The sequence below is a fragment of the Helianthus annuus genome, chromosome 8 (assembly GCF_002127325.2).
Source record: "Helianthus annuus cultivar XRQ/B chromosome 8, HanXRQr2.0-SUNRISE, whole genome shotgun sequence".
NCBI classification, from domain to species: Eukaryota; Viridiplantae; Streptophyta; class Magnoliopsida; order Asterales; family Asteraceae; genus Helianthus; species Helianthus annuus.
The window spans coordinates 1,378,455-1,450,543 of record NC_035440.2 but is presented as its reverse complement, the minus strand read 5'-3'; the positions used below and the strand labels follow the sequence as shown (position 1 = coordinate 1,450,543).

At 34.1% G+C, this 72,089-nt stretch overlaps 5 protein-coding genes and 1 long non-coding RNA gene across 6 annotated transcripts; 4 read left to right on the top strand and 2 right to left on the bottom strand.

Moving 5' to 3' along the window:
• Positions 1-4,022: 4,022 nt before the first annotated feature.
• LOC110873915 (ethylene-responsive transcription factor ESR1) lies at positions 4,023-4,964 on the top strand. The gene has a single exon (XM_022122947.1). The coding sequence runs from the start codon at positions 4,023-4,025 to the stop codon at positions 4,962-4,964; it is 942 nt and encodes a 313-aa protein (XP_021978639.1).
• Positions 4,965-14,100: 9,136 nt separating this feature from the next.
• LOC118481141 lies at positions 14,101-17,969 on the top strand. Its single transcript, XR_004864557.1, has 2 exons — positions 14,101-15,098; positions 15,193-17,969. It is a non-coding gene; the product is annotated as an uncharacterized LOC118481141 (long non-coding RNA).
• A 9,510-nt stretch (positions 17,970-27,479) lies between these two features.
• LOC110871646 (beta-1,4-mannosyl-glycoprotein 4-beta-N-acetylglucosaminyltransferase) lies at positions 27,480-30,010 on the top strand. The gene is made up of 2 exons (XM_022120362.2): positions 27,480-27,806; positions 28,493-30,010. The coding sequence occupies exons 1-2, from the start codon at positions 27,693-27,695 to the stop codon at positions 29,588-29,590; spliced, it is 1,212 nt and encodes a 403-aa protein (XP_021976054.1). The 5' UTR covers positions 27,480-27,692; the 3' UTR covers positions 29,591-30,010.
• An 8,841-nt stretch (positions 30,011-38,851) lies between these two features.
• Positions 38,852-39,927, top strand: LOC110871647 (glycine-rich cell wall structural protein 2-like). The gene has a single exon (XM_022120363.2). The coding sequence runs from the start codon at positions 38,934-38,936 to the stop codon at positions 39,744-39,746; it is 813 nt and encodes a 270-aa protein (XP_021976055.1). The 5' UTR covers positions 38,852-38,933; the 3' UTR covers positions 39,747-39,927.
• A 15,817-nt stretch (positions 39,928-55,744) lies between these two features.
• LOC118481324 lies at positions 55,745-56,623 on the bottom strand. Its single transcript, XM_035976768.1, has 2 exons — positions 56,251-56,623; positions 55,745-56,059 (listed from the first exon to the last, which is right to left on the bottom strand). Exons 1-2 carry the CDS (start codon positions 56,621-56,623, stop codon positions 55,779-55,781), a joined length of 654 nt encoding a protein of 217 aa, XP_035832661.1. The 3' UTR covers positions 55,745-55,778.
• A 1,678-nt stretch (positions 56,624-58,301) lies between these two features.
• On the bottom strand, positions 58,302-61,629 carry LOC110871648. Its single transcript, XM_022120364.2, has 4 exons — positions 61,318-61,629; positions 60,111-61,167; positions 59,605-60,045; positions 58,302-59,516 (listed from the first exon to the last, which is right to left on the bottom strand). Exons 2-4 carry the CDS (start codon positions 60,838-60,840, stop codon positions 58,351-58,353), a joined length of 2,337 nt encoding a protein of 778 aa, XP_021976056.2. The 5' UTR covers positions 60,841-61,167; positions 61,318-61,629; the 3' UTR covers positions 58,302-58,350.
• Between the last annotated feature and the right edge of the window lie 10,460 nt (positions 61,630-72,089).

The following is a 72,089-nucleotide window of genomic DNA, read 5'->3' as shown; positions in this document are numbered from 1 at the left end:
GTCATTCTTTGACATAACATTTTAGTTTGTTCGACCCGTTCCTATGGGTCCATTGCATGCATGGTCATTATTTAACATGACATTATAGTTCGTTCGACCCGTTCATAATGGGTCTTTTACATGATCATTCTCTAACGGACTACGATTATCACAATATATAACAATAAACAATGCTATAATTAAAACATTAATCGTACAAGTAGCGTTACTCGATCTTGAACGCCTTGTGCTCTCTTGTTACTTGGGCCTTCTTCTTTCACACCTAAATTCACAATTAACATGATTTAATCTCATGTTCTCATCTCATACTTTTCTTAATATAACACATTATTAATTCTCACATTCTCAACATTAACCGTTTAGCGTTATAATCATTTAGGATCATTCAAATCACATAAAAATCTCTATTTTAAGCATTTCATCAAAGACTTGATGTGCATACCTAAATCAAAGCATATTGTACAAGTAGTTTATGCACATTCTTCCTATTTAATAACATGGATGATTATAATCAATCAATTTCACATAAACTTCATCCCACATCAATTTATCTAACAAAGTTTCATTACATACAAGTTCATACATCAACATTACACCTATTTGCACCTACATGATCATATTTCATGCTACTACTACACATGGGTTTTCACTTTTAGGTCATCAATTACCAAATTCAAGCATAATTCTTATTCTATAAGGTGATTCTAACTCACAACCATACTAATTTCACATGAGCTTATGGATTGGTTGCAATCCACTTTCTACAACTATCATCAAAACATGAAATTCAACTTACCTTATGTTAAACAAGCATAGATAATTACTTATTAGGGTTCATGCTTAAACTAAAATTTCACTTGCATCTTAACTAGGTTCATGTTTCTAGTTATCATTAATCAATTATACTTGCATATTTATTTTAAACACATAAACTTATTTAAACTTTTTGGGGTGTTACACTTACTAAGAAGATGATCGGAGAAAACGATCTGGAAGAAAGCTGATCTCGTCAAAAAAGATGACCGATAATCGGTTATAGTTATCAAAGATCGCTTACATAGAAGACAACAAACTTTACTGATTACACGTTTATATAAACTTTACTACATTTTCATATAATCTTTATTAAATTAGCCCTACTGAATTGAAATTAACTAGAATTTTTGACCCGCCGCGCGTTGCGGCGGCTTCAAAACCTAAAGTAACTTGAATTTGTACCGCCAAATGTCACACCCGGCTCGTTTCTGAACATAACTTACGTCAAAGCGTAGACCAAATTAAAACATACATAATATAAGCACGAAAATGTATTATATTTCACCCCACTCATTACCGAGAAAAAAAATACATCAAAACGTAAACCAACTTTGATTTATACCGAAATGTACTTAAATAAAGCACGTAAGAAAATAATATTTTATAAGTTAAAAAAATAGTATCACGCGTTGCGGCAACTTTGAAACGTAAAGTAATTCGAATTTTTCTCGTCTAGTGAAAACGTATAACGTAGAACAACTGAAAACATACATAAAAATAAGCACGGAAATCTTTTACCAAAACTTAGATCAACCGAAACCATACATAAAAGTAACGATCACGTGTGGATTAGTTGTGCGAAATAAAGGATGTCGTATGGATCTTGTTGGAGTCAGGGGCGGACCTGTAGTGTAAACGGGCGTAGCCCGGGCTACGGCTCAAGTTTTTACCAGTAGTGTAAAAATTTTTTTTTTTTCCGATATTTATACACAGGACACCGCTGAACAAGTACGAGGACACCCCTAAAAAATTTTGGGATACCCCTGAGTTGAAGGTCTAGTTCCGCCACTGGTTGGAGTTCAAAGTCAATTTTCGGATCAGGAGTTAAGCTCGGTACCGTGACGGTAGTTATCACAGTCCAGGTATATCTTCTTTTCCTTGAACTTACGGGTTATGACGGGTCGCGATTGGTTCACGGTTCGGCCACGAATTTTGGATCGTGTAAAGAACCGGGATAGAATTTGTTTGTGGGACACGTTTTGGTGGCGTGAAAAAAAAACCATTGAAGGGTCTAGTTGGGGTATCGGCTTTGGGAGTTTGGTGATACACCTTGGATTGTTCATGAAGCCACGACTTATGGATTGTACATGATGCCACGTTTTAGGAAGAAGCTGTTTGTTTGCTCTAAAGTTTTCATGGAGTCTTGGAGTGTGGTGGGGATTTTATTATATTAATTAGTTATGATTGCATGATGTTGATTGTATGTGCATGATACAACCTTTACAGATTATAGTTGAGAAGATGGTATGATGTGTGGGTGTTTGGATCCATGAGATGGTCAAACCCACAATGTAAATTGAGATGCAGCCGTTGTTTAGTTGTTGCAGAGGGCTTTTTTTATAAGAGTAAAAGAACTGTGGCCAAAATAGAAATTCTTAAAGTGCCCTGGCGCAAACCCACAATGTAAATTGATATATATATAATGTAAGTCAAAAACATTATACAATATTGATTAGTAAAACGTATCACTAGACATATCCTAGTGTTGTTAAACACTTAAACTTACGTATATGAAAAATGTAGGTGTTGTGTTCTAGAAATCATGCAAAGATCAACGAGCGGAATTTGAAAATAGGCACATGTATTAATTATTACAATTAGTGCTTTAAAATCACGTCATTCTAGTTCAGATTGGTATAACCAGTTAGTTTATTTTTAAAAATAGTTACATTAACGGTTATAATTTAGAATACTATCATGCAACACGGATGATGCCAAAGTGTGTTAATATTCATACACCTCTTTATTTCTATCTTTCTCTATGTATAAGTAGATATATATATAGAGATTGAAAATAATATAAGAATAAGTTTTAAGAGAATGGTGTAAGAACAAGATGATATTAAAATAAAAATATTATAGCAGGTAAATATTTTCCCTTACAAGTTGCAACTAGTTTAAGTGTTAAACATCATTTAGTTTCTCTCATTGAAAAAGAAAACCTAATTATTATTAATATCACTAATACTTCATCCATCGATTCTCGACATTTACTTTAAGCCACATAAATAAAGTGTAATTTATTATTTTTCTATTAAACTATTTTTTTGTCCATATTAAGACGGTATAAGTTATAAAAAAACCCCAATGCATAAAACTACAAAAAAATTTAAAAAAAAAAAATAAAAAGATGATTCACCCAACATCAAATAATTATTGTATCTCTCTGAACGACATGGTGTGATAGTAATATGTATCCTCTTTATTCAAAAGGTAAACGATTTAAATCTTATAAGATACAGGTGTATAAGTATTTTAGAGTAAGGGGCTGGTTGTTTAGCTCTTAATGATTGAGACTTCTTACTGCTTCAGATTATTTGTTTCGCGAGCAGATGAATGGTTAAGACATGCCTCTTAATAGTTAAACATTATATCGAGTCTAAATCATTAAGACTCTAATTTGAATTGGACTTACATTTGCCTCTAACGGTTAAGCATTATATTGTTTCTTAATGGTTCAGAGCTCTTATTGATTCAGAACTTAACCATTCAGAAGTTGCCAAATAACAACTAACTTAGTTACCGTTAATAAATATCAATTGCATGGCTTTCATTTCATAAGCAAAATCATTTGAAAAGAAAAAACTATATATTAGCCTCTAAGGTTTTAATATTATCATGTCCTTAAAATTTTCACAAATTCTAGTAATTAGAAATCTTAACCTTTTAATTTAGTTCACTTATTCATAGTATTTTTTTCCAAATCAACATCAAACAAACATTTAGTATTTGTCTAATAAAAAATTATCTAAATTTTATAAAATTTTATACAATGTGAATTTTTGAAGCCACAAATTTATAACTTGCACATACTCATCATCATCAATATTCATCATCATATACCCCCATGCATGCACATTCCTCCCTACATTACTTCATTACCAACACAAAGTACAACCCCTTAATGCACACTTCACCATTTCCCCTCCCTATAAATACGACCTTTCTCTCTAACCATAATAATAATTAAATTTCTCTCTAAAAAAATGGAAGAAGCCATGAGAAGACTAGCCGGTTACACACCATCATCCGACACCGATCTCTTCCCACCACCACAAACCACCACACCCCCCACCTCAACAACCAACAAACGAAACAACACCACCCACTCAACAACCAACAAAAGACTGGCTTTAAAAGACTCCAACAACTCCAACGGCTCCATGAGGTACCGCGGCGTACGCCGCCGCCCATGGGGCCGTTACGCCGCCGAGATACGGGACCCACAGTCCAAGGAACGCCGCTGGCTAGGAACATTCGACACAGCCGAGGAAGCAGCATGTGCGTATGACTGCGCCGCACGTGCCATGCGTGGAACTAAAGCCAGAACAAACTTTGTCTACGCACCACCAGATAATCTCATCTTTCCGTTCAGTTTCAACAACAAATCTCAACCGTTACCCTCGTCACCCTACGATAACTTACCTGTACCGACACTACAGAGGAGTGGGACTTCTTCCTTAAACTCAAACTCTCATTTGTTTCATGATTTTTTTAACTCTGGTTCTTCTTCCTCGTACAACTCGAACTCCATTGGTTCTGTTTTACCTGATAAAACGACGTCGGTTAATCATGAAGAGTTTTTCCCGTTGGAGCCTGATAATTCGGGTCTGCTTGACGAAGTGTTGACCGGGTTTTACCCGAAACCGAAGAGGCAACAAACACTGGTACCCGAACCGGTTCGTGAAGTGAAACGGGGTGTTGAAGCAAACTCTTTTGGGTTGTTTTCAGTTGCTGCTACCAGCGGAAACAGTCAAGTGAATCAGTTTGACTTTGACCAGCAGTTTAACGGTGGTGGAGGTGGTGGTGGTTTGCCGTTTTATGGTCATCTACCGGTGGAGACGGTGGGTTGTGAGAGTTCAGAAAGTATGATTGCTGATGTTTATCGCTATCAGGATTTTGTTGGTTTGTATGCAGGTAGGGTTTAGAATGGTTCAAGATTTTTATAAACTTTTGGGTGAAATTAAATTATCTTTTGGGTTAAGTGGAGCAATATATATTTTACTTATTTTATCTTAAATATAAGAAGCATATTATATATAAGTTTTTGGATGGTGTTAGTAAGGTTTAATTACCATGTGTATATTGACGGAATGTCGGGTTATGTATCTATCGTTCTTGTGTTACGTTGGTGTTTCTACAATATTCTTGTGCTGTTACCTATACCTTTTGAATGTTTTTAGCGTTTTGAAAACATAATGTTAATAAGTAGTTAATTGGTTGATAAAAGTTTAGGAAAATACCAATGGCTTATTGAACATAATTAAAAATGGCAATACTACTGGTATTTTCATGTGTTACGCGAGGTAGGCATTGGGTTTGTATTTGTTATTGTATTGGCATTTGCCATTCAGTGGCGGATCTACGATTCCGACCAAGCGGTAACGTTTTATAAATAAGCGGTAACGAAATCGAAAAAACGTCAAATTTTTCTAAAATTTACACTAAAAACGTCAAAAATTTTCCGACCAAACGGTAGCGGAGGCTACCCCTTGTTCCATAATACATCCGCCCCTGTTGCCATTTGGTAGGGTATTTGTAAGGGTTTGTATTTATTACGGTATTCGCATTTGATATAGTATTTTAAGAGAACTTAAAAGAATAAAGTCATGGTGTACAAAAAATTGAGGTGAATAGTTAAGACATACGCCTTTCTTCGAACTAAAAATAGAGAAGATCTTTTTACGTGTGTTAGGGTGTAAGGGGTGGTTAAACACTTGAGAGTGTTAAACTAAAAAATCAATCAATCAGAGTGCGTCACGTCACTCAGTGAAAAGTGTTTAAACTTTGCAGAAAAGTGTTGACAATGGTTAGACACTTGGTAAAATGGTAAACTTTAAAAAAAAGAAAAAAAATGTGATTGGTTGAGATTGGAATAGACCCCACCTCACACTACCCTCTCTCTCTCATACACTCCCTTCACCGCAGCGGCAAGCCCTCACCAATTCATCTTTAATTACCGCGCGGCAAAGGGGTCGGCGGCGGTGTTGCCGCGCGGCAAAACCCTTTGCCGCTCAACTTTGTCGCACCACTCCGGACACCCTTAAGATTAGAACTAATGGTGCAATTAACTTTCGCTTTAAAGTGCAGGTATTATGCAAGCTGCTTCTTGCTTGTTTTGCTTTTATATAATATCGTTGTTTCTAAAATATAAAAATTAGATTGTAAAAATATGGGGTAAAATCATAAAATTTATGAAGGCTTGTTGAACAAAAAAAGTCACCTTAACAATACCATTCATTGTATTAATTATTACTATGGTGGTCGATTAGCAAAGACAAAACCTTTAAACATTTAAGTTTGTGAGGGAGAGATCTTGGGTTCAAGTCTCACAGCGATAGTGCGATGGAGATTAAAAGAATGAAATTTGTTGTTAAAAAAAATAAAAGTTAAACCATTTATTTTTTACAATTACCTTGTTGAAAAAGATAGCAGTTAAATAAGTTAATCTTTGTTTCATTTAATTAAATTTAGAGTCTTTAAAAAATCACTAAGGCTAACGACGTGAGGGTCATGGTTGGGACATCATTCGCCATCTAGGAGCATGAATGGAAGGCTACACCACCCTCTTGCTTGATCCACCATGGTTTACATGGATTAAACCATGGTCCTCATTTCCAATTTTAAAGAAATCATTACTTTTTTCTTTAGACAAAGTTAAATTAAAATAAATAAGGGGCTAGTTGTTTGGGTCATGATCACACCCTTAGGGGGAACGGTGCGCCCCGTGATGGAGGTGCCATCACGTGTGGAATGCAAGGGAACACCGCCGCCACCCGTATTGATTACGCGTGGATCCTAAAACGCGTTGTAGCCATCACGCGTGAAGAAAGTTATTGAATTCAGTTTTGTTTTTTTTTTTTTTTTTTCTTTGAATGATTTTGATAGTGTGGTGAGTCATGGACATTTCCACTAAAATTTATCACTAGTTAATGGGTCAACCCGTTTTTTATACAGGTCAACCCGAACCCGACCCGTTTTTTTTTAAACAGGTCGTGTTAGTCGACCCAAACCTGTTTTTTTCGTGTCGGGTTCGGGTCGGGTTAACGGGTCTTGTCAAGAATTGCCGCCCCTAGTGAGTGATGGGTATCCCTACCCCCTCAGGGTAGTTGTATTAGGTGGTAGATTAGAGATGAGTTACATGACACTCATGTAGATTAGAGATGAGTTACATGAGAACTTATATATTTGAAGTTAAAACAAGATTTAATTTGAGCACAAAAATTAAGAAGATCAATTACTGGTATATTAATTACATAATCACTTGAAAAGATTATCGAGTAAAAAATAATGTGTTACACATCTCAAAAATACAACAAAAGAAAATCAGAAAACCCTAAGCTTAATCAGTATATAATGAAGGATTATCCAGGATATTTTATATGAGTTTTTTATATCTAAATAACAATGCTATTTTAGGATTTTGGTCAGGATAGAAACCCAATAATGTAATGGAGTAACACTTCTTGGATACGGGGAAAGTTGATGGTAGGATCTTGTTTCTTTTTTCTTGAGTTGACCCTTTAAATTTGATGATATATAAGTTTTCGAAGCTTTCAGATAATCCCTTTTTCACTTTTCAATATATAATGATGGCAAAATCTTTTTGTGGATCCATTTTTTGTGTCAATCAAGCTATATATATCACTTGAGATGTTAATTCACTATTCAAATTGATTTTAGGTATGGAAAATTATATTTCAAAGCGTTTTAAATTTAAATCGAATCATGTTTTACCTGAACAAAATTTATAAATTAATTACAGAATCGATTTAGAATTGCATTTTTTTTAACTGAATGTATCAATCTTTATATAATTTTAGAGTTAAATAAAGTCCAGAAAACTTGTTAAGTTACATCAAAACAGAAGGTAGACGGACAACAAGCTGCGCCACAAATCTTTTCTGAATTGCAAACCCCAACCTCCCGAACACAAACCCCTGCCCCCTGGGGTCGAACAATTGTTGTGGATAACCCGTTGAACCCTCGTCAAGAAGTTGATGGCTTCTGGCGCTAGGGAGCCAAAAGTATCAAAGACAAAAGGGATAAAGACATGTTGGTTCTCTGCGCAAGCTTTAGCGTGCTTGAAAATTTTTGTTTTCCAACTTGAAAATATGAAATTTCAAACTCCAACCTAGTTTTCTGAATAGCTAGAGTTTCGCTGTAGTATTTGTTGTATAAAATTTGGATCAAATCAACCAATTAGTTGAAGTCGAATAAGAGTTCAAATGGGAACATAGTTTTTTTTTTTCGAATAGAAAAGAGACTTTCAAACCTGAAGAAGAAAATAAAGCTATAAGGGTGTAAGAAGTGGTTAAATACTTAAGAGTGACAAACTAAAAAATCAACCAATTAGAGTGCGCCACGTCAATCAGTGAAAAATGTTTAAACTTTGCTGAAAAGTGTTGGTAATGGTTTAGACACTTGCTAAAGTGGTAAACTTAAAAAAAAGGGAAAAAGGTGTGATTGGTTGAGATTGGAATGGACCCCATCCCACACTACCCTCTCTCTCATACCCTCCCTTCACCGCACGACAAGCCCTCACTGATTCAGCAACGAAACCGCAGCGGCAAAGGGTCGGCGGCGGTGTTGCCGCGCGACAAAAGCCCTTTGCCGCACCCACACCGGACACCCTAAATTCTAAATCGATGAACACCCCTAAGACTAGAGGGTATGGGGCATGGCAAGGGCACGACGAGGCCCGGCGCCGCCCCGGAACACCGCCCCCCATAGCCCTGGCGCGTCGTCTCCGTCCTCCACAAGCCGGGTTCGACGGGCCTCTCTCCTCTCTCCTCACACACACAGAGCTATACATACATACATACATACATACATACATACATACATACATACATACATACATACATACATACATACATACATACATACATACATACATACATACATACATACATACATACATACATACATACATACATACATACATACATACATACATACATACATACATACATACATACATACATACATACATACATACATACATACATACATACATACATATAAAGGGGTTCATCCCCCACCCCTAGGTCCATCCCCTTCAAGCCCCACTTACGTGGCGGTGACGTAACGGCCCAACCCCTTGGGGATGAAGCTCTCCACACCCTCCAGTCTAAGACTATCACCATTGGTGACTTTCTCCCAACCTAGGTTGTCCAAATAAATTTAAAAAAATGTATTTTTCTCCGCAACCTGGTTGGCCAAGCAACCCAAGATTGCAAGAGGTTGCACATGCTCTTTTGCCATTGTTAAAATTGGATCGGTTCCATCACCTAATTTTCTTTTTTGTATTTTATTTTATAACTACCACTTTCCCCAATAATTTTATTACTCAAATAATTTTTAATATTTAAACTGAATAACAAAACTAAATACATCGTATTTTCTAAAATAAATTTCTGAACACTACGATATAAATTTTATTAAAAACGAAGTTCGTTTGAAAAAATATATTTTCCAGTATATTATATATATTGATTGCTTAACTTTTTAAATTTTATATTAAAAATAAGTAACTTTTATTTGTTTTAAAAAATAATTGTTTCAATTATTATTTACATTTATTTAATAAAAATTTAGATTGGGTTGAGTTGAGTTGTGAATGTGTGTTAAAAATTGAGTTAGGTTGGGTTCTGAATGTGGAAGAGAGGGAAATTAATTTTTTATTAAAGATTGGGTTGAGTTGAGTTGTGAATGTGGATAGTCTAGTATAAAATATATGTACAACTACGTATGTTTTGTCATCCACTCATCCAATATATATTCGTCTTTTACATATGTTTAGGTCGGGTTGAACTCGCCAACCCACGAACACGACCCATTTAGCACCCCTATTTGTAATGCATCAATTTATGCTTAAACTTGAAGAAAATAGTTGCTGCTAAGTTAAAATAAAAATTAAAAGTTGAATCTATACTATATAATAAAAGAAACCTGTTTTGAGACACTTGTCATTCTCTCATTTAATTGATTAAAATTAATAATAATACTACTAATAATAGTATTTAATCTAAATTAATACAAATTCTTATTATTAATAATATTTAATTAAATCTAAAATATAATCTAATACAAATTTTTATTATGAATAATATTTAATCAAATCTAATAAGAATTCATACGAATTCCAAAGTTGATATTAACTTTCAAGTAATTAAAAAAAATCCACCTAACATCACAAATGTTTTGTTAAGTTTGATTAATTTATTTGTTCAACAATCACTATTATCTTTATCATTCAGTACGGTTAACCGATTTATCATCATACAACCTCCCACCTATTCAATAATATGATTTTTCAATCTTATATTAACTAAATAAATAAAGATTAATATTCAATCTTATCCTACTTTAAATATAAAAAATCCGTTAGTTCAGATTAATATTCAATCTTATCCTACTTTAAATATAAAAAAATTCGTTAGTTTTTTTAAATATATCTTTTTATTATTTGGTATATAAAATCATATTTATTCAACCCATGTAATACACGGGGGTTTTTAAAAATATAATTTTTTTTATTATTTCGTAAACAATATTACATTTAATCAACCCGTGTAATACACTGGTTTTAAAGATATAATTTTTTTATTATTTGGCATATAATATTACATTTATTCAACCCGTACAACACACATGGTTCTTATAGATATAACTTATTTTATTATTTAATATATAAAATTACATTTCTTCAACCCGTGCAATAAAGAAGGCTTTTAAAAAGATAATGTTTTATTATTTGGTATATAAAATTCATTTATTTAACCCGTGTAATACACGGGGTTATAACCTAGTGTGTATATATAATAATATGAATCATATCTTAAATCGGTTATAATATAGAGTCTAATTCAATAAAGTTGTCAATATGATATCATATATCCCTTTATTCACGTGTTTTATATATATTATATATACTCATAAACCATTTAAGTTTATGTATTTTTTTTTATGTTTAAACGACTATGAGAGAAATAAGAGAATCACAGACTTGAGTAAGGTTTACTTTTATCTTGAAAAAACTTACAAAACGATACAAAATAAAAATAAAAAAAAAAACCTCGATAATATGCTAAAAATCCTATATAAAACAACATAAGTTGGCGATGAAACAGTATAAGTTTGTCTAGTTGTTCATTGTTGTAATAAATAATTTTTTGGACCATTAAAGGTTTGAATTACAGTGGATGGACCGTTCGTAATTAAAAAGGCCATTAATATAATAGTAATAAGCTTAGTCTAGAAAGAAAAAATAGCCGTCATTAATTAGTCTTAAAACTCTTTCGAATCAAATTAACTTTCAGTTACCAGTAACAACACTAGTTCACGAGGATGAGATACAAAAACCGAGTTATGTTTTTTGAATGACGAATCTTACGATAACCATACTTCTGAATACACCAAATTAATCATAATCTACTTCATGTCAGAATTTGAACCCTGGTCTTCTTCACAAGAAATAAGCGTCACTACCACCCAGCTATATGTATTAGCTGGAATGGCAAAACCGAATTATGTAATTATTATTTTTTTTATTTTATTATTGCATAAAACTATAGTATTTTAACAATTAAAACAATCATATGGTTATATTTAAAAGAATGGGATAAATACTTTTTAAAGAAAAAAAATAAAAATATTTTTGAAGTGAGTACTTGCCCACAAATACAACAAAAATAAATATTTTTAAAGAAAAAATAAATATTTTTAAAGAACAAAATAAATATTTTTTAAAGAAAAAAAAATAAGAATATTGTTGTGAATAAGAGGTCTTAAGCTCAAATTGCATCATCTATGGTTCAACTATTGATGATTCAGCCTATATCTGATCCAAACCAACGAGCGGTCCAGTTCGTTGTTTTCCGGTTCGGTAGATCGGCTAGTTTTAGCTACATTGCTTCCAAAAATGTGTCTTCATCTATTTGATTGAGTCATGGTAATAACGGTATCAAATTATTAGTTAAATGATGTTATACATATTAAGGTTGGCTCTTGTGTTCCGTTAAGAAACTATTGTAATGGGCTAATTATGGGCCAGTGTAACAAAACCCACAGTAACTTTAATTAAAGATGAAGTATTGAAGTAGAGGCCCAATGCCATACTTGGGTTGACCCTTTGAAAGATAAAAGTAACGGGTATGATCTTATCGGAACATCTGGTATTGAGAGAAACCGGGTATGGTTCAAGTACGGATATTTATGAGAAAAACCGTACCCAGTTAGGGTATAGTCGAGTTCAAGTATAATAACCGTATTGGAACCGGGTATGGGTCCGGGTATTAATTCACGGTTATAAAAAATAGTTTTTATATTTATTAGACACCAAAATTAATTCGTTCAAAAATTAAATTTGGTTTGTAATTTGTAAAAATAATTAAATAAATTACAATAACATAAACTCACTCAAGTACAAATTATTTGCTTCATAATATGTTGTTTTTACAACCTTAAATATAAAACTTGTAAAGTAAACATAAAAATATACTTTAAAAATTCGGGTATTATGTTGGGTAGTAATAAAAACTGGTATTGGGTATTAAGGTATAATCTGGTTCGGTTAGAGGGTATGATCAATTCCAAGTATTTTCTAGTATATATGTGTGTGTGTATTATGACAACATATTAATAAAATAAAAAATAAAAAATCACAAAAAGACGATTCTATCCTTCATTAAAAGGGAGGAAATGGACAAAACCCCGGTGTTAATAGAAAAATTTAACTCTGTTACGATTTTAGACCAAAATGGCAAAAAAAAATAAAACCATAGGGATCCAAATGCAAAATGTTTCAAATTTAGACTAAAGTGGCAAAACTGCCCAAACCTCAGAGACCATTTTGGCCGTTTACTCTAATATTTATGTCAGAATGTTGAAAAATATCAGAATGTTGAAAATAAATAAATAAATGACAATAACACATTTGAATTTATATAAAACATCATACGTTAATTAATAGTTATAAAAGAAAAACACAGTTATAATTAACTATAATGAAGAAAAATAATAAGAAACATAACTTTAGAAATAGATAGCTAGACAATTATTGGGCCGTCGAAACTCCTTTTATGTGACATTTGGCATTGACAAAATGGCATGAAAGTGGAAGGAAATAACCTATCGACGTTGACTACCTTATTTCTTTATAGATGCTTTCGGCCTTTACCAAGTAGTTTACTTGCAAACATTGTGTGCATCATGTAATTTAAAACCATTATATAAAACAAAGTTTAGTAATAAATAATCTCTTTCGGGTGTAAACCTATTTCTCCGATTAATACATTATAGATTATAGATTATAGATTATGAATATATTCAAGTTGACTCAAAAACATGTGGATTGTCATTTGGTTTTACGATGGAAGGTGCTTGTACGTTGGGTTTGGTAAAGTAGGTGTTATGTCGAAAAATCTTATACAACTGGTATCAGGGTTACGTTGCAACTTCATGTTGATGTGGTTCCTATACTCGCCTTGTTTGTCCTAGTCCAACGATCATGGTGGATCGTGGTCCTTGTCTTGTCCACTTACAAAGAAAGCGGATCTTGTAAAGTCAACTAATAAACTTATGACCATTTCAACTATTTCAACTATTGTCAAGTGGTTTTAAAAAGTTTGTTTACTTCTTTATAGGTCAATCTTGATGTTATGGTTCAAAGGAGATTCTAATTATATGCATTTTTAATCTATTTTTTGTTTAATTCAAGAGGCAGTTTCAAATCATCAAAATCATTTAGTTGTATTATATGACTTTTTTTTATAAACTGTACTTGGTGTAACAAATACTTTTGATAGTTTACAAATCACCTTCTTGTAACTAAACTTTAAAATTAGTATTTTGTTTTCCCATCAGACCACAAGACCAAACCCCTTATGGTTTGCAAGGACCTGGTCTGACAGCAAAATTGTTCATTTCGCAAATTTTAGTAGTTAAACTCCATTTTCCTTCTTCCTAACCCCCAACTACCTACATTAAACACTAAACCCCAATCCCCATTTATAAAATACAACCCTTCCCCACCTCTTAAATCATCAAGAATCTCAACTTTGGCAGATTGTTCAAAGCTCCAAAATAGTGAGTTTTGAGCTAGTTTCTTCAACTTTTCTTCTTGTTTTCTTTTTCCCTCTTCCTTGGATAACCTCGAGGAGTATTACCACATGTTTACAAGGTAAACAAAGCTGGTATGTCACCATTTTTTAGGTCCGAGTGGGGATTTTGTTAAACTTTTTTAAACTTGTTATAACTTTACTTTGTTTTCTTGTTAAACTTTTTTCTAGCTCGCTTCCAAACTCTCCCATGTCATCAAGAATCTCAACTTTGGCAGATTGTTCAAAGCTCCAAAACAATAAGTTTTGAGATAGTTTCTTCAACTTTTCTTCTTGTTTTCTTCTTCCCTCTTCCTTGGATAACCTCTAGGAGCATTACCACATGTTAACAAAGGTAAACAAAGTTGGTATGCCACCATTTTTGAGGTCCAAGTGAGGATTTTGTTAAGCTTTTTTTAAACTTGTTATTATTTTACCTTGTTTTCTTGGAACTTTTGACACTAAACCAAGTCACCAACTAATCTCTATGTTGAGGGACTTGTGTTAAGGTTTATTCCTGAAAACATGAGGTTCATATGTCTTTTCATACTAGACGCTAAGTAATCTTTAAGCCGTGAAAGTGAAGAAACCACACCAAGTCTTCAATGATACAATGTTGGAAGCACTCGTCTTGGTTAACACTCAATTGGTTACTTAGCATATTAGATAGTTGTTTATCTATTCATACTTATATTCATGACCATCTGAATCATCCATGGAATGATTTGTGCATTGGTGAAATCTTCAAGTTAATGGATTTATCCAACCAATGCTTGACAATACATGATATAAATCTCTAAAAACCGAACCATGATATCAACCAAACTCAAGGTTGAATGTTATGTGTTAAGGTGGAAGTATCTTAGTTTCGGATTCCTTAGGTTGGACTTCTAATGGGTGACTTAATACCCATGAAAAACACAATTAACAATAGTGTCCAACTTAAGTATCCAAAACAAGGTATGTTTTATGTACTTTCACACGCATATAATTTCCCGTTTACTTCCCAACCTCCAACTCATCAAACTCATACACCTTTGTTTATCCTTTTTAGGGTAACTTGGTGATTCCATCATCTCAAACTGCTCACTCACATTTGTGGAACTTATCTTCGCAAGCCGTGAGTATACATGACCCATTTTATGCTTTAAACAGTATTTGGGTTGCAACATGTATCCTTTTAAATTACACAATCACACACATACAATCAATCTTATGCAAACACTCAATCTTTAAACATGCTACTTGTTTTATATATACTAGGAAACTCTTATGCATGTTATCTATCATTAACTTGAAAAAGTAGAAAAAGTATGCTTAACATGTATAGCGCTATAGGATTAGCACATTGCCCCGTTTGTTGGGTCATTGTTAAGTATTCAATCTTTGCGGTCTTATTCATTTCGTTGATGAGATTAAGCTAATGGACACTTTGGTTTAATATGAAGCTTATGTAAGCTAGTATTATTTATATAACTTAGTATACAATTAACATATGGATTTGAGACTTTATTCACACTAATGCTATGTAGACAAACTTGTATGCACACCGACATTATTTGTTGAGGAATATTTTATATACATGTTGAAGAAAATATATGATGATGATAACTCAAGAAATCTATTTAGAGTGGACTAGAAACTCACCAAGTTTTAATTATGCATTATCATATTCTAGTTATGAAATTCACTAAATGTTGTACTTTCTTTTCGAAACATGTATCGTATTATTTGAATTAATGGAATGGAATTTCTGAGTTTAATTATTGTCACAAACTAGTGTTATCATGCTTTTGAGCAATCTTCTACATCTTGCCTCGATGTTTCCCCCATCTTTTGGGGTGTGACACACAATTTAAGTGATGAGCATTTGATTTGATGGTGGTGGTTTGGTAAGTAATATCTGAATTTAATGGTTCTCCGGTAGGATTAGTTTGCTTACATATGAAGCTTATTATCACGCCCTGATTTCCCGGTAGGCCCAGACTTAGGGTTTATGCGTGACGATTGATATCAGTTATCACAATGCACAACAGAAGATGGAATAAAAGTAAATAAATAAAAGCTTGAATTTCTTAAATAAAGTTATACAAGCTTGTACGTGAAAATATCCACAGGTGGATCAAATATAAAAGTGACTTTAGACTAATAAGGTTTTTTCCGTGGAGTAGCAAATTCCAATATGTCTACACCAAGCCGTTCCAGCCTATTCCGTATTTGCTAATAAACCTGCGCTTAGTCTTTTGAAAAACTTCAGTTTTCACTGGCAAATACAATTAACCGACTCTTTTGAAAATATTTTCAAAAGTTATTTGATACCATTTGGTATATCATTTTTAAATAACTTGGGACAAACTATATTTTTTGTGACCAGTTTTACATGCTTGTCAATACAGTCAGAGACCAGAAATCATATGTCGGTACATGATTAATCGACACACCACATTTTCAATATCATACACCCCGCGCTTAAGTCGTGGCCATTTGCAATTAAATGAGTCGGGATAACCAGGACACGGTCGTATTAACCCCCAAGTGTTTAAGTTATCAAGCAAAACGAATTAAAACGTGTTTTTGCATTCATATGACATCATTCGCCCTTTTGCAATGCCCGGCCAAATGGCTAATGCCATATCCAAAGCCTTTAGAACATAAAATAGGCTGAGAGTATTTACCTGTACTAGTCATTATAATATCAAGAGTAAATTGCTATTTTGGTCCCTGTGGTTTATAACAAATTGTTATATTTTACATATATGAAAAGTCTTGCAGAAAAAAAAAATAAAACACCAACGTTTTAATTTATTGCAATTTTAATCCACATGACTAACTTCCATCCACTTTGATGCTAACTTCAGGTCACATGCCAAACATGTGATAGGCAATATGGTAATTACCCATCTATATTGAAGAAAACAACAAAAAACACCCTTCCTCCATTGAGTTATGTAGTGTCTCTTTTAACAATTGATAGTGTTGATGAAATGCTAAAAATGATATTGATTTGATTATGATATCAAGCTTTATTTCGATTAAGGTTTATAACAAGCTGTAACCTTTTAGGATTTAATTGAAAGTTAAAATGTGTTATCTTACTTTATTTTTTTAAAGATTGCTCCTTTTTTGTTATTGGTTATCAGATGTCAACTTCTATGAACATTCTTGACAATAGTTAATAAATAAATAGGACAATGTAAAAGCGAGTTAGGATGTTGATTAACTACTCGAGACTATGAAAAAAATATAAATATGCCATTAATAATCTTTTAAATTCTATGATATATTAATAAAATACAAAATATGGACTCAAACAGAGAAAAGTAGAAAACGCTCATTCATGCTCTGCTTTCCTACAACCTATGTCCTAATATGGTAAACCATTCATGAAATCATCTTTTAATTCAGAGTTTTTGATCACAACGAAGAAATGGTGAAGTATCGAAAGATAGGTGTGGCGATGGATTTCTCCAACCTCTGATCCATCGATTATTCGTTCTGTTGTTTCGATTTTGTTGCTTAAACCGTGTATTGATTTGCTACAATTGGTGAAGTTTCAATGGTAAATACGACATGAATAGGCTAGATCTTATTTGCATACTAACTATTCATCAAATTGTGATGTTTCTACTTTATACATTGATGTGAGGGTGTTTAATCATGTTTTAAAGTGTTTAATTATGAGGTTTTACATGATTATGTGTATGAAAACGGGTTACTTTGAGTTGATTTTGATTTACATGTACTCGGAGCATAACGGATGGCTTTTGGAGCTTGACGGAAGGTTTTCGGGAAGCATTATGGAGTATTGGAAGCATACACACAAGTTGGAAGGCCAAAATATGAAAAACGGGAAGTTCGGTAGCAATCGGCGCCACTAGGTGCTGATTTCAGCGCACCACAGAAGGAAAGTACCATTTGGCGCACTAGGCGCTGATTTCAGCGCACTGGGCGCTGAACCCAGACCTGACTTGCGAATTTCTTGTTTTTCCACCATATTTAAGCACAAACATTCCCCAAACGAAATTATCATTAACCCTAGCCGTTTTCCACTTCCCAAGGACGAATTTTGGAGTTCCAAACCTCAATCCAATCATCAATCATGCAATTCCTCATCAAGATTGAAGATCAAATCAAGAACATGAGCGGCTAAACCACCCGTGATCATCTCCGGGACTAGGGTTTGTGTTAGGAACCGGGTTGACTTAGTTTTACAAACTTTTGGATTAAGATTTGACTAATCATTCGGTTAGTTTATCTTTATTGTTTATTTGTTTTTGATTAAACATTGTTGGATTATCATTTGCATACTTGTTCATCAGTTATTTGGTTTTGTCATCAACAATTGGGATTAAATTCTAAGTTGTCATTGTTCTTCAACCTTTAACCATTGAACTTGTTCATGTTTATGAAATCTAGGATTGGTAATTATCTAGGTTACTATTCAGTTGCATCAATCTTTCGGTTTCGATCGTGGATCATTGCAACCAAATATATTATCTGTTAATTATTTATCAAAACAATAGTTAGCAAATCATGTCTATGTGATTTCCAATTGGTAGTAATTAGGTTACCCGTGTTTCTACACAACCTGAAAACCCGGAGATTGTTCATTTTTCTCATAATTGTTTACAACCACATTCATTACATTTGTTTTTCTAATAACTCTCTTAATCAGCAAAAAGCAATTAATTTAGAAATAGATGATAATTAAAACAACGAGCTTTCACACTTTCCACTGATTCCCCGTGGATTCGACACCCTACTTGCCCTCTACTAGTAAAAGGTGAATAGGACACTTTACTTTATTTTTGACCGACCTTACGACATCGATCAAAATGGCGCCGTTGCCGGGGAATCGGTGCAAGAACAGATGGCAAGAAGAGGGTTTGGGATCAAAGCTCTCTTCTGTTCTTTTCTTCAATAGAGATGGTAATTACCATATATCCATCACATGTTTGGTGTGTGACCTAATGTTAATAGCAAAGTGAATGGAACTTAGTCATGTGGACTAAAATTGCAATAAATTGATACGTGGGTGTGTTTATTTGCAAGACTTTTCATATTTGTAAATTATAGTGATTTGCTATAAACCACAGGGACCAAAACAACAATTTACTTTAATATCAATTATGTTTAGCACAACCATAATTCAAAACAACGTAAACTTAGGCGCAATTTACTGGAGGCTTCTAGTACGGAATGAACGAAAAAGTTTTCCGTTAGGGTGTTAACGAGTCATATATAAGTCATTGACTTTGACCGATTAACTTAATGGATACGCTCGATTTGCTAGATTAAGCGTTGAATGGATAGAATGTGGTTTATACCATTCAGAGTGTAAGGACTCGTGTAATATGGGTTAAATAACCAAACATTCTGATCAGAACTGAATTCGAAAGGCTTTGACCCGATTCGGTGAGTTTATATGTTTTATTCTATTTAAACTAGTTGTACGCACATATGCGGTACCGGGTGATCGAATAGGTGTATGACAAGTCCATTATGCTAAAATATTAGTTGGAAAGACAGATTACAAGTCTCATTGGTTTTAAAACCATTTTTATGCCATACGGGCATTTTTGGCATTTTAAAGTATATTTGATGGACTTCTCAATAAACTCGACAAATGATATTACCAGAAGGTATAACCTAAGAGAATTATTCCCTAAAATAACCTGATCATATAACAACCCTTAATCAGATCAGAATCGAAAGTCAAAGAAGAAGTCAAACTGTTTGACTTTCGACTACGAAACGAGCTCTAATCAGGAAATGACGAGTTGGACATGATTAAACATGTCAGAATTTGTTATATGAACTGTTATGATGTCAAAATTTAAGGTTTTGATACTTAGAAACTCATTTATCGTAATTATCAAAATTTATGTTTTTTTACTTTTATTTTATATAAATTTGACTCGTTATTTCGCCTATTTAACGTGATCTTCAGAAGGTGCAATCACAAGGGATTAACACCTTCATGATTACGATCATATTGCAAAGTTCGATTCGAACTTTGACTTGAATAAAATGGTCATAACCGAAAGTCAAAACAAAAGTCAATTTGCTTGACTTTCGGCTAATAACTAGTGGCATCCCAGGTGTCACATGGAGGAGGAGAAGTGGCAAGGTTCGGAGTTAAGTGTCCATGTTGCAACCTGCAACTGGCGGCTGCAGGTGTTCTGCCAGCGACACCCTTACGTACCGTAAAGGAGATGGCTTACGGTCCATAAGGACCTTCTAGCGCCCACAATTTCAAATGCCTTACGGACCGTAAGGAATATGCCTTGTGGTCCGTAAGGGACCTCTAGAATATGATTTTTGGCATTTTTTCCAATATTGATCCCTCAACTATATTCCATCTCCCATTTTTGATATAATTCTCTCTCGTCCAACAAAGCTCGCATATTTGAGAGTTCTCGGACACGTGTTGCCATATAATTTGATATAAGTTTCCGAGTTGTTACACTTATCTAATCCTATTACCTATAAAAATGTATTTAGTTTTTATTAACTGAAAAAATAAATATTTGTCCCTGTTTAATAATTAGCTCAATAGTAATGAATATGCTACAAAACTTTTAACAAATATCACATGGCATTTTGATCTCCATGGCCCTTGATATATATGTTGTCCTAGGCATAGAAAGGTAAACGTACAATCATTGACATATATCGTAATGTCTCAATATATAATGAATATTCATTGAAACGATGAACTTTTACTTTATTAGTTGTTTGTTATGCATTGCTAATTGTGTTCCAGTTCATAGAGTACTTTAACATTATGTTGTCCACTTCTTTAGTTTTAGAAATGTAATGTAGCGTTCCGTATTTTCGTACTTTCTATTTTTAGAAACTTGTATTTGTATTCAATTGCAATCCTTGTAGTCTCGAGACTTTGATCACAGTGAAAATACATTTTATATATACACTTGTAAATTCATGCATAAACAATACAAAAGCAATCACGAAATTCGCATTATATATGAAACCGACAAACTTTATGCCTACATTATCATTAGAATGCCAATCATACATACTCACACATTATACATACTTGTATATTCCCAAAATGCGTAAAAACAAGCTTAACTATAAGTTTATAACTCAAAATAACCCTAAAAAAGTCCAGGGACTGAAACTGAACAAAATGCACCAGGTTTGGTAAAACACACCCTCGCGTGACGTGAGGGATGTGCTCTCTCTTCTTGCGTTGCGCGAGAGACCAAAAAACACAAAAACCTTGTTTCTGCTCCAGATTTAACATGTTTCAACCACTTCTCAACTCCTAATACTCAATTACTTAATTAAAATAACTAGCCCTAATCCTCAACTATAAAACCAAGGCTCCCACCATTCCACTTCACTTTCCACACTCTCAATTCACTCTCTAAACTCTCTCAAACTTCTAGATCTTGCAATTTTGGGCAGAAGATTCTTTGAACTAAAAGTGAGTTTCAACTCACTTTCTTTTTCTCTTCTTCATGAATTCTTGCTTCTCCTTCTTTGGGATAACCTCTAGGAGTATTTCCACAAGTTTAATATGGTAAACTAGGTTGGAACATCACCGTTTTGAGGTCCAAAGTGGAGTTTATTTTCTGTTGTTTTTAGACTTTCATATTATGGTACTTCTACCTTGCTTTCTTGGAGTATCTTGTACCAAACCAAGTTCTCAACTAATCTTCATGTTGAGGGGCTTGAGTTAAGGTGTATTCTAGAAAGTATGAAGTCCTTGTACCTGTTTTCTTAATATACAAAGACCCTAAGTGGTCTTCATAGTGAGAGAAACCAAACCAAGTCTCCAACTTAAAATGTTCCTATATATAAGTGTTCCTACCGTATTAACGAAAGTTACGTGAAACATGCCATGTAAAATTCGGTATTATTTGAACCTTGTTTTTACTATTTGCTTATTTATAAGAAAAACTAAACATAACGATCAACTGTCTTTGATTATCTTTCATAATATCTAAGGGGCTGTTTGACAATATCTGAATGGTTAAGTGCTGAACCAGTAAAAGGTCTGAACCATTAAGTGCTGAACCATTAAGTGCTGAACCAGTAAGAGGTCTGAATCATTAAGAGCCTGTATAATGCTTAACCGTTCAGAGGCAAATGTCTGACCAATTTAGATTAGAGGTCTTAACCATTCAGAGGCAAATGTCTGAACCATTCAGACATTTGCTCATGAAATAAACAGTCTGAACCATTAAGTGCCGAACCAGTAACAGTTCTTAACCATTAAGAGCCTCATTAAGAGGTAAACAAACAACCCCCTAAATTTGCATACCATTCATTAGTTTTCCGTTGGTCAATTTAGGGTGCAAAAACTTGGTCACATGAACTATTGGAAAAGTTCACATATTGAAGTTATTAGTTTACTCTTAATGGGGGCTGATACTTTATAGTCACTTGAACTAATCTTATTACACCGAGTCTACTGTTGAGGTAGTCTGCCCAATAAAACAATTGTAGTTTCTTTTTGTTCTCTATGTAGTTGACACCATCTTGTCATATGGGTTCGTTTACTTCTAAACAATACACCATGTTGTTTGTTTCTAATTTAATTATATATAAATATATTATTGGTCATGTTTTGATTTAATGTATCCTTAAAACAATTAACTAGTTCGAATGTTAGTAAATTAGTTTCGTTCTTTAGAAGATAAATACAAAATTAGTTCTTTAAAGTAGAAGAATGATTGAACCACCATATACATTGACAATGATTTGGCCATGTGGGTGATCAGTGATGCCCAATTGCCCATAGACTTTGATCTTTTCAAATTTCGAATTTATGACTGGATAATTTCATACAAAAGAAATATAAATCTTTAGGTTAATAAACGAACATAAACAAAGTTTTTATCAATCGATGAAAGCTCAACTCATTTAAGGTCCTATAATATTTAGGGATATTGGATTTAAATAACTCTAACTTCTACCAATTGTGCGATAGTATTCCTAACTTTCGATTTGTATCACACCATTCCCAACTTTCAACTTATTGGCTGATAGCACTCTCAAACTAACCGAAGCCTAATCCAGTTAGTTTTTTTTGCTGATGTGGCACTTGTGTGGTGATGTGGCATCTGAAGTGGAATTTTTTTGATGACATGGTGACTGACTTGTTTTTTTGATGATGTGGTAGCTGACTTGATTTTGTTGATGATGTCGCAGCTGACGTGACACTGGTTTGATGATGTGGCAGCTGATGTCAGCAAACTGGCTTAAATTATAGGGTGTGGTTCCCCTTCCCCCAAGTCCACATCAGCGCCACATCACCCTTCCCTTCCACCTCATCATCCTCCCCCAAACATGAGGTGTGGTTCCCCCTTTTCCTCTTCCATTTTTTTATTTTTATTTTTTAATACCAAAATTCTTAAAAATATAAAAGTTTTAATTAATTAAAAATAAAATTATATAGCCTAGAAAAAAGACATAATTAAAAAACATAATTTAAATAAAAACTAAAACCCACTTCCACTTCCTCCTAGCCATTTCTTCGCGAGTTTGTCTTTCATTCTTGAAAGCACCACACAGTCTCTTTCGGGTACGCTTTCAATGTCGGTCCTCATGAGTCGGAACTCTCCGGCTTCTTGATTTTGTAGATCAACCTTGAGTCACCTTTTATCAAACTCAAGCCTCTCCCTTCCCTCGCTGCCGCTTCTTCCTTTTCCTTTCCCTTTCTTTTGTACCTTTCCTATTGCACTCCCATAAAATGGTTGAATTTTTGTAAAATTGTATCACGTTTAGATGCATCACTCGAGCTCGTTCCCTTTGAACCCGAAGCCTTCTCGACGGCTGCTTTTTTAGCACGAACCCTTCTAGTTGGCCTCTGTGGTTCAGGAGTTGAAGTTTCATCTTCGAACTCGGGTCATCGTTTATATTGATAATACAATGTGCATCCGACCCACCCGCACTATAACTCCTTGACACACTTGTTTTAGATGTTTTCGCTTCTCATGCCACATTAGGTACCACCTTCCACTTCTCACATTTTCTCAATATTTCATACGACCTCATGTAATTCCACGGCCCGTGTTTGTTGGTGTATCTCTCAACAACCAACGATAAAATAGTTGTATCATCTTCACCACTTTTACGATTGTTCCATGCATGTTGATATATACCCGCAAACAAACCCATTTTCCGTTCATCTATTTAAATTTTGAACTAACGGAATGGAGTAGACGATATGGGTTGCTTTGCATCAATTTGAAAAATTGTTTACAAACTTGGTTATAAAAGCCTTCATGTTTGCGGTTGTTGGCTACGAATTACAATTAAAAAAAATACAAATATTAATACTTTATTTAAAAATAAAATTCTTTAGAAAGAAAATACAAATATTAATACTTTATTTAAAAATAAAATTCTTTAGAAAGAAAATACAAATATTAATACTTTATTTAAAAATAAAATTAAAAAATATACCTAAAATCGGATCGGTAGAAGTTTTAACCCAAGCCCGTGCAAACTCTTCCAACTCTTCCGATGTCCAAGGAATCCTATCGGCCTCGCTTCCCTTTTTTGATCTCCTATAGCTCATTTTTCCACTTCTTGGTCTTCGTGGTTTGTGGTTACGTTTCGGGTATGACATCGTCATCTGTGGCTAAAGAAACAAAATCGTGCTCGGGTGCGGTTTGAGTCAACAGTTGGAACGACGACATTTGTTGATGTTGTTGGTATTGCATTTGCCAAGGGTTTTGAGATTGACTAAAACCGCCAAACGTAAACGGCTCCATCCGTGTCGTGTTGTATACGAATGGGGGTTGGGTCGAGGGAGTAGCGGGTGTGTTGGGAAAGCTTGGGGCGGGTTCGGTCGGCTCATATCCATGATTTTTTTTTTACGTTGAAAATGGATTTGAGATTGGTTTTAAGGATATTGAAAATAGATTGAGATTTTTAAAGATGAAAATAGAGTAAAAATAGGTTTTTTTTTTTTTGAAAAATCGACCGTTTCAACAGTAAAAAAACGTAACGGTCGAAAAAAGTGGCTCGGGGAGGACGGGAGGATTTCCACGCTTGCACCGAAGGTGGGACAGGGAGGGGGGGGGGGGGGGTGTTCCCAGTCGGGGTCCCCCTCCACGTCTGCACCCTGTTTCCTCTCCTGAACCCACACCTGATGGTCTTAGTGTTGAAGTACGGCCAATAAGTTGAAAACTGAGAGTTGTGTGGTAAAAGTCAAAAGTTAAAAATGCTATCGACCAATTGATGAAAGCATTGGTTATTTAAATCCAATTTACCTAATATTTAATGTTTGATAGAATAGTGTGTACAAGAAGGTTCAAAATCACATAGGTCTTGATTGTCAATGGGGGTGTGATTGTAACTTTTCTAAATTTGGAGGTCTAATATGTTAATGTAGATGGTTCCGTTGCGTATGGGTCCGTGGTCTGTGGGCCAAACCAATTCCGCCGTAGACAAGCACAAGTGCCGAGTCAATCATCAAAAGACGCGTTGCCGTGCCATGACTCGGCCATTTCTAATTAGCATTTTCACTTGACCAAACTACCCCTCACCTATTTGGAAAAAGAAAAGAAATTTGCAACAATTTAAATAAGTTTTCTAAATAGTAACTTTTAGAACACTGGTTAAATTTAAGGTTCTTTTTATATAATTTTATATAAAACTAAAATGTAACTAGACGATTCTTTTAGTTAAATTTATTTAACGCTAAGTGAATTCATCTTTATGCAATACTTATGGTTAAATAGGTAAAAATTAATAAGTTGCATTGATAAATTAATTATTTTTAAGGAAAAAAATGTTATATGGTCAGAGAAAATTGTTGGTAATTTTACATGAATGTTGGATCATAATTTTGTCCTCCAAATATTGACATTTAGAGAAATTTATGTTATGAAGAAGTTTGGAGACGAGTAACGCTTTTCCGTGCATCTTCATCACTCAGTCTTGAAACATACTTAAATATATATAGATTACATATTTTCATAGTATTCTTTCATTATCTACTCTTAAGGCATATAACACTTTACTTTGATTATTTTATTAACAAAAAAACTATACCACCTTAATGTACCTTATATAATATTAATAAGTTAAAATGATAAATAAGTAGTAATAATAACTAGATTAAAAGGGTAAATTTAATTTTTGAGAAATGAATAGTGTTTCTTTACATTAAATTATATCTTTTTGAAGGTTCCATTTATCTATCAAAAGAAATTTCACCAAAACTTCAAATTTGAAGCAATTTGGAAAGTTAAAATATCATTTTTTAAGATAGCACTTGGACCATATGCTATATAAAATATTAAGTTGGTGGATTTTGTTATTCAGGAGTTGTATTTTAAAAAGTCATGTTTTATTAAATATTACTTTTTAGTTATTTGTTGATATTTAAAAAAAACTAAGCTACAAAAGTCAACTGGTGAATATATAAACTTAATACAAGTAAATTCACATTATAATTTCATCTTCTCTAAATCACACTTTCACGAATAATGTTTTCATTTCCTTTTAATCTCTGACACATTTAGTTGTTTCTGTTTAAACAGTAAAAAAAAAAAAACATAAAATGAATGTTTGATGTGGGGGTGTAAATTGTGAACGAGTCAAGTCCAAGCTAGTCAAAACTCAAGCATAGTATCATTTAAACTCGACTTGATTTGACATTTTTATTCGAGCTGATCTCGTGTAACTCACAAGCTATTTAGAACTCTACTTTAGTGTCTAGTATTTAGAATATAAAAGGATTAAAGAAACTCGAGCATAGAATCATTTAAACTCGACTTGATTTGATCTTTTTATTCAAGCTGATCTCATGTAACTCACACGTTATTTACAACTCTACTTTAGTGTCTATTGTTAGGTTGAACGTAGTGGGGCGCGAAGTTGGGCCATAGCGCCAACATAGCGCCGCCCACACCACCCCCCTGGGCGCTATGCTCAAAAAAAAAACAAAAGGCGTGATATTTATAGCGGCGCGAGATGGAGGAGAATTGTTCTGCATTTTCCACTTTGGTCCCTGCATTTTACACTTTGGTCCCTGCATTAAAACACTTTGGTCTCTGCATTTTACACTTTGGTCCCTGCATTTTACACTTTGGTTATGATGAGGTAGGGGTTTTATGACTACGGGCTCTAGTGACATAACGCCTCATAAAGCCCCTGTGTGACGTGGCACGACACGTGTCGCATAACGTCCACAAAAGGGCTTTATGACTACACATGGCCTTAAAGAAAGAAATGGTTAATTAATTAAATAAATAAAACAAATTCAAAAACCAATTCCAAGGGCATATTTGTCAAATAGAAAAACAACCCCCTCTCAAACCCTCAAGTATATAGATACAAGATTTGTATCTATAAATGCATATCATAATCATAGCGAATGAAAAGAAGAAGACAACAGAAAACAAACGGCTTCTTTGTTGAGTTGCGAGTATTCATCCTTTAAAACCAGACCCAAATTTCATAAACTTTAAAAACCCCACATCACAATCTCTCTTGTTTTATTCATCAAATCTTCAATTTCTTCATTCATTTCCACTATTTTGGGTTGATCTATTTGCTTGATTAGAAATGGCGATGATTAGTTTATCAAAGTTTCTTGATAAAGTTTACTTGATGGCTGAAGGTGGATCTCGTTATTGTTCTAAAAAGTCTGATGATCTTTGCGGTGATGTTTGTGATGAGGTAAAACCCTAATTTAATGTTCATGTTTATGCTTAAAGTTCCTATCTTTTTCTGTTTTTTTTTTTTTTTTTTTTTTTTTTTTTTTTTTTTTTAAGCTGAATAAGTTGGATGATCCAATTAGTTTGTTGGGTAGGACTGAAACTTGATTCTTGTTTAGTTTTTTTTTTTTTTTTTTTTTTTTTTTTTTTTTTTTTTTTTTTTTTTTTGAGAATTTAAGTTGAATAAGTTGGATGATCAAATTAGTTTGTTGGGTAGGACTAAAAATTGTTCAATTTGATTGTGACAAATTTTATTTTTTAAAATTTTTTTAATATTTTTTTTATCAAACTTATTGGAGCCCTCTTTTGGTTACAATTAGGGTTCTTTATGCCTAAAGTTTTGTTGAAGAATAAAAAATTATATAAAAATAGGCTTTTTATTACTTTATGCTTAATTGAAGCTTTGAATTCATGTTATGTGTCTACAAATCATGTTAAAGACTTCTAACTTTAAGTGATCTCCATGTTCTTGAGATTCCTTTTTAATTTATTTTTTTAAGTATATTATTATGTGCAGCTGTCATGAACTGAATAATTTTATCCCCAAATAGAAAATTAAAGTTTTTTGTTTATTTATTTTTTTTTTTTTTTTATTTTTTGTAAATTGCAAGTCATCTTAATAATAAATCTTGCATATTTGGTTTGCAGGATTCAGGAAAGGTTTCAACAATGTCAAGAGTACGATGCATTCTTCGCGGGCTCGATTTGAAAACGCTTGTTTTTCTTTTCGTGTTGGTCCCGACTGTAATCCTCGGGTTATACGTACACGGGCAAAAGATTTCGTACTTTTTACGCCCATTGTGGGAAAAACCACCGAAACCGTTCAACGAAATCCCACATTATTATCACGAAAACGTGTCGATGCAGAATCTTTGCAAGTTGCACGGTTGGGGGACACGCGAGTTCCCGAGGCGTGTTTTTGATGCGGTTTTGTTTAGTAATGAGGTTGATCTTCTTACAATAAGATGGCATGAGTTGTACCCGTATGTTACCGAATTTGTGCTCCTTGAATCAAACTCGACGTTCACGGGTTTACCTAAGCCGTTGGTCTTTGATAGTCAACGCGACAAGTTTAAGTTCGTGGAGCCAAGATTGACGTACGGGAAAATTCCCGGAAGATTCAAGAAAGGGGAAAATCCTTTCGTTGAGGAAGCGTATCAACGGCTTGCTTTGGATTATCTTTTACGGAAAGCCGGGATTCAAGATGATGATTTGTTAATCATGTCGGATATCGACGAAATACCGAGCCGACATACGATTAATCTTTTAAGATGGTGTGACGATATCCCTCCGGTTCTGCATCTTCGGTTGAAAAATTATCTATATTCGTTTGAGTTTTTACTCGATAATAACAGTTGGAGGGCGTCGGTTCATCGGTATCAATCAGGAAAGACACGATACGCTCATTACCGCCAGTCGGATGTCGTGTTGGCAGATGCAGGGTGGCATTGCAGCTTCTGTTTCCGCCACATCAACGAGTTTATCTTCAAGATGAAAGCTTATAGCCATGTCGATCGAGTACGGTTTAACAAATTCTTGAACCCGAAAAGGGTGCAGAAGGTAATCTGCAAAGGTGCGGATCTCTTCGATATGTTACCCGAAGAATACACGTTTAAAGATATCATCGGGAAAATGGGGCCCATCCCGCATTCGTATTCAGCTGTTCATCTTCCAGCTCATCTTTTGGAGAACGCCGATGAGTACCGATATCTTTTACCAGGAAATTGCGTACGAGAAAGTGAGTAGAAGCGTAGAACACTAAAATTTATATCAAGATTGTTCTTATTGGTGTAAAGTTTGGATCTTTGAAGTTTCCATACGAAACCCGTGTGGGGTTGACCAAAAGATAGTTGACCCAGGTTCTAAATCCGGCGATACTAGCATCATTCTTTCGGAAATGCTCGATTTCTGGGGTGATAGTGTACATAGTCTTTCGGGTCTTCTTCATAACGGCGATACGCATTTTCAAGATTCATCAGCAAAGATTCAACGTCAAGGTAATCGACGAAAGTTTGAGATAGATTTATTTGGCTTTAGGAAGTTTTGAATCTTGATTCTTGACACGAACCGATTATAGATATATAAATTCAATTTATGTTACATATTTAACTATTGATTTGTGTAACTTTGGATTTTGTCCTGTTGATAGAGGATGTTTGTTTTGTTTGTTTTTTTTTTAAATAGAGTATAAGAGTAAACTGCAATTTTGGTCCCTGTGGTTTGGTCAATTTTGCCACTTTAGTCCAAAAATCAAACTTTTTGCATCTGGGTCCCTGTGGTTTCAGTTTTATTGCCATTTTGGTCCAAAAATGAAATCAGGTCATATTTGTCCTATAAAATCCTGTTATTTTGTCATTTTCCGCAGGGGCAAAATGATCATTTTTTTTTTATAAATAAATACCATATTTTATAAAACAAATATGACCTAATTTGCCCCTGAGGAAAATGACAAAATTGCAGGATTTTATAAGACAAGTATGACCTGATTTCATTTTTGGACCAAAATGGCAATAAAACTGAAACCACAGGGACCCAGATGCAAAAGGTTAGAGTTTTGGACTAAAGTGGCAAAAGTAACCAAACCTCAGGGACCAAAATGGCAGTTTACTCTTTTAAATAATTGTCCAACTGTTTATGTAAACAGCTATGAATATAAATAATAATAAAACATTGGAACAGCCGGAAGACAGAATGATTCTAGGCATGAAGAAGAATCTGATGCCTTTTTGGACAAAGATTATTGTTTGAGGTTGGCATGATGTCCTACACATACAGCTGCTATATATTTGTTCTTAAAGAAAATTGCAAGTTGACAAGCATGCATGTTCTCTTGTCTATGATTGCCTTAGAATATGGTTTGTGTTAAAGATGAAACTTTAATTTTGGTCTAGGTTCCTTGTCCATAGACATGGCTCATGGTTTGGTACTTTGTTAATCATTGAATGAGTTTGGTACCAAATTTTGGGTGTGTTTGGTCCTTTCAAAGTTCCAATATTGATCTTTTGACCTCCGAACGCTTTTATATCGTAGTTTTAACTATTATGTTAACGACAGTTTGAAGGGTGAAACTAAGAAACAGCAAATCCGCTACGTTTGTATTGTTATAGTTTTTTATATTGAAACGCTAACCCACGTATCCTTTAAACCTACCAAGGGCGGAAGAGGTGAGGGTTGGGGGTACCTTTCTCTTTCTAACAACCCATCCAATAATATTGTGTCATATTATAATTCTATATTAAAACTTGTGTCACATCAATCCCATACATCCATATATTTTTTTGAAACAAGTACTAGATTTTCTAGAGCAAACAAAGTATAAGTTGCACTTTGCAGAATTTTTGAACTCTTAAACTTTTGGTTGTAAAGTACACCACTTTACCACCAGGATGTCCCGTTGAGGACATCCCATACATCCATCTAGCATGGGTTTGTGAACCCGAAATCCATCTCGCAAGCCGAACCCATGGTGGTTGCGACGGTATTCTCGTGGTACCCTGGTGAACTCATGGTTCCATCTTAGTATGGGTGTTCACGTTTCGGTTTAAAACCATGAAACCGGTCATTGGTTCGGTTTCGTGGTCAGTTTTCTTAGTTATATTTCGGGTGGTCAGTTTCAAAAATCCATACAATTTATTTTAGATATGGACTATTACAAAAGCCTTCATGAAACCAAACCGCTAATAAAGGTTCAGTTTCAAGATTAAACGGTTCCGTTTCGGTTTAGATTATCAAAAACCGTTACTAACAATTTGGTTTACGGTTTGATGTAAAAACTATAAAAATCGAATCGTACACACCCCTAGATATTAGAGACGTCTTGTCCACCCTAAATTTACATTTTTTGCTCATCAAGGCTTGTGTTTGAACATTGGGTATTGCAATTTTTCATTTACACTTTACACCTTTTTTTTGTTAATGATAATTAAAAAGGTCAAAGTATGTATATATGAAAATATCTAACGGATTTATTTATTATTAGTAGGACCCTTTACTGTTCCAACGGTCTTGAAGAATAATAAAGATTTGGAAATGGAAATTAATAATTGGTGAGACCCTTTTGGCAACAGTTGAGTCGCTGTGGTGTGGGTTCCGTCGATTATTGCTCCATGTGTCTAGGTGGCAGTGGTTAGTTAACCACCCCAAAGCAAAGCCCTACTCAATTACTTCCAACTATTTATGGACTTCCATAAAAAAACATAAATAAAAGATTTTTTTAAATTAGTTTATATGTTAGGAGAGCTCATGTTGGTTTACAAATTATTTGATTAAAAAAATTGGAAGTCGTAAAAGGGAACATCCTGGTCGTTAAGGTGTATGTCTCATGATCAAAAGGTTGAGTTTTCAAATCCTACCGAATGTAAGTTGTGATATATCTATACATATAACATAAATAAAGCCTCAAACTATCCACACATCTTATCTGCCTATTTGCACACCCTCTGCCTCGTATATGCCTTGTATAGCCCTATATGGGGCGTATAGGGTTACATTAAACCCAGTGACTGACTCATATCAGTTCTGGTTGGCTACTCCTATACACCGCGTACAGGCCTATACGTGACGTATAGGACCCCTCGTATAGGTCTCATTTATGACTAATGCCCCATATATGCCAATATGGGGCGTATATAAGTTTTTTTTACAAACAATTTATACAATGTTAATCGTTTTAACAAACTTTTATAAAAATATTAGTTTTTTTACTAACATTTTATACAATATTAGTTTTTTTACAAACATTTTATACAATACTAGGTTAGAACCCCATGTATTACACGGGTTGAATAAATTTAATTTTATATATTAAATAATAAAAAGTTATATCTTTATGAACCCCGTATATTGTACGAGTTAAATAAATGTAATTTTATATATCAAATAGTAAAAAAAATAGTTATATCTTTAAAAATCATGTGTATTACACAGATTAAATAAATGTAATTTTGTATAGTAAATACTAAAAACGTCGTATCTTTAAAAAAACTGTGTATAATCGGGTTGAATAAATCTACCAAATAATAAAAATATTACATCCCTAAAAAGCCCGCATGTTACACGTGTTGAATAGATCTAAAAAAGAGTTATATCTTTAAAACCATGTGTATTACACATATTAAATAAATGTAATTTTGTATATTAAATACTAAAAACGTCGTATCTTTAAAAAACCCGTATATAGTCGGGTTGAAAAATCTACCAAATAATAAAAAATTTGTATCCTTAAAAACCTCGTGTATTACACGTGTTGAATAAATCTAATTTTACATAGCAATTATAAAAAGTTATATCTTTAAAAACTTCGTGTATTACACGTGTTATATATATGTAACTTTGTATAGTAAATAACAAAAAAAAATATATTTTTAAAAACCCCGCGTTTTACACGAGTTGAATAAATATAATTTTGTGTACCAATTAATAAAAAAGTTATATTTTTAATAAATTAGAATAACATTTAATATTAGTTTATTATTTATATATATTTAATATAAGATAAGTAGGAAAGATAGGTATTTGTTTTAAAAAATACTAAATTTACAATTTAGATTTGAGGATAATATTTTATTAAAGTATGATAAGATTTAATATTAATTTATTTAATTAATATAAGATAAGTATAAATTTGAGGATACCTTCTATGAATGACATGTGTCCAAAACTTGGTTTCTTTTATTATAGTAGATAGATAGATTAATCGTATAATTAATATTAGTGTTATTATAATTAATATAGTTTTTATAATAAATATTAGTGTTATTGATATTATATGAGTTTTTTATAATTAATATTAGTGCTATCGATATTAAAAAGAGAAAAAAAATATACACCGCATACAGGGCTAGACTGGGCGTATAGTGGTCCAAAAGACCATTATAGCCCTGTTTTGCCCCCAGCCTAGCCCTAACTCAGGGGTAAAATGGTCTTTTTTTGTCTATACTCCCTGTATAGGCCTAGACTGGACGTCTAGTGTGGTCCAAAAGACCATTATAGCCTTGTTTTGCCCCCAGTCTAGCCCTAACTCAGGGGTAAAATGGTCCTTTTTTGTCTATACGCCCCGTATAGGGCTATACGAGGCATATACGGGTCATATAAGACAAAATATGCCATAATCAGATATTCTCTTGGAAATTAAAAAATGTTATACGCGACGTATAGACCTATACGAGGCGTATATGAGGGTGTGTGAATAGGCACTTGGGTGTGTGAATATGTAGACCCTAAATAAAACATACATCTATATTTATTGAAAAAAAATACGTGCACATACAATTCGAATATCCGGTTCAAATCAGTTTGCAAATCACAAATTCCAATTTTAATTTGATTCGAAAATTTAAAAAAATGAATTTGAACTTATGTTGAAGTTTTTGTTTTTTAGACTATAGTTCAAATAACAAAAACCTTCAAGCAAATGTTTCATCTTTTCTTTCAATTAAATTAATCAACGCCAATTATTATTTTGTTTGCTATTTGATGGATATATAAATTTTATAGAAACGTTATGCATTTGAAAAAGACAAAAAAAACATTACATTTTCCGTTGAAAGAACATAAAGTATATAAAGAAATGTGAATGTGACATTTGGAAGAACCAACAAGTCAAGAAGACTCTAAAAGTCCAGAGAACCTAACCCAACCCAAAACTAACGGTAAGGAAATAAAAACACTTAAATATGCAGCCAACCCAAGACAAACTTTAATAAAAATAAATAAATCATAACGTATACAATATCATTTAGACATAACTTTTTCTATTTTTTTTTCTTAAGATACATTTAGATACTTAGGGTAAAGTTCTTGTGTAAATAATCTTAACATACTAAACATACAAATTGAAGGAAAACTCAAAAAGACAAGGTGACATTTTTGTAATTATCAATAACTATTAAAGTTACTCTACAAATATACTTAAAAGAACCTAACCACTCCCCCCACCCCCAAAAAAAACCTAAACCCCCACCCCCCCCCCCCACCCCCAAAAACCTAAAAAAAACCTACCCCCCCAACCCCCCAAAAACCTAAAAAAAAACCTAACCCCCCCCCCCCCCCAAAACCTAAAAAAAACCTAACCCCCCCCCCCCCCCCCCACCCAAGCTAAAATGCTAAAAACTAAACCCCCCAAAAAACCTAAAAAAATCTAAAAAAATAAAAAAACACACAAATTATTTTATTTTATTTTTTTAACATTTTTTATTAAAAAATCGCTACTTTTAGTAGCAGCCAAAAAAAATATATATATATATATATTTTTTGCTAACGAAATGTAGCGATTTTTTAATAAAAAATGTTAAAAAAAATTTGTGTTTTTTTAGGTATTTTTGGTTGTAACTTTGATAGTTGGTGGTAATTACAAAAATGCCACCTTGTCTTTTTGGGTTTTCCTTCAATTTGTATGTTTAGTATGTTAAGATTATTTGTATTTAATCTTTTGCCTAGATACTTAAAAATATGAAAACCGGACTGCTCATTGAACCAATAGTTCTATCAATTAGCTGTTTCATATATGATCTTAAAAACCAGTCAACTTGTAAAAGAAGGCGATCTTCATTGTTTTTGTGCTGTTCGTTCAAAACTATTAGTTGGTAACCAAACGACAGCACCACCGGTTCTTAGTTTAACCGGTCGGACAAGCTGGTCTGGTCCAATTTTTCAATACTTAGTTGAAAAACATTAATAAAAATGTGTGTATATTGAGTTAAACTAGATTGTTTACATGATTTAAAGTTAATGTTTCAATTTCTCCCAAGAGTAAATTGCCATTTTAGTCCCTGAGTTTTGTCCAAATTTGTCATTTTAGTCCAAATAATTTTTTTTTTTGCCTATGGGTCCCTGACTTTTCCCTTTTGTTGCCATTTTGATCACATACACTAACTTCATCCAAAAACTCCATCTTTAACCAGGGGTATTTTGAGGATTTTCATTTTAAATGTTTTCAATTGCCATTTTGATCCAATTCCAAAAAATCAAAAAAATTCCAAAAAATCAAAAAAAAAAAATCCAAAAAATTCTAAAAAATAATAAAAATTCTAAAAAATCATAAAAATTCTAAAAAATTCTAAAAAAATACAAAAAATCCGTTACGGCGCGAACCGTTTCGAACCCGAACCGTTTCGAGCTGAACCGTTTCGACGCGAACCGTTTCGACCCGTACCGTTTCGACCCGAACCGTTTCGAGCTGAGCCGTTTCGACGCGAACCGTTTCGACCCGTACTGTTTCGACCTGAACCGTTTCGAGCTGAACCGTTTCGACGCGAATCGTTTCGAGCTGAACCGTTTCGAGCTGAACCGTTTCGCGCCGAACCGTTTCGAGCTGAACCGTTTCGAACCGAACCGTTTCGAGCTGAACCGTTTCGAACCGAACCGTTTCTAGCTGAACCGTTTCGAACCGAACCGTTTCTAGCTGAACCGTTTCGACGCGAACCGTTTCGACCCGTACCGTTTCGAAACGGTTCAGCTCGAAACGGTACGGGTCGAAACGGTTCGCGTCGAAACGGTTCAGCTCGAAACGGTTCGGGTCGAAACGGTTCGCGTCGAAACGATTCAGCTCGAAACGGTTCGGGTCGAAACGGTTCAGCTAGAAACGGTTCGGTTCGAAACGGTTCAGCTCGAAACGGTTCGGCTCGAAACGGTTCAGTTCGAAATGGTTCGGCTCGAAACAGTTCGGCTCGAAAGGGTTCGCGTCGAAACGGTTCAGCTCGAAACGGTAAGGGTCGAAACGGTTCGCGTCGAAACGGTTCAGCTCGAAACGGTTCGGGTCGAAACGGTTCAGCTAGAAACGGTTCAGCTCGAAACGGTTCGGCTCGAAACGGTTCGGCTCGAAACGGTTCGGCTCGAAACGGTTCGGCTCGAAACGGTTCGGCTCGAAACGGTTCGGCTCGAAACGGTTCGCGTCGAAACGGTTCGGCTCGAAACGGTTCGGCTCGAAACGGTTCCGCTCGAAACGGTTCGCGTCGAAACGGTTCAGCTCGAAACGGTACGGGTCGAAACAGTTCGCGTCGAAATGGTTCAGCTCGAAACGGTTCGGGTCGAAACGGTACGGGTCGAAACGGTTCGCGTCGAAACGGCTCAGCTCGAAACGGTTCGGGTCGAAACGGTACGGGTCGAAACGGTTCGCGTCGAAACGGTTCAGCTTGAAACGGTTCGGTTTCGAAACGGTTCGGGTTCGAAACGGTTCGCGCTGAAACGGATTTTATAGAATTTTTATGATTTTTTAGAATTTTTATTATTTTTTAGAATTTTTTGGAATTTTTTTGATTTTTTGGATTTTTTTTTTTTTTGATTTTTTGGAATTAGATTAAAATGGCAATTGAAAACATTTAAAATGAAAATTCACAAAATACCTCTGGCTAAAAATGGAGTTTTTGGATGGAGTTAGTGGTTGTGATTAAAATGGCAATAAAAGGGAAAAGTCAGGGACCCAGAGGTAAAAAAAAAACTATTTGGACTAAAATGACAAATTTAGACAAAACTTAGGGACTAAAATGGCAATTTACTCTTCTCCCAATTAATGGCGGATTTTTAGAGATTGATACTTTTGTTCCTTGTCATCACACAAATGGACTTATCTCAAATCATTTGACTTCATGTCCAATAATACAAATCTCAAAGTATGAGTTGTCCTATATAAACATGTGGAGTGTGTACAACGGATCATCGTACATTAAACCTTAATATCATCTAGTACGTTGTTAACCGCAGTTAATTTAAAAGTTAAGACCGGGTTTATGTTTGTTTTGTCGGGCCTAGCATGAAAATAATATTATAATAATAACCGAATTAATTGAAAACTGACCAACATGATCACGCAATCACTGATATTGTGAGAAAATTTACTAATTTAGATCAACTTTAGAGCGTTGATCAACATGATCCCACAATCATCAATATCGAATCTTGTATATATTTTTATTACGATAAGACTTACAATATGACACGTCTTTAAAACATATTTGTAATAATCTCACATCCACTTTTTGTTAGGTGTCTAGATACCAAGTCGTTTGTTTTGTTGGTAAAGAATCGTGTTTATTGTTATACTATTATAATGACCCGTAAACTAAAAAGAGTGGAACTAAAAGATGAAGATTACGTCGAAAAAATAGCAACGTCCTTTTATTTTATTCTGTTTTAGCTATTGTACTTTGATTGATTGATTTGATCGCTTTCAGTCAATAAAGATGGTCATTTAGAAAACAAAAATATAACCGCAACACCCTTAAAATGTTTCTCCTAGGCCGTGAATAGTAATTTATTAAACCTTAAGAGTCGTTTCGTCTTTAGTAGGATCGTTTTTGCAATTCAAAAGAGGGTTGTGGCGCAGCTTGTTGCCCGTTTACCTGCCGTTTGTTTGTAATTTGTTGTTTTGGCATTTTATAAAGAGTTGAGGTCTAATAAAAAAATTCTTACCTAGGTCTAATTTCTAAGTAGCATAATTATTTTGTACAAAAAGTAGTTAAAACAGATTGTTTTTTATAACTTTAATGACTAAAGTGGCCGAGTTTAAAATACAATAACTAAAACAAAACAATTTTTTTTTTACATTAACCCATGAAACGAATAAGACAATATAACACAAAAGGATGATAAGGAATGAGAACATATGCATCACCATCATATTGGAGTATGCCAAACGATAAGATGCCTTTAAAAGTAGTTTTAAGAGGTTATCTTGATATAGTAAGTGGCCAAGATAATAATGCATATAACATTTGGTAGTTCAAAATGAGCATACTCGATCCAAAGAATCTATCTATAGTCTATGCATCTTACAAGTTGAGAATACATAAAGTTGTAAACACCTGATGCCTTTTATAAATCATGGCCACTAATGAACGCGTGCAAGGTTCTAATATTCCCATAATATTAGACACTAAGCGTTTTTCGACTGTAAACACCTGATGCCTTTTAAAAATCATGGCCACTAATGAAGCGTGCAAGGTTCTAATATTCCCATAACATTAGACACTAAGCGTTTTTCGACTAGTTTGGAATCTCGGGCTAGCACTATATATATCATTGCATAAGGGTGCACAAAAACCACAAGCAAAATCAGAGGTGTTTGTTTGAACTACATTTTCATTTTAAGGAAATGGTTCTTCAAACCGAGCGATACAATGGTGGTTACCAGCAGCAGAGCTATTCATCATACCAAGGGCCGCATGGCGGCTATAGCAACTTCCAAGGTGTGACCGAGTACCCATCCCCATATTCTGGCTCTTTTCAAGTGCCATCTTACCCGTCGAGCCATGGTCCACACCATCAATCTGGTTGGTCAAGTGGTGGTGACTACTATGGCCATGGAGCCAACCACTACTCTGGTGGCGGCATGATTGCTCCAGTGAAGCCCATCACTAACGGCTATGAAAGTTCTTACTACGAGAACTCATACTCCCATGGGAACTCAAACAACCATGGGAGCCCACACCACCAGGGTCATGGGAGCCCTAATCATCATGGCCATGGGAGTCCCCACGGTCAGGACCACCAGGGCCATGGGAGCCTACATCACCAAGGCCATGGTAGTAGCCCACATGGCCTCGGGAAAACACAAGGCTTTGGAGGTGCTATAACTAACCAAATTAACAAGCTAACTAATGGGTATACCAACTATGGAAGTGGTAGCCCAAACAACCATGGCCATGGGCCCAACAACCATGGCGGCCATGGGAGCCCAAACCACCATGGTGGCCATGGGAGCCCAGACCAACACGGTCATGGAAGCCCATATGGCCCTGGAAAACCACAAGGCTTCGGAGGTGCTATAATTAACAAGATGACACATGGGCATAACACCTATGGAAGTGGTAGCCCAAACTTTGGACATAGTCCGAGCGGGTTCAACCATGGTTACCCGCAACATCAGCCTACTTGGACTGTGAAGGCACTTGAAGATGATGATTGAACATCTAAGGTCTAAGAATCTACCATATGACAAAGACGTGTGTGCTTTGTAACTTGGTGATACTCAAGTTATCTCTCATAATAATGTGTTTGCTTTCTGTTTAAACATATGTTACAAATAATGTATGCTAATATCTGCTTTATCTTATTCATGAGAATGCTATGTTTCAGCTATTATGTTACTCTTAGACTACGTGTTGTGTAGGGGTTCTAAAGGGGCTTTAAGATGAAAGACATGTTGTCACATGGCGCCGCGTAGGCTTGATAGAAGGGCTCTAAAGGGGGGTAGAATGGGCTTTAAAGGAGGTGTCATGAGGCTTTATTGAGGCTTAATGTGAAATATGGTATTTGGGGTTGAGATAGCTAGATATGATTGGTTGGACAAAATAAGCAATATGCTATCTCTTTGAACTCCAACTTAAAGTGAGTTTCTTATAGTTTCAAAGCTTGTTAATCAAGTGACCTTAGCATCCTTAGAATGTCTTTATCACATGAACACACAATGGTGGATCCACCTAATCAGGAAATCGATAGTCCGATCATCGTAAAGAAAAAGGTTCAAACATAATTTTAGGTCAAAATAAAGGGTGGAAACATGTTTGATTATCGTAGGCAAAAGTAGAAACCACGCCGAGGGACCAAACAACCCATGGCATGAATTATAGTTTGTTTTCCTAAAAGAACGTATCACCGTTACATCAAATAAGTGAGAAGGTATTTACGTTCGAGTCTTTTTTTAATAACAAAGCATAACATGTAAAAAGAGAGGGAAAAGAGAGGAAATGACAATTTTATACTCATGTGTAAAGCACAAGAGGGGATTTAATATCAAAATTAGATGAACACACAACATGAACCAAACGCCTTTAAAACAACTAGTAACTACAAAACAAAGTATTTAATTATTTAAATAAAATCACAAGCAATGTTTTAAAAACCGGTAAATACCGGCCGATTATACCGGTATTATCGTTTCCAGATGTAAATCCGGTACGAAACATCTCGGTAAATAAGTGAAACGGCATAAGGTCTGTATCGGCGGTAAAATCCGGTATACCGGTTTGAAACGTAATACCGATATGGGCCCAGGGTTATTTTAGTTTGGATTGTTACTTATTTTTATTATATATGTTACTTATCTAACGTAATTTTTATATATTATGAGTATTCGTAACTAAAAGTTCTTATTTAATATTGTCTGAAACGAAAATAGTTGATGTATTCAACACTCAAATGACTTAAACATATCGTACACTTTCATTTAAAAGAGCTTGTTGGAAAATTGAATGATTTTCGATTATCTTTTAGATTATTTTTTATTATGGATTTACTTTTGGATCATCTTTTAATATGTAATCATGCATTTTTGGATTAACTTTTGAGTTGATATTGTAATTTATTAAATTATTGAGGTAGCTAGTCAACCCGGTTGAACCGCTCGGTACAACCCGATTCAACCGGTTGAACCATTTTTTAGCCTAATCCGGTTTGATTTAAAAACCGGCTTTTAAAACATTGATCACAAGTCAAAACCTCTATCACGTCACGTTTTTAACAAATTATAAAAACTAAGTTACATTAACTGGGAATTATTATTATTATTATTATTATTATTATTATTATTATTATTTTATAAAAAAACTATTAAGTTTACAATAAAAATACATCAAATTTATGCATGTTAAACATAATTATTCCAAAAAAACTTGAATTTCATGATAAAGACAATTACTCCAACAACACTTGAGTTTGTCTGAGTAAAACCCACAAATAAAAGTAGCCATCGAAGCTTTTTCATATATGTGGAAAGAATATGTATTAGTTAGAATATAAAATAAAGAAAAGAGTGCACCGAAACAAAGTTCATATGGTGGATCTTCGATCAATCGCTGTTCAAAAAAGCCAGAAAGCGAATTTAATTTGTTGAAATTTGAACAAGAATACTAATTGATGTTATGTTCTATGAACTCTGCCCATGTTTTTACAGATTCTAGATAGCTTAAATATAAGAGGTAGTATCAACTAGTCAAAACATACCAAATTGTCGAGGGTTTTTTTTTGTTTTTTATTTTTAAATGGTGTTGGTAGAAATAATATTTACCAAAATAATGTTATTAGAAAACTGTTTATCAATATAGTGTTTTAAGAATTTAATTTAATTGTTTTCTCACTCCTATTTTTATTGTACAACTCAAATTCATTAAATAATTATTCTTGTAATCATGGTATTATTGGATCTCTAGCCTAACTTATTTTTATTCATGAAACTTAACTTATTTCCTATAACACAATATCTACAGTTATTTTCTATAACACAATATCTATAAGGTCAAAGGGTGTGAGGGTCATGGTTGAGACATGATTTGTAGGAATATGAATAGAAGGCTACATCACCCACTTGTCTAATCCACTATGGTTTGCATGGATTAAACCATGACAACCATGATGCTCCTTTCCATTTTTCAAGAAATCATTTTTTTTCTTTAGATAAATATAAATTAAAATAATAGGGGATAGTGGTCTGGGTCATGACTACACACTAAGGGTAGTGGTTTTGGATGGTTGATTAGAGGTGCGCGATATGACACTTAAGTGAAGGGTCATGGTGGTCATGAGGGTCATGACCACACCCTATAACCTAACTATTGTTATTTGCGTCAACTTATTTTCTTTCATACACAATATTTATAAAATAGATATTGCGTCAACTTATTTTTTTTCATGAATCTTAACTTATCTATACATATAATAAAGTAAACCAATGTATGACACGTGTCATTCATTGGAGGCGTCTATTTTTTGGTTTTCCCGCCTTTCTTTCATATTTATCTTCTAACAATTTATCTTTTAATTTGTAGATAATATTAAATAGAAAATTGTTTTAATAATTATAAATAATATTAAATAGAAAAATGTTTATCTGATAAGTTTTAAAGGGTTTCACGCTTTTTTGCACCTGGTCTTTTATGTTTTAAATTCTAGGATTTGGCTAAAACACACTTTGCCATTAATCACATAATTTTTTTGGATTTATTAAAAATTCATGACTATATTATATACTTATAACCTTGAATATATATGTCAAACTTAAAAATTATTCTTCCAAAATTCAGTAACATCTATACTCTATATATAGTAACATGTGTCATTTATTTAAGACACATATTTTTTAAGTTTTCCCGCTTTTCTTTCATATATATCTTCTAATAATTGTAAATAATACTAAATAGAAAAATGTTAATTGAATACAAAAAATATAGGATAACATCAAATGTATATCGATTACTTAAATGAGTATACACATGTATGAGATTTTTTTACTATTATTATTAGTTTCATTATTTATCAAATATATATAAGTGTGTCCGTCTTTGATTTGCATTTACAAGAAATATTTATTATATAGGATTGGCTCAACCATTTTAGAGGCCTAAAGCAAGTTTCAAAATCGGGGCCCTTCTTGCCTATTTTTTTCTTATCCAAAAAGAATAAACGACGGTCGATCGGCCTAACTGAGATTCAAACCCGCCCCCTTAAGGTACACAGATGACATGCGCGCCAACTGGGCTACAACCTTTTAATAACAAGTCTCATACCCATATAGTATTTTTTTTTTTTTTTTAAATCTTGAGGCCCTATACATTTGGTGGCCTGAGGCCCAAGTCTCAAAATACTTGGGCTTGAGCCGACCCTGTTATTATATAGTTTAAATTGTTCAACCCGTGTAACACACGGGGAACTAACCTAGTATTTTTATATAAACTAGGATTACGACCCGCCGCAATGCGGCAGGGATTCTTTATTTATAACTAAGTCGATCTACGACCCATACGTTATGTTAAACCTGTCAAACGGGGTAAAAATAGACGATGTAAAAACGTTCACCCACACACGCACGTTGCGTCGTGTTAACTCGCAAAATTTAGAACGAAACGTAAAAACGTTAAGCCAAAGACACAGCTGTGATGTGTTAAGCCACAAAATTTAGAACCAAGCATAGAGCGAAAAAATTTGCGAAAAATGGAAACTATAAATGACCAAAGTTGAAAGTAAAAAAAGTTATGAGGATAGATTGCAAAAGATAAAAAGTTTTGGGTTTAAAGTAAAAAAAAAAACAAATAGTTTTGGGTTAAAAGTAATTTATGAAATACTTTTGGGTGAAAAGTAAAAAAAACATTTTTTTTGAAACTCCCAAAGCCAACGTTACGACAACAATATGCATAACAATTTTTTCTTTGAAAACCCCCAAAGCACACCCCGCGTTGCGGCGGGGCGTAAAACGGTGTCAAATAGTACTAATGTCATACAACCGTCATCGACAACCAACACTGACTTGACCTATAATATGCGTATCGCGACGAACCTGTCAAACATGGAAAAATAGAGGTAAAAACGTTAAACCACACATGCACGTTGCGTCGTATTAACTCGAAAAATTTAGAACTATACGTAAAATGAAAATTTGTGAAAGATGAAAAGTATAAGTGACAAAAGTTGTGAAGTTAAATTGCAAATAATGAAAAGTTTTGTGTTAAAATTAAAAAAACAAATTATGTAGGGTTAAAATTGAAAAAGGTACAAACCTTTGGGTTAAATCTAAAAAATCAAGTTTTTTTTTTTTGAAAAACTCATAAAGCATAACTTACAACTAATAATGCACAAAAAGTTTGCAAACTTATATAGGTTTTAATAACACAATATCTATAATAGTTTGTTGGAATTCTTCTGTCGTAAATATTAATAATGAAGGAAAATTGTTTACCTTTCAAAAAAACCTAGCTTAATTTAAATTTTAAGAATTAAGAAAAACTATTAGAACCTACTTTAAAAGGCGAATTGGAAATAAATAATCTCACCCAACTCAATTTGGCCGATAATAATCCCAAGTCAGTTATTGGTTGATAATAATCCGATCTGGTTAATTTTTTTTTTGTAAAATAATCCGCCGTTAAAATAGCTTAATGGAGTTAAGTTTTTTTCTGAATTACAAACCGATGTTTTAGGGCTTTTGATCAGAACGAGGATACGAGTCGATTGATGTAAAACTTACCTCGAAATTGTGCTCGAAATAGCTTGATTTTTGTTAATTGGAAGTTTAAACACCCGAATTGAAGCATCGTTTTCGAGGGTTAGGGCAGTATTTCGAGGTAAGTTTTACATCCATCAACTGGTATCCTCGTTCTGATCAAAAGCCCTAAAAAACTCGGTTTGTAATTCGGAAAAAAAAACTTAACTCCGTTAAGCTATTTTAACGGCGGACTATTTTACAAAAAAATGACCAGTTCGGATTATTATCGGCCAATAACAAAGTTGAGATTATTATCGGTCAAATTGAGTTAGGGGGATTATTAATTTCCAATTTACCACTTTAAAAAAGAAAAAAAAACTATTTAAAAAAAAAATCCAAAAATTTGTATTTTATAAAAAAAGCATGCTTGTGAGTATAATATTAGTTATATCCTTATAAATTTGTATTTAAAATAAAACTGGAAATTTACCTAAATCTATATACAACGATTTTTATATTTCCTTTGCCTTATGTTTTTTTTATATAAACTAGAATTGAGATCCGCCGCAATGCGGCGGAGATTCTTTAGTTATAACTAAGTCGATTTATGACCCACACGTTATGTTAAACGGGGATGTAAAAACGTTCACCCACACACGCACGTTGCGTCTTGTTAACTCGCAAAAAATTAGAACAAAACATAAAAACGTTAAACGAAAGACGCACGTTGCGATGTGTTAAGTCACAAAATTTAGAACCAAGCATAAAACGAAAAATTTGCGGAAGATGAAACTATAAAGGACCAAAGTTGAAAGTAAAAGAAGTTGCGAAGATATATTGCAAAAGATAAAAAGTTTTGGGTTAAAAGTAAAAAAACAAATACTTTTGGGTTAAAAGTAATTTATGAAATGCCTTTTTGGGGAAAAGTAAAAAAAAATAATTTTTTATTGGAAAACCCCCAAAGCCAAGGTCATGACAACCATGTGCATAACCATTTTTTCTTTAGAAAACCCCCAAAGCACACCCCGCGTTGTGACAGGGCGTAAAACGGTGTCAAATAGTACTAATGTCACACAACCGTCATCGAGCACCAACACTGACTCGACCTAGGATCTGCGTGTTGCGACAAACCTGTCAAACATGAAAAAACAGAGGTAAAAAACGTTGAACCACACATGCACATTGCGCCGTGTTAACTTGCAAAATTTGAAACAAAACATAAAAATGTTGAACCACACTCGTACGTTGCGTTATATTAAGTCAAAAAATTTAGAACTATACGTAAAACGAAAATTTGCCAAAGATGAAAAGTATAAGTGACAAAAGTTGTGAAGTTAAATTGTAAATAATGAAAAGTTTTGGGTTAAAGTTAAAAAACAAATTATGTAAGGTTAAAGTTGCAAAAGCTAAAAACCTTTGTGTTAAAAGTAAAAAATCAAGTTTAGTTTTGCGTTAAAGTTAAAAAAACAAATTATATAGGGTTAAAATTTACAAAAGCTAAATACCTTTGGGTTAAAAGTAAAAAATCAAGGTTTTTTTTTTTTTTTTTTTTGTTTTTTTTTTTGAAAAACTCTCAAAGCAAAAGTTACAAGTGATGGTGCACTAAAAAGTTGCTTATTTATATATGGAATAATAACACAATGTAGTATTTTTAACAAGTTGCGTAAGTTAATTAAAACATAATATTAATAAAACATTTATTTTACAACTCAGATATTTTTTATCACTCATTCCTTCATATATTTTAAGAAAACAATCAAGTTCTCAACATTTGTTTGAAGATTTTTATTCTCTTTAATCTTTATTAGTAAAATCAGAAAAATAAAACATATAGTTTAAGCGATAAAAAAAAGCTTTTCTTGTTATACAAGTTGTACTCTTTTTCCCTTCACTAAGTTTTATCCTATTGGGTTTTCTTTTAATGAGGCAATGTACATGATCCTGAAGTATTAGGGGGTGACGATACACGCTGCACTCTTTTTCCCTTAGCTAAGGTTTTGTCCCACTGGGTTTTCCTGTCAAGGTATTTTGTAACACCCCAACTGATGGCGGAAACATCGAGGTGCGGCACTAAGCGTTCAGATTGCTCATGAGTTTCCATAACACTATTGTTTCAATATAGTTTAAATAGATTCAAACATTGTCTAAGCATCAAGTTTCACAACCATAGAATATCAAATACAAATAACCCAAATATTGTTCAAAGGTTTCTAATTTAGCTATGATTTGTTTCTAAGAGCATTCACATCCATTCCACTATATTTTCACCCTAAATTACACTAAAAAACACTATATTTTCTCTCTCATTTTCAATTAAATAATATTTTTTTATACCTTTATCATTGTATTTTCTCTCTCCCCCACTCACAACCATTTTCAAAATATATTAAAAAATTATAGGGGGTGAACAGTGTCCCCCAAATATACAGATGAACAATAATATTTTCTCTCTCCTCCACTCACAACAACTTCTTTTACTTTTTATGTTATAAAAACTTCACACACAGAATTTAGTGGACTGGAAGTGAATGCTCTATGCAGCATCCTAGCATGTTTCGTGAACACAGCATCCTACCAGCCTGCAACATGTATTAAAATAAAGTCAATACAATAATGTACTGGCGAGTATACAAGTTTGAGTATATAGCATAATAGTTTAAAAAGACTCGTATCTGTCATGTAAACGATAAAATAGTTTCAGCCATGCTAGTGTACGCAGTCCAAGTGATAGCCCAAGTGTCCCAATGCATTTACCACTTTCCCAAGAATCAAGGAAAGCAAATAGCATCCTCCTAACAATACCCCCGAGAATAATGGGGAGGTGCATTCTCCTATAGCGCTACTATTGTTAAGGCGGAACTACACACAAGGATTAAACGTTCACATAGCATAAAGAATCAAGAATCCAAGAGTATCAAGTTTCACATTTACAGCAGATAGAATTAGATTCAAATAGTTTTCAAGTTTCAAGTTTCATAGAATACATGTTGTATCCCAAAAGTTTAAAACGAAAAGGGATCGAGTATACTCACAGTGGGTGCTAAGTATCGATACCTATAGATTGGATCAAAGGGAGCTCTGAACTAGCCTGATTATAGTTTAACAGGTAAGCATCAAGCAGAATAACGAGAATCGTGCAAAGTGTCGGATCGGTCTTCTGATCGGATGGTCATCCGGTTTGATGACAAATAGATGGGACGGATCGCCATCTGATCGGATGGTCATCCGGGCGGATGGCCATTCGATCGAATGGTCATTCGATCCAAATAGTGTGTTTCCAAAATGTTTATCTTTTGAAGTTTTCATTGTATCAAGATACCAAGTCATTCGATCGGATGGTCATCCGATTGGATAACCGTTCGGTCGAGTGACCCTTCGAGTGTAAGTTTCAAAGTTCAAAGTTTATGATTCAACGTAATTCAAGTGTTGAAGGTTGTAAGGCACATGTCACTCGATCGAATGGCTGTTCGATCGGACGGCAGTCCGATCAGATAGCGATTCGACTGAAATGATCTTGTCCCTTCTTGGCAACCTCGTAAAGTTTCTAAGTTTTAAGTTTAACGGTGACGACACGGTACGTATTAAGACAACGGAAAATACATCAAGGCTCAGCCTGTCTGATCAGATGGGAGTCGCCCAGTCCGATCAGGTGTCTGTTCTTGACGGTGTTCATGTCTGAATCCGTAATCCGGCCATCTTCTCCGGCGATAATCCATTTCCAATCTGACTCCAGACTAATCATTAAGTCTACAGCCCGTTTGGGTCCGGATTCCACCGTTTTAAGCAGAAAGTTTAAGAAAGTTTGAAGATAAACATGAAATCGACTGAAAAACCTTGATTTAGTAAAGATTTAGTGCAAAAGCACATGAAATCCCTTAGATCTGAGCTAAAGCTTGACGGGAATGACATCACACAGCCGTTTGTACAAACCGCCATGATGACGTCATCCTTAAGAGTTCGAATCTTAGTGATTCCATGGTGGGAAGTGTGATTTTGAGGAAGAATCATGTGAGGAATAGTGTAATGATCAAGGTTGTATAAGAATCTAAGAGAAAACTTACAAGAATCGGCCTAGAATCGAAGAAAAGTGCTCGAGAATGAGAGTGCGTGCGTCTGGATTGGAGGGCTCTGTCACATCAGTGAGGGATGATGTGACAGGTCCTATTTATAGTGTTAGAGAGGAGGTAAGGCGGTGTAGCAGTTGGATCGGATGGCTGTTCGGTCGAATGGACCTCCGATCGGATGGTCATCCGATCGGATGTCCATTCGGACAGTCCAACCCATTTTGAGATTTTCCGTCTTTGATTTGTTTTGTGAGTTAGATTAAGCGTTGGGTTGCGTATTATTGTGTAGAATTATAACATAACAAGAGTATTTGGTTAACAGAAAAGTTTCCAAGTTTACATAAGTATCAAGTCTCTAGTATCTCGTTTCACCAAGTCTCAAGTTTCACGAGTCTCAAGAGTCAAGCATCAAGTATCAAGTTTCTAGTTTCAAGAATCAAGCCTCAAGTGTCAAGAATCAAGTTTCAAAGTATCAAGTATCTAACGTTAAGTATCAAGAATCAAGATTCAAGTATCAAGAATCAAGTGTCTAGAATTTAGTATCAAGAATCTAGAACTAAGTATCAAGCATCAAGTCTCAAGAATCAAGTATCTAGTATTAAGAGTCAAGTATCAAGAATCTAGAATTAAGAATCAAGTAACATAGAATTAAGATTCACAAAGTTTCAAAAGAGTCAAGTCACGCATAATATAAGGATTAAAATTGAAAATAGCTAAAAGTTCAAGGACGTAGGCGTTACATTTTTAATGAGGCAGCATCTCCAATTGTATCAAGTTGATAACCAAGGGGGAGCGTTATAAATATATTATTAATATTATGATTATCAACACCAAAAGTAGATTAGCTTCTTCTCCAAGTTTTTCATCTCATATATATAAACTTCCCATTGTATCTCTTGTATGATATATCTATCAATGAAATATCTCTTTCTCCCTACATCTCTTTCTCTTATTGTTTGCTATTAGGCTAGTTTCACAACACGTTATCTGCACGAGACTCTAAGCACAAAGTATTGATAAGTCATCTCGTAGTGACCAAAGTTCGCTCAATCTAGAATCTCAAAACGCATTCAACATATCGCCTCATCTTCATTCTTGGCCATACTACTGGAAAAAGGAACAAGTCATATTATGAGGTCAGTGCTTCGAATTTTGTTAATTCAAAATTTATATACATGCATAAGTTGCAACTTCCATGTGAATATTCATAAATTTTCTTAATTTCACCACTTTGGGATAAGATGCTTTTAAGTTATTTTGTTAATACATGCCAAGGATTCATAAAGGAATTTAATCCATTCAACCATTCGGAAGTTAAATATTAGATAATCAATATAAATGAAATTATAGTTTTATTTTACTATAATTCATATTTCCTGAAGCAAAGGATTTGCTTTTAAATATATTATATATATAAGTATTATTGTCTCTTTTAAATTTACCCCTTACTCAGTATGAATAAATGTGTAGCGGTATGAATAAATGTGCAGAGATGGTAAATAAAAATTCGGGTCACTGATGCGTGATGATATTACGATGAATAATGAAAGATAACGCTTATCAAAGAAAAACTATACAATTGTTTAAAAAAATCTAAAGTGTTTCTTTCTTCTTCGTTAAGTCAAAATCTTCTAACTTTTCTGAACAGTATATTTTTGTAATTAATTTTACAAGCATTAAACAAGTTCTAATGGATAATTACGTAAATAAAATATTTTACTTAAATATAACATTTGAATTTGAAGTTATTAGGTTATTTTATTTGTAAAAATGTTTGTATAGGAAGTACATATATGTTATTCATGAAGTAATACATATATACGTAAAGTATTCTTTATGGATAATATATTTCATCCTCTAAAAAATGATTAGCAAATGCATGGTAATGGCATCAATTTCTCACAAACTCTAATTACAAATTTTATAAACGAAATAGAGTTTCTTGACATATTAATTTGTGTAGAAGAGAATTTTTTTTAAGCCAAAATTATAAAAATGATAGTATATTTTCCTTCGAAGAGAAATAGCTCATACTATATAAGAAATTAGAAAAATGCGGGTCAATTAAAAAAGACAACAAAATACCACTAAGTTTGAAACTTTTCACATTTAAAGCCGTAAAATGAGAATAACCTTTTATTTATTTTGCTTTTATCCATTCTCTATATAGGTTTTTATTATATCGGTACTTCATTCATAAACGGATTTAGGTATTGGTGTTACGATTTAGGATCTGTGATGGACACCACACCTACAATGAAGGAGATGACGAATGTAAAAAATGTTTTAAATATTAACTTTTCTTTCCGATGCCTCTTAAGGGGATCTCGTATTTAAACATGGGTAAGAAGAAATAATTTAAAATTATTGGTGTAAAAAGGTAACATTCGCCACTAAAATAAATAAGATTTTGTTTGAATTATGTTTAGGTTTGCCTTTCTAACTATACATTCAACTTCATTAAAGAATATTGTGTGAACATTATCTATCTTTATGCATGTTTGTTGATATATATTTTTTGTATGTTTCGGGGGGGGGGGGGGGGGGGTGTGATGGATTGGGGTTTAGATGCAAGGATTTGAAACATCCTCAAGAATGGTTAGGATATGGTTGGAAGAAAATGGATGTCCGACCCAATATTCTTGGTTTAATATTATGTGCAATTGAAACTAGCTCGTAATCTACTCAATCCAATGATAACGTATTCTTAATACAACTCGTGTAATACATGGTTTGACAATTGTTATTGTAATTTTGTTTTTGTTTTTGTTTTTTTTGTTACTTAATTTCTTTTATATATTGTTTATTTATATACTTTTGACTTATATATTTTTCATTTTTCAACCCGTGTACTACACGGGTTACTAACCTACTGGATAATATATTTCATCCTCTAAAAAATGATTAGCAAATGCATGGCAATGGCATCAATTTCTCACAAACTCTAATTACAAATTTTGTAAACGAAATAGAGTTTCTTGACATATTAATTTGTGTAGAAGAGAATTTTTTTTAAGCCAAAATTATAAAAATGATAGTATATTTTCCTTGGAAGAGAAATAGCTCATACTATATAAGAAATTAGTAGTTCTTGAGTCATTTATATTGCTTGGTATGGATATGTTTAGAGAGAAATTATTTCATGAAGTTTTAGTATAACTTGTATTATGTGATAACATGTTATAATTATATTATATTACACCTTTGTGATATACATATACGTAGATGTTGAAAACGAAGGATTGTGGTCACGGCGAAAATTTATGGTCTACCTATTTAGAATTGGAATACTTTTTTAACAAGGAATGTTGTATCTAGGTCGATGTTGAAAACGAAGGATTGTGGTCACGGCGAAAATTTATGACCTACCTATTTAGAATTGGAATATTTTTTTAACACGGAATGTTGTATCTAGGTTCACCAGGGAGTGTGTTTTTTTTTAAGGAGAAAGAGATTGGTATTTTATTAATAGGTCTCTTTTACAATAGAATACAATGACTATATATAGGAGAGAAAGTCTTGGAAAACAAGCTAGGTTATTTTAGGAGTTTTTTTTTTAAAGATAGATTATTTTAGGAGTTGATAACCATAATCATAATAATATATTTATAACATTTCTGTATTTATTTATTGAGTAAACTTCCGTTTTGCTACCTGTTGTTTAGTCACTTTATTGAGTAAACTTCCGTTTTGCTACCTGTTGTTTAGTCACTTTAATGGCTATGAAGCCCTTCTTGATTTTACTCCCCGCCCTAAACGTCATCTATTTTAAACGTTAAAGCCTGTCACGTGCAAAACACCTGATGGGCAATTATGTCTTTTTCCAACCCATATTAATGAATTACCTTTTAAAACCCTATCGTTTAAAATGGATGAGGTTTAGGGGCGGGGAGTAAAATCATGAAGGGCTTCATAGATCAGGGAGTAAAATCGTTATTATTAAAGGTTTGGGGTAAAACCGTTAAAGTGACTAAACCACAGGGAGCAAAACGAAAGTTTACTCTTATTTATTTTAACAAAAACAAAGTTAGTTGATTTAAATCACACAATAAATAACGATTTTTAAACAAGTTTTATTTTTCAAAGTAGATTTTATTTAGATCAAGATTATTTTAATTTTTTTTATGAATTTGAGTTACCTAATAAAATTAGGAGTGAGATAACAATTAAATCTTCAAAACACTATGTTGGTAAATAGTTTTTACATCAACACCATTTTAGGAAAAAACTCCCAAATTGTCACACGTTTGGCATATTTATCCAATTATTGTTGGTTCGTAGATTTTGTAATTTCCGGTTCTAATTTTCAATTCAAGAAGTAACCCAATAGCAAAAGGCGAACTCATACGCCCACGATCGCAGACAGCACTGGGTAGTCTAAACCCACCATCTCCAGTTTCAAAAAAAACCTACCGCCGAAAGCTCACTGTGAAACCCGATTGGGATTAAATTTAAACCTAAGACCTGTGGCCTTCATCCCAAATCTTCATCTTCCCTCTAATGTCAGTAGAGTTAAAGCTCGTTAACAATATCATCGTTTATTTTTATTTTTGTGAAGTAGAAATTTAAGTAGTTAGAAATGTGACAATAAATGAATAATCAATAGTGAAACTTGAACATTTATATTGAGGGGATGAAAATATATGTTTATACAGCACTCTTTTTTATTAGAAGGGACTCAATGAATTGGAGATACTATTCTTTTTAAGGTAACGTGAGTTTCTAGAAAAGAAAATGTGAAATTCGCTTTTTACTCCAATGAGGTTTTATAAAAATAGTCATTTTTCTTTCAAAATATCAAAAACATATATTACATAGTGAGGAAAGGGCTTTCTAAGGTATTATCCTAAGCCCCATCTAATCAGATGTTGTGATGTCATTTTCAACCCCAAATACCTTAGATGGGGGAAAACACTGACGGCGCCTACCACAAATATCTAAAACTACACTAGTCCAATTTGTGATCGTTGAACTTCAAAAAGTGTTGTGGACGTGTGATGTTTAAACAACAAAGGTTTACCGCAAACCAGAACCCACATGACAAACCGCAGAGGTGGCGGTAGTGTTGCCTAGCGGCATCCAATTTGCGTTGACAACATGATACCACGTCCACCCACAAAAGTTTCATTAGTCATTTCATTTTTATCGAGGCTATAACATTTGTTTTCCCCCACTAAGTCTAACCCATGGGGAAAACAAATGTTATAGTCTCGATAAAAATGAAATGACTAATGAAACTTTTGTGGGTGGACGTGGTGTCATGTTGTCAACCCAAATCGGGTTCAATGCCGCTAGGCAACTGTTACATGGCTGGTTCGTACAAGCAAATGTCAAGCTGCTTATTTATAAAAAGAGATTTATCATGCATTCACTTTACTTTGTTTTATTTTCCTATTAATATTTTAGGCTCCGCCTATCCGGACACCCACTGCGCCTAAATCCACACTTTTGCAAACCTAGACGCCTCGTATAGACCTATACGAGGCGTCCATGCACTGAATTCGATGGGTGTACAGAGGGTGTCAGGCACGTTGTTTAAGGAACCCTATACGCAGGGTATGGGGCTATACGAGGCGTCTCTGTTTGGTATTTTTTTTTTGGCTGAAATGAGGGGTGTTTTGGTGGGTTTTGGGTTGGTTTTTTGGATGGTTTTTGAAGATGTGTTTTTTTGATGAAATTTTTTTAGGTTTTAAAAAAAGTTTTTTTTTTCTTTTTTACACTATAAAAAGTTGTTGTTTTTTAAAAATTAACTATTTGCCTTTAAAAATCGTTTTTTTTTATTTTTAAAAAAGTTTTGTTTTTTTTTTTGTTTTTTACACTATAAAAAGTTTAAAAAATTTTTTTGTTTCAGCGTCGATTAAATCAACTATTTTAAAAATCGGCTCTTTAAATATATTATATTGTTTTTAACATTTTACTTTTTTAAATATTATTCTTTCGATTAAAATTTTATTTCTTTCAAATATTGTTTCCGTATTATATTCAGGGGTTATATTGTTTCCGTATTATCTAAATTTAAGAGAACAATCATTGAGTAACCGAATAACTGAAAACAAACATAAATATGACATATATAAGATAACTGTTTACATCCATAACAAAAATATAGAAGATAAGTTTGTACATCCACAATAACAATAAAAACAACAACAGGTCTATGCATCCAAATCCGAATCTGAATCCTGATGCTGCTGCTGCGGCTGGTGCTGCTGCTGCGGCTGCTGCTGCTGATGTGGTGCTCGAACCGGTGGAAGCGGTATCGGGGGTAATCCCTCTCTCTCTCGTCTATCCTGCTCCGCCCGTACCAACCAACCTACCAAATCGTCGAGCCTGTCAAGCCTGGCTCGTACATCCGGATGTAGTGCAGCTCCTGGGGCACCACCTCGAATAGCGTGACGTGGAAACTGAGGTGCCCCGGCAGGTGGCGGTGGCTGTGGCCCCGCTGCACCGTCTAGATCCTCCGGAGGGTCCTCCACGGGCACTACATCAGCAGGATCTGCAGGAGGATGAACGTCCTCGAAATGCTCTGGTAGGTCCTCCTCTCTCCATACGCCCCCCTCGCGGTTTTTAAACCGCGGGCCAACCGGGAACCTCTTGATAACCCTCATCCCCCATAGCGACTGCATACCCATCCGCGTCGGCATGATGGCCGGCGTCCGTAGATGTGGGTCCTGATGTGGTACGAGGCCAAATGAACGGGCAATGACGGTCACGTACGCCCCGCCATACAAAAATCCGCGCTCCTGCCGGTGATGGCCGGAGGCGAAGTACTGGGCTAGACCGTGTGCTAGCGCGCACGGCCTCCTATACAACAAACAATATAGGAAAAAAAGATCTGTGGTCGTACACCACTCACGGCTGTAGCCGCGCGCTGATATAGAAGTGGCGAGCAAATGGTGCAGATACCTGCAGATAGTGTTAGCGAAATACAAAAACAGAGATTAATAAACAGTGCATATAATCACAATAATTGCAATAATAAACGTACATACCTGTATAGTGGGTCGCTAACAAACGACACCCTCCCCTTCGACTTGTCATGCTCCCAATGATCCGCCCCCGCAATCACCTGCCAAAACCCAACAAGAGTGGGTTTTTCAACCACCACTAGCCCCGCTGTGTAGATCTCAGTCTCGATCTCCTCCTGCATGTATAAACCACAGCGCACCGCAAACTCTGCTAGCGTCATCGAACGCTGAACGCCAGCAAGCCTGAAAGAAACCTCAGGCGGAGGGGGAGCACCTGGGTACGGAATCATAAATAAAACAATATAATAATAAATAATAAATAATAAATAATAATAATAATATTAATAACAATAACAATAATTAATAATAATAATAATAATAATATAAAGAAATAAATAAATAAATAAATAAATAAATAAATAAATAATATTAATAAATAAATAAATAAATATCAATAACATTCACCTGGGTACGGAATCGGCACTGGCTCCCCAGGAGGGTGAAATGTGAATGACGAAATGAACTCGACCAGCAGCTCCCTGTAGGTCGGCGTGTGCGCCAAATCAAAAAGACGATGCCACGGGGAATCGATAGGTATAAACCGACGCACTCTCGGCGTCTCAGCAATCTCCTCCATCGCATCCCAGTCGATCGATGCATGCGATCCAACGTGCATCCTCCTAAGCTTCTGGCAATGACGGGCGGCGTCAGTGCCGTCGGGAAACTCTAGATAGGGATGCCCCTGCAACGTATCCACAGGCGGTCGCTGTCTCCGTCGTGGACCCTGCTGAACCGGCTCTATGTGAATGTCATCGCCCGGCATCTGATCGTCCTCCATAATAAATACTGTATACGTATACAATAATAATAATATTAATAAATAATAAATAATAAATAATAAATAATAAATAATAATATTAATAACAATAACAATAATTAATAATAATAAATAATAAATAATAAATAATAATATTAATAACAATAACAATAATTAATAATAATAAATAATAAATAATAAATAATAATATTAATAACAATAACAATAATTAATAATAATAATAATATAAATAAATAAATAATAAATAATAAATAATAATATTAATAACAATAACAATAATTAATAATAATAATAATATAAATAAATAAATAAATAAATAAATAAATAAATAAATAAATAATAATAATATTAATAATAATGTTTTTAATAATAATAATTAATAAATAATAATAATAATAATAATATTTAATAATATAATTAATAAATAATAATAATATTTAATAATAATTAATAAATAATAATAATAATATAATTAATAAAAAAAAAAAAAAGAAAAACAGACCCTCGTATAGCCCTCGTATAGGGCTATACTCAGCGTCCTGTTCCACAAGTTCTTCATCATCATCAACATCAAACCCCCAAAACCCAACCAAATTCAACTTTTAGGGCAAACCTACGGTCTAAAGGCATAAACGAGACAAAAATACTTAACTACGGGATGAAATACGTACCGGTGATGCTTTGATTCTTCAAAAATACGGTTGAAATACGTACGAGGCGTATAGATCCGAATGCACCGTATATGTGTGTGTTTTTGTTTGTGTGTGTGATCTGTGTCGTCTAGGCCCCCCCCCTGTGTTATACGAAGCCTAGACGCCTCGTATAGAGCTATACGAGGCGTCTATGCTTTTTGCTAAATGACATTTTTGCCCCTGTTTTACCCTTAGTATAGCCTTTTATCAGGGGCAAAATGGTAATTAACCATTCCAAAAAGATATTTCTGGAATGGTTAATTACCATTTTGCCCCTGAAAAAAGGCTATACTAAGGGGTAAACAGGGGCATAATGGTAATTTAATAATACATTTTATTAATTAAAAAAAGAAATGGCAAAAAGTAACCGCCTCAACTGTACTCCTCGTACAGGTCTGTACGAGTCGTACAATTTTGAAATTACCTTTTAGCCCCTGCTAAGTGGCTATACTGGGGGCATATCAGGGGTAAAATAGTAATTAACTAAAATGATTTTCAAAATTCAAATTCAAAATTCAAATTTAAACCGCTCAAAGAGACGCCCCGTACAGGTCTGTACGAAGCGTCTACTTTCAAAAAATTCAAATTTTGAATTTCAGAAATTCAAAAATTGAATTTTCAAAATCCCGCTCAAATAGACGCCCCGTACAGGTCTGTACGAGGCGTCTGGTTGGTGTAAAATTACCTTTGAGCCCCTGGAATAAGCCTCTATTGGGGGCCTATCAGGGGCTAAATGGTCTTTTGTGCAATATTATACGAGGGGTCTAGTTCTATACGAAGCGTATAGTTTTTTTTTTGTAGAAAAATTTAAAAAAATACTATTAATTCCAAAAAAATATTATTCATTACAAAAAAAATACTATTAATTACAAAGTTACACTATTAATTCCAAAAAAATACTATTAATTACAAAAAAAATACTAATAATTATAAAAAATACTAATAATTACAAAAAAATTCTATTAATTACAAAAAAATACTAATAATTACAAAAAAATTCTATTAATTCCAAAAAAATACTATTAATTACAAAAATCATTCTTCCGTGTAACTATCTATGTAATTAAGACTGGGGTTTGATCTTGGTCGAGGATTCATTATCGATGTATACCATTCTAGACGTGGCAAGTACATATCTTCCCATTGTTCTGTGTGGGGTCTTCGGTGGGTCAACCATAGCCCGTGTGCTGGTGGCATAGGATAATCCCCTTCCAGCTTAACATGTATGAAGTGGTTCTCGTTAACATGTGTAAGCGTTATGAATAATGGTTGTTGATTAGCCGGAGGACTTAGTATTGGGAAGTAAGTGGAACTCGCACCCATGGTTGTCGTTAACAGGTGCACCCCGATACCGTACGTTTGTGCAATAAGAAGTCCTGCAAAGGGGAAGTCCATCCAGTGATTCTCCCCACAACCGGCCACTGAATCCCAAATTAGGCCCTGACGATGCGTGTAAAAATAACCTGCAGCCCATGCTTCAAATATTGGGAACCAGATCGATTCGTTCTGATCCATTTCTTGGACAAGGTCCCTTCTAATACGCCCCCATGAACTCTGATCCATCCCTAAGCCCACAGCCACAGACCGAAACCCACAATGACCGTCCGGCATCACATCTCGTATGCACGAGACGTACGGATGGAACACTGGCGGAATGTCAGACTTAAACCGTTCGATGATTCCCACGTACTCGTCCCCAATGATTAAAGGAAAACCGTGATCATCTCGTGTCTCTTTCTTCTTAGAACTCTTTGAACGGCTTAGGGTCGCTTTGGGTTTTTGGGACCTTATAACCGACTGTTGTGAGGCTTGAGACGGAACGTACGAGCTGTGGCGAGGTTTATCGTACTTACTTTGTCGTGAACCTTCAAAGCACGTGTTTGCATCACCGAAGGAGCTTCTCCTCAATTCTTCATCTATACGAGAGGCCTCGTCCAACCTTTCTTGTACCTGCTTTGTTGTTGGTCGGCCACGAGTATTTTGTTGGACAACCGGTGGTTTCTTGGTAGATTTCGTTGGAGTCAACACCGCTTTAATCTTTGAAAGCAGGCTTTTTTGCTGAGCTGGAGGGTGCGACTGTAATTGTTGTCTAACAACATCTAGCTCTTCGACCACGTCAAGGGAGTCGTCTATCAATTTACAACTTTGGAAGTTAAGTTTCCGCCAGAAGACGTCTATGTCTTCGAGTTGAATCGGACGCTCTGCACGGTTAAAAACAATATTGTTTAGGTAAAATGAAGGAAAGGAAATATATCACACAAGTGTTGTACGACGTTCAATAATTATTACCTTCACGCATGTACTTTTCTATCCTACAAGCACAGGGCAACCCACAGCTGTGCCACATTTGGCAACCACATGATGAATTAAAGCGCTCCAAGACATCTAGCCTCCTAATTGCCTCTCCATGCAACAAGTCAAGGGCTTTGTGGGATACTTTTCCAAGTAGGTGTTGAAACATCGGGTGTTTGTGGTGTTTCATTGTTTTTTCGATGCTTTCTCGAAAAGTCTTCCTTATTTCACCGAACTGTGTCTCAACTATATCCCGGACACAACCAACTATACGGTCCAGCGAGCTCCTATCTTCGACGTATCTCTTTAAGTTGGCATGTTGGCTCTCAACTCTGTTTGTAGTACGATTACCAAAGTTGCGCCTCTTATCAGTCCACGCAAAGACAAACATCTCCTTATAGTCTTTTAGCCAGTTATCGTACACGTATTTGAAGACTCCTAAAAAGTAAAAATAATTTAATAAAATTTGCATAGGTGAGTCGTATGTTATTAGAAAAACTTACTAGAACGTTTGCACTCCACAAGTCGCTTTCGCATGTTGCGCAAGTGGTAGTCGTAGATGGGTATGGATGGAGACTCAATCAATGAACCCCAGAATGACAAAAATTTATTCCAGTCGTCGTCTGTGAAGGCACCCTTGCAGTGCTTCATAACATTCTGTTGTATGTGCCACCTGCAAAGAAGCCTGGAGGCGTCTGGAAATACTTTAGCACACGCGCCCATAAGGGCTAGGTCTCTATCCGTTAAAATCACACGTGGCTCCATACATTCATCCAACATTGCCTTAACCCTCTCAAGCACCCACACAAAGTTATCACCCCGTTCTTTACTAACAACGGCATGCGCGATAATAAACGATTTGTTGGTAGGCGTCATACCAACAATCTGGATAAAGGGCATATTGTATATGTTTGTCTTGTACGTTGCATCGATCATCATGACGTGGGGGAATGCACGCCACAAGACTCTCGAGTCCCGATGAAGAAAGAAGATCTCTGTTACGATCTCTGTTCCGGGTTCTTCCCGGATCTCGTAAATAAAGTCGTTCTTCATCAGCACATTTTCTAGTGACTGCATGGGAGTCAATCCTTGTCTTTGTTCGGCTCTAATCTTCGCTACAACGTTTTGAACGTCTTTCTGAACATGAAACCTGTCGGGGTCCTGCTTCCTTATCGTTTGAAATATTTTGCGTGGCTCCATGTTTTGAGCTGTCAGCTGCTCGATCAGTTTCATTTCGCTTGGAGTAAACCTTCGCACAAACGCGTGGGCCGACAGGTCCTCACAAAGTTCGTGGTTATGTTCAATTGTTCCGTCTTTTATCTCCCAGGTTTCATACGGGTGGTTTCGGACAGCCAGCAGGTAAAACGGGCAACCGGTTTTTTTGCTTCCAGCTTTTCTAAGTGTTGCTGTACTCTGGTGCTCACCACCACGATCACATTCAAGCCATACCCTCCCGGTTCTTCCCCCGATTTTCTTTGATCGACGGGTGACAATAACGAAACCATCCGCATTTGCTATTTCTTGTATCCGTTTCTTTAGTTCATCTAAGGAGTTGAAAACCTGTAACATCGACAATAATAATAATAATAATAATAATAATAATAATAATAATAATAATAATAATATAATAATAATAATAATAATATAATAAAAATAATAATAATAAAATTAATAATAATAAAATATTAATAATAAAATAGTAATTTATACCGTCTTTTTTAAGTACAGACTGTCCAGAATGGGAGGTGCTTCACTACCATATCTACCATATCCACCATAACCACCATATCCTCCAACGTCCGAATTGTTTTGATGAACATAAGGAGTGCCCGGGGAAATGAATTGCTGATGATCACCGTCTCCTCCGTATCCACCGTATCCCCCGTATCCACCGTATCCACCATATCCACCGTCCCCTCCGTATCCACCGTCTCCTCCGTATCCACCGTCTCCTCCGTATCCACGGTCTCCTCCGTATCCACCGTCTCCTCCGTATCCACCGTCTCCTCCGTATCCACGGTCTCCTCCGTATCCACCGTCTCCTCCGTATCCACCGTCTCCTCCGTATCCACCGTGTCCTCCGTATCCACCGTCTCCTCCGTATCCACCGTCTCCTCCGTATCCACTAGCAGGGTATGAGTCATCTACAGGGGCTGTTTCATCAACAGGAGGATGCTTGTTCAAATCTAGAAACGGGCTGTTTTGTTTTCCTTGTATACTAGACACAACCTCCTCTTGCTCATTAGAATCGGGAATGCCAGACTCCTCCAAAATAGACAACCGTATCATCATTAGTAAATAATAAACGAAAACAACAAGTAATTATAACATTTACGCTAATAACTGTTACCGGAACGCTTTCGTGCCCCCAGTTTTCGCTAGAATATTGCCCGAAGATATAGTTGCCGTTCCAATATGATGACATTTCAACACTCCGGGATGATAATAACGCAAACACAAATAAAAAAACAAACAGAATGTGAGTGGTTTTTTGTTGAAACCTCGGATGTGGACCAAGAACGCACTGTAGGTTGCATTTTATGGGAGCTAAAGACGCCTCGTATAGGTCTTTACTCCCCGTATGCCTTTAAGTCATGTCAGACATAGTCCCTTCATAGTCAAATCGGTCAGTCCAAGACGCCTCGTATAGGTCTATACGAGGCGTCTAAGGGCCTTCGTATTGTCCCCTCGTACAGGCCTAGACTCCCCGTATAAGTTGACTGATGTGACGTTGTACGAGGTGCAGAAGTTGGTCGGGAAAAGCAACCCTATACGCTTCGTATAGCCCTATACGAAGCGTATAGAAGGGTGTGAATTTAGGGAACAAGGTGTCTGAATATGTACACCCATATTTTAATGTTTTTATTTTAGCATGTGGTTAAATAATGGGAAATAATAGGGATGCCCATGATCCCAAGTTAGCCACAGTTTTAGGAGTTTGTTGGTTGAGTGGTTACGTATTCTTATCATTCTTAAAAGGAGGCTTTTATTTATTTGAGGAATGAAAAATATTAGTGTTGATTTCTCTCTCTCTTTCCGGTTTTCTTTCTATTTTCTTTGGCCAACAAAATTGTTGGAACCACATCAGCAACACTGCCGCCACCTCTGCGGTTTGTCATGGGCCATTACCCATTGTGTTGTTATGTGATAGACATCTTGTTTATGTTTTCTCTCGGTAACTAAAAGCTTTGAAGAAAATAGCTACTTTTGTAAAATCTTATAAAGTAAAATCGAATTTAATTCTAAAATCTTTTTTTAGATACATTTATGGTTTTTATTTGGATTTCGTTTAATTAGATTTGAACACTTTTAAATCGTATAAAAATACGTTTCCCAACATCGCTAAATCCATTCGAAATCGTCAGACTTTTTAACAAATTTTGTCATTCTTCAATAAATGTAACAAAATGTTAAAAAACATAAAAGTAATACAAAAAAAAAAAAATCAAAGTTAAATTTGGTTTTACTTTCTGAGGTTTGACAAAAAATAATCATTTTCCTGCAATGGGAGAGAAAATGATTTGGATATCCATGGCATGACATGTACATGTGTTAGAGTTAACGAAGCTAATGAGATATTTTTAGACGTCTGGATAGAAATAAAACAAATGATGAGACTTAACAAAATTGATATTTCTAATCTTTTAGAAGCAGATAATTTCTTTTTTTTTTTTCCAAACCTCATGAGCAAAACTTGATTTAACTCTTCCAGAAAGATATAAGTTAAATATTATTCTATATATGGAATGGGATCAAATACAAACACTTAAGTTTATAAGAACCATAAGAACCAATACATAATTGACAAGTGTCCATCAATAAAAAATTAGTTTAGGGGTAATTTAGATTTTTTGACCATATTTATTTATAACTAATTAAAAATAATTACAAAAAATATAATCAGCACAACACTATATAATTAGCACAACATCATTAATCGTTCTTCATTATCAGCACATCGTCCTCGAATCGTTCTCCATTATCAACATAAACGACATTAGCACAACATCTTCAATCGTTCTCCATTATCAGCACACCAGATGTGCTGATTATATCTACTTTTGGTGTTTGTTTGTATTATTTTGTAATTAACACATAATCAGCACCTTATTAGCACAAATATAAAACACATTTTGTTAACTTTTTTTAAAAAACACTTTTATAAATACAAAAAGGTATAGCAATATGGTACTCATATTAAAAATAAAAAAATACTTGATTTTATGGTATATATTTTTAAAAAAAATAATGAAGTATATAAAAGTTATTTTAGTTTAAAAAACCTTGGTGGAATTTGTATTTAATAGAAAATGGTCAAATGACTAGCAATTTTACAAAATTACCCCTAATTTGTTAGTAGTAATTTTTAATTATAAGAGTTTTATTTATAATCAATATCAACCCTTGATTTAAATTAACAATGGTTCAGATCTGTTCTTACGGTTCTTATAATTAGCACTGTTTGTACAGGATCTCAACCCTTCTATATATAAATGAGTAAACTTTTGGTGCATAACCATTTGTAACATGTGCTTTAAGAGTTTTTCAAAAAAAAATTGATTTTTTTAATTTTAACCCAAAAGTTTTTACCTTTTGCAATTTTAACCCTATATAATTTGTTTTTTTAACTTTAAACCAAACTTTTCATTACTTTTAACCCAAAGTTTTTTAACTTTTACAATTTTAACCCTACATAATTTGTTTTTTTAACTTTAACCCAAAACTTTTCTTTATTTGCAATTTAACTTCACAACTTTTGTCACTTTTACTTTTTCATCTTTGGCAAATTTTCGGTTTATGTATAGTTCTTAATTTTTCGAGTTAATACGACGCAACGTACAAGTGTGGTTCAGCTTTTTTATGTTTTGTTTCAAATTTTGCAAGTTAATACGACGCAACGTACATGTGTGGTTCAACGTTTTTACCTCTATTTTTTCATGTTTAACAGGTTCGTCGCAACACGCAGACCCTAGGTCGAGTCAGTGTCGGTGGTCGATAACCGTTGTGTGACATTAGTACTATTTGACACTGTTTTGCGCCCCGCCGCAACGCGGCGTGTGCTTTGGGGGTTTTCCAAAGAAAAAACCGTTATGCATATGGTTGTCGTAACCTTGGCTTTGGGGGTTTCCAAAAAAAATTGATTTATTTTTTTTTACTTTTCAACCAAAAGTATTTCATAAATTACTTTTAACCCAAAACTATTTTTTTTTTACTTTTAACCCAAATTTTTTTATCTTTTGCAATCTATCCTCACAACTTTTTTTACTTTCAACTTTGTTCCTTTACAGTTTTCATTTTCCGCAAATTTTTCGCTTTATGCTTGGTTCTAAATTTTGTTACTTAACGCATCGAAGCATGCGTCTTTGGTTTAACTTTTTTCCGTTTCATTCTAAATTTTGCGAGTTAAAATGATGCAACGTACGGGTGTGGGTGAACGTTTTTACATCGTCTATTTTCCCGTTTGACAGGTTTAACATAACTTACGGGTCCTAAATCGACTTAGTCATAACTAAAGAATCCCCACCGCATTGCGGCGGGTCTCAATTCTAGTTCGTAATAATTTTCAAACCTCATGAGCAAACCTTGATTTTCTAGAAAGATATAAGTTAAATATTCCTAATAATTTTCAAACCTCATGAGCAAACCTTGATATTCTAGAAAGATATAAGGTAAATATTCCTAATAAACTTTCCAAAATGGCTAGCTGAATCGACTGCCAACCCCATAAAAGAAAGCCAAATAACATTATTTCAATAGAGAAACTCAAAATTGTACATTTGAGAATTGGATTCCATGTCGTACACCTTCCCACCCTCCACAAACTTATATAAATGCTTTTGGAGTTCAACATAACTTCATTCATAGAACCCATCAGCCGACGCTATCAACTAAAAGCCTGTTTGATGTCAACAATCCACGGTTCAACCATTCATCGACAACACCATTATCGCGCTTCTTTGAAGAAGAAACTCAAACAAATATCACACAAGTTACATGACACGCCTCCTTATTCTCACATTGGTAATGGCTTTCAGAGACTTCCAAACCTCCCGAAAGAAATTGTTAATATCATGGACTACAATGACCACAAGCACATATCTAGGTTCTCCCAAAGCGAAGATGGTGCAAATGCGAACGTTGATGCAGAAGCTACGGATTTCATTCAGTCGATGCACAAAAAGTTTGAAGTTAACCACACAATTTCTATGATTTAAGCACATATTATGGAGTATGGACTATAATAATATCATGCATTTCCATGCCTCTTGTGTTTGATCATTTGTATGTTGAACAACCTTTGCTATTCAAAATGTTTATATCAAATGTAACTTTAGATGGTATATCGATATTGAATAAATTTTATTACTTTTCAGATATTATTCTATAATTGTATATGCTAGAAACAAACCTTTTTAATATAACTAAAAAGATGGATTCAAAATGTAACTAATATTATGTTATATTAAAGAAATAAAAATATACAATATAACTAGAATACGATTAATAGTACTTCTCTTTGAACGAGTAACTCACACATCCACTAAATTTATGCCTAAATCTACACCAATGTTCAACATGAGGCCAAAACCCTCAACAATAGAAAAAACAACTTTACTACTCTCCTTGCTTTGGTGACTAATAGTAATTAACTGAATTATCGCTATGTTTTAACGATCAATAAATGCCCATGTCAGTCTTTATCTAGAGTTGATTTATGACATGTGTGTATATATACATGTTTTTATAATGAATTTTACACACGAACTTGGTTTTAATATTTATAAAAATGATTTATACCTTAACATTAAAACACACACAATAGGACAAGTGTACCCTATCGTATATGTAGCAAAGTATGGGTAAGAACCAGATATCGATCCATTGACGCGAGCGGAGTATGAGTACTAAATCTTTGTCATTGATTTACCGGTAAAAGGATACGTAAATGAGTTTTTTTAACTAAAATTATCTAAAACTATATTTAAGACATAATAGACTCCAAATATGAAAAAAAAAAATATAAGATATCTTGTTTCACAAACAACCTAAACATGTTATCTACATCAGATATGTCACAAAAGCACTTGATCAACTTTCCATTTGCAAAACAATTAGTATCCCTCTCTCAGGAATCCTAACATGATGATTTTTCGGAAAGTTGACGCGATAAACATACGTTAACCACCTAAAATTATTCACTAGGCGAACTATTGATACACTTTCATGCGAATCTTTAAAGATAAGTTAGTTATCCGCTAGGAGTTTTCTAACCTCACTTATCAAGGAAAACAATACCGATGGTCACAATACAACCACCAAGATAAGCATAAAGTAGATAATATCACAAACTATTTCATTTTACAAGTCTTGAACACAAATCTATCAAGATAGTAATTTCAACCAAAACCATTAAACAAAGATCATAAATTGTGTTAAGAACATGCAACAACACCATTTAACTCGTTAAAGCCCTTACGTGTAGGAAAGTATTCTTGATCAAAATCAGACTTATCTTTGATAAAGCTTCTTTTCAATCTTGAGGCTTGAAATCGATCAAAACAGAAGGCTCTCGGACCTCGGAAATCGCTCAGAAACTTGGAGAAATGCCCAATAAAATGATCAGTAATGAATGCTCTGTTTTATAGTGATTTTTCATATCTGCACGGCCGTGCACGGATAATTGTCGGGTGACGTCATTTCTTCGCTGGGCCAGACAAGTGGTCAAGTGGACGGCTGACACTCAGATGTGCACGATCGTGCACTTTGGTCGCACGGTAGTGCAATGTCTTGAAATCATAGTATTTTTGAGGTTTAGGTAGTGCACGGGAGTGCACTTGGGGCGCACGGTTGTGCATTCCGAGAAATCAGCTGCACTGGCTTCTGCATTGCCAATGCTTCCGGCGTCGTAGGTCATGCACGGTCGTGCAGTTGGGGCGCATGGTCGTGCATCACCTGGAAGTTCATCAGAATCTGCAGCATTCATCCGTAACGTCCTTAAATTGCCCCCTTTTCTCCAACTTTGTCTTTGGCACACTGTTTAAGACCTGAAAATGGAAAATACCTGATTAAGTACCTAAACAACGAAGTTTTGGTCAAAAACGCATATAATGGAAGTAAAATGGGGGACTTAAATATGTATAATGTAACGATTATCGATTTACATTAAAGATAACCTATGTTCACCTATAGACAATTGTGAGTAGCTTTACAAAGAGTAACAAATAGAGACGAAGTAAAATGGTTTATACAGATAAAGATGGTAAAGTTACAGATAAAATATCAAAAGTTGTATACAAAGAAATTTTTAAAGAATTATAAATTTTATAAATCTACGTACATTCCCTTGTAAATTAACTCTGTATTTTTTTTGTGCAATATGTAATTCCATTTATGTTTATTTTATTAATAGCGTGATGTGTCACAAAGTTTAGATACTTGAGCCCATTTTAGTAGTTTTACACACGAATACATAACCTACTTTTATATATAAAGACCCTTTCTAGTTTCTTCATAAATTAAAAGTACTAGGTACTTTTTGTGACTATGTGAACAAATATATAATGAATAACCAGTAAAATGTGTAAAATCTATTTAAAATTACACATCAATTTCAAAATTAAACCTCTAAGTCCTCAATCTATGGATGGCCCTTCAGTCGATTTTCTTGGATTGGGTCGGTAATTTGGTAAGCTTTGGGTCTTCTAAGAGGCTTTAATTCAATTGTGGAGGGGCCTGGTAATGGTTAGATATTGGGCTCCTAATGTAATGGGTTTTCACTTAGCCTGTTTGATTAGAGTAGCCTTAGCCCTTAATAGTGTTCCTTAGAGTAAAGTAGTAAACTATCATTTTCGTCGTTGAGGTCTGACCACTTTTGCAAGTTTCGCCCTAAAGGTTTTCTTTCCGCATTTGGGTGCTCGTAGATTCAAAATTTTGCCATTTTAAATCTTTGAGGACCCCGATGCAAAAAAAAGCCATTTAAAACAAAACTCGCAAAAGTGACCAAACATAAGGACGGAATTCACAATTTACTCTTTTCCTTATCTATAATTCTTTTGTTTATGTAACTTCTTTCTTTTCTTTAATAATGAATCTTAATCGTATTCTTTGTATATCATTTATTAATTTTAAAAAGTTTCCTTAATAAAATTAAAATTAGAATTAGCAGTTATTTTCTGAGTGAGGTATGTCCACTCCATGTTATGTTTGGTATCTTTAACACAAATAAATATATTGATTTCCACAGTTCGAAGCTATCAACTTGACACAATTGATACCCATAGTTATTATGGGGGTGTTTGGGGTTGAGTTTTGAAAATAGATTATGCGTTTTGAATAATCAGAATCAGATAATTAGCTGTAACAAAACGTGCTGCAGAAATATAGTGTTTGGATTTGATTATGTTGTTTGATATCACAATAATCAGATAATCAACATTGTTTGGATTTGATTATGTTGTTTGATATCACAATAATCTGATAATCAACTATTTGAGTGTTTGGCAAGTATATTTATTTTAAAAAAATAAATAAGTGAAAACGTAAAAAATCAGTTTTTGGATTATCACGTTTTCCTGCAGCAAGGGGTGATCTACTTATGGATTATCACGTTTTGAACTCTACAAAACGTAAAAAATCACTTTTTATTAATTTTTTACCAAACACTCAAAATAGATTTTTTGCGATTTCAAAACACAATAATCAAATAATCAGGTTGAAAACGCAATCCCAAACACCCTCTATAGAGTTTAAATATCTATTTTATCAATACATGTCAATATATTTTAGAGTTTAAATATCTATTAGATAATAAAGTATTAAAATATTAAAATATTTAATCTCATTATTGTGTTAAAACATTTAAAAGAAATTACTCATACTCACATTCACAATGTATAACACATGATTAGTTTATGTGGTGGGAGTGGGTTCCTCTCCTCTTCTGTGTTTGTTAGACCGGTGGGTGTGGCTTAACGCTACCCGCCACCTCAGCCTCTATAGCGCTCCTGGGGCGCCCCACATCGAGCAAATGAAAGGGGGCGCCATCCTTCTCCTCGCCATTGTGTTAACGGAAGAAAAGGGGGTGCAGGTGGGGTCCACCTCTTTTCAACCAATAATTTATTTTTAAATTTTGTTTAATAGGGGCTTTATACCACCCCCTGCAAGTTAAAGAAATGGGCTTTGAAACCCCCTGTGTGACGTAACATTGACGTGGCGTGATAAAGCCCCTAGGGGCTTTATACCACACCCTCCAGCCTTAGAAACTTGGAATATAAATAAAGAAAAAGACGATTGAACCAAATTTCATTCATATAGTGGATTCTATGATCAATTGTTGTTCAAAAAATCCGAAATTGTTGAAACTTGAAAGCGAAAGCGATATTGTTGAAACAGAGTTCACTCATCTGGTGGATTCTTTGATAAATAATTCTTTAAGAAAGTGAAATTATTCCATACTTGAAAGTGAATACTCATTGATGTTATGTTGTATAGCCTTTGGGCCATGTTATTAGAGATTCTAGCTTAAAACTCGATACTATTTTAAGAAAGTAACAGTAGTTCAGTAGTTCAAACATACCAAAATGTTATGAGCTAGACCTTTTATCATTGCGGTTTTCTTTTTCCTATTATAGTTAGACTAGTAACACAGATGTTCTCAAAAATAAATTATATTATTTATCAATGTTGAAATTTTTTTTTTACATAAAATTTAAATGAAAAAAATGTTTCATTACTAATTTTGATTTGAATGTTAAGGAAATGATTACGCTTATTTAATCAAAATTGGTTTAAACTTATTTAGTTAAATCAAATTTGGTTTAAACTTATTATTACTTAGTGAATTTAAATTTAAATTAAACTCGAAAATGATTTCCTACTATATACAATTTGGTAAAAAAATTTATAATTATTTGATAAGTTAGGAAAGATATAAATATTATATTTGTTTTTAATCTTAATGACACACATACGCATTTTAAATCAAATTTTGTAACAAAGAAATGGTTATTTATGGAATTTGAATTTGAATTTGAATTTTAATTAGAGTCGAAACCATTTACTACTTCAAATTTTTAAATTCAATCCAATTGATAATTAAGGAAAAAATTAGTTATTATATTTATTTTTAATGTTAATAAGATTATTACCCTTTTATCATCAAATTTTAATTCATAATTAAGGAAAGATTTAAATATATATTCAAGATTCAACGAGCAAACTTTAAACCATATGTTGTGATCAAACCCATGTATTTTCCCTTCTAAACACAATGTCAATGGTTTAAGAGGTTGCCACGTGACACTTAATAGTCTAAGTGAACGCCAAGTGACTAAAGTTTGTTTTTGCTTTATTATAATGTAATAATGTATAGATATAGATGATATTGTTTTTGCTTTATAATGTATAGATATAAATGATAGATTTAGTAATTTCCAGTTCTGGTTTTTCAATTAAAATAAAGGGTCAAAGGATGTAAATAAAGAGAGGTCAGAAGGGTTTGTTAACTCTTCAAGCTACACTTTCTTTTGTTGTTGTAGAGTACTTGAAACACATATAGTTAGACATGTGACAAAGTGATGATGCATAATCAATGTAACTTATACAAAACTCAAATAGATAGAGTTAGTTAAATATTTCAAATAAAATTTTTGAAAATGGCCAACCACATAGAAGAAAAGCCAAGTAAAAGTATATCATAAACGAATCCATTGCCAACCCATTGGATTCCAAGTCGTAATCCTTCCGACGCTCCACAACTCATATAAATAGGTTCAAAATTCACGAACCCATCAACCAAGAATTTGCAACCAAAGGCATATTTGATATTCTGATGTCAACAATCCATGGTTCATTTGTACATCGCCAACACCATTATCGCGCTTCCTTGAAGAAGAAACTCAAAGAAATATCACACAAGTTACATGACACACCTCCTTATTCTCACATTGGTAGTGGCTTTCAAAGACTTCCAAATCTCCCAAAAGAAATTGTTAGAATCACAGACTGCAATGACCTCAAGCTCAGATCTAGGTTCCCACAAATTGAAGATGATACAAATCCGAACCTTGATGCAGAATCTACGGATTTCATTGACTCGATGCATAAGAAGTTTGAACTTACCAACACAATGTCAATGATGAGTGGCTAAGTATATCATGCATTGTCAATGTTTCTTGTGTTTAATTTTTGTATGTTGAGCATCCTTTGCTACAAAAATGTTTGTATCAAATGTAACTTTTGATGGCATAATGGTATGGATAAATATTTTACTTTTACATTTTATAATTGTAAATTGTAAATACTAGATTATAGACCATTATTAAAATACAAATAATTTAAAATAATTCAAAAAGATGGATGTAGAATGTAATAAAACTATGTAATATTAAATAAACAAAAATATACAAATACAAGTAAAATGACTAATAGTAATTAATTGAATTAATGTTAGATATATATTTTTTTATAAATCTTAAAAATAT

What these genes read in the sequence shown, in the direction of transcription:
- LOC110871647 (XM_022120363.2), top strand. Translation starts at nt 38,934, where the DNA reads ATGGTTCTTCAAACCGAGCGATACAATGGTGGTTACCAGCAGCAGAGC.
- LOC110873915 (XM_022122947.1), top strand. Translation starts at nt 4,023, where the DNA reads ATGGAAGAAGCCATGAGAAGACTAGCCGGTTACACACCATCATCCGAC.
- LOC110871646 (XM_022120362.2), top strand. Translation starts at nt 27,693, where the DNA reads ATGGCGATGATTAGTTTATCAAAGTTTCTTGATAAAGTTTACTTGATG. An exon ending in GCGGTGATGTTTGTGATGAG is followed by an intron (nt 27,807 to 28,492) that starts GTAAAACCCTAA and finishes TTTGGTTTGCAG; the next exon opens with GATTCAGGAAAGGTTTCAAC.
- LOC110871648 (XM_022120364.2), bottom strand. Translation starts at nt 60,840, where the DNA reads ATGAAACTGATCGAGCAGCTGACAGCTCAAAACATGGAGCCACGCAAA. An exon ending in TGTGGAGTGCAAACGTTCTA is followed by an intron (nt 60,046 to 60,110) that starts GTAAGTTTTTCT and finishes TTTACTTTTTAG; the next exon opens with GAGTCTTCAAATACGTGTAC. An exon ending in AGAAAAGTACATGCGTGAAG is followed by an intron (nt 59,517 to 59,604) that starts GTAATAATTATT and finishes TTAACCGTGCAG; the next exon opens with AGCGTCCGATTCAACTCGAA.
- LOC118481324 (XM_035976768.1), bottom strand. Translation starts at nt 56,623, where the DNA reads ATGGAGGACGATCAGATGCCGGGCGATGACATTCACATAGAGCCGGTT. An exon ending in AGTGCCGATTCCGTACCCAG is followed by an intron (nt 56,060 to 56,250) that starts GTGAATGTTATT and finishes TTCCGTACCCAG; the next exon opens with GTGCTCCCCCTCCGCCTGAG.